Here is a 72,089-nt window from a genome sequence, read left to right on the forward strand (position 1 = left end):
GTAATTAGATGTTAAGTCACCATTTCAGAGCACTGTTGCTGACAGCTAGGGAATTAATTCTACTCTTACTTATTAGCCTTATGCTCCAGATTTTTGATATTATTTAAGTTGAAGAGAATATTACATGACAGGCATCCCTTTAAACTCTTACAACTTCTTGGATCTCCTTCCAGTGTTAATTGTAACCCCAAGTGATGAGCCTACCCATTTAACACAGTCAGTAAATTGTTCTGCCTCTGGTGAAATGGTTGCTGGGTGTGGGGAGTCATTCTGCTGCTCCTCTCTGTGTGTGCAGCCAAGGCTGTGTGAGAGACTCAATCCTGCAGGGACTGGTGTGAGCTCACTGGCCATAGGGGAAAAAAACCATCTTGTAAACTGCTTGGTCTTCCCCTCTGCTCCATTCTGCTGTTCCTGGCTGTTCCCCTTCCCCACTTATTGTGGAAGAAGCCTTGGAGCTTCCTCATCTCTTGGAGCTGTGGCACCTGTCACCCTAACAGGCATTAGAGGTTGTTCTTACGAGCTGTAAGACAAAAGGCATCTCTTAACAAAGCAACTTGCTGCTGCAACACCATGGGTAGTGAAGTCCTTGGGTTTGGGTTTTCAAAGGGCTGGGCAAGCCTTGAGGAAGCATAAAACTCATGTAAGCAGCTAACTCCCAGCAGAGTGTACTCTGTAGTGCTCACGGGACCAGGACAAGCCTGCTCAGAGGAAGATGACAACATGGATATTTTGCTGGGTGGATTTAGAGTTGGAGCTTCTGTTTGTCTTGAAGACACAACATGGTTGTTGGTTACTTTGCTTGGGGAGGCTGGGGGTTCACATGTGGCACCCAAGCCATGGCCTGCAGTAGCCACCAGAAGCTGGGAGATGCCAGTGGCAGCAGAGCAAGCATGGGTGAGCATCCATCCCTCTGTGGGTTGAGTGGTCTCCTGTGAACAGCTCTGTGACTATTTCCCCACATTTGAACAGCCAAAAATGACAGTCATGCTCCTAGCTGAGAGAGGGGTAATAAGGAACTTGAAGCAGGCAGCTGCATTATGAAAAGAACCTTGGCTTTTTCCCTCGGCAAATGCTCAGCTAGATAATGCTGGTGTAGCTGCATTTGAGCTATATAACCCACCTCCATATTGTATTATTAATTCTATAAAAATTGTGTTGCTATTCGGTACCACGGATGGGGTTTTTAACTATTTCATTAGCTCAGTGGGAATTATACACAGAAACAGTTTAATTCTGTTGGATTATAATGAGTCACAACACTCAAAGGAGCAAATTCCAGGATACTAGAACAAATTTGGACACTGCCAGCCTCCTCACAGCACAGGCTTCAGCTAAGATCACTCTGACTAAAATATGCAGCTAAGGCACTGCTGAACGTGACTCATAGGAAATAGTATGCTGACCTGAATACACATGCTGAGTACATGCTGTGGGTGGGCAGCTTAAACGCTTTGTAAAACCATTTCTTTTAGTCCTATTTTTTCCACCAATGGTGAAAACTGAGCTTTAATAATCTGAGTTTCCCCTCTGCCCTGCAAAAGCAATAAATATGCTGTTCCCCCCCCCGCCCCCACTCCCAACACCCTGGGTTTCTCTGTTACAGATTTATGTAAAAAAGCTTCTGCCAAATCTGGTGCTGACGAGTAGTGGGAAGGATTTGCAGCTGGGAGATGCTGGAGGTGGTGTGAGGTAAGGGAGGGGGTTTTGGTGAGCTGATGGACTGCCTGGGTGGATCTGCAAGGACTGCTACAGCTGGGTGGAGGCACAGGCAGGTCCTTGCACAGACACACATGTTGCACTGGCTGAATGCTTTGTTTTAAATTACTTTTTGTGTGTAGTGTCTAAGGTAGATACAGACTGCTCAATGAAGTCACTTACCAGTGCAAAAATAAAAATGCTGATAGGATTATTATGCCTATTAGTTTACAATGGAGAAAAGTTCAAAATTCCTAATCCTTACTTTGAGTTAGAAAAAAAGGCATACAGTGATGAAACTTCTTTTATTCATCCTCTCAGGTCTTAAGCAGCATGAGCATTAGGCAGGCAGCGTGTTTACAGCCTCACATAGCAGTTCCCACTGACTGCATTTGGGCACACATTCCTCTACAGGCAACACTTGCCTCCATAAGGGGAATTCAGGGAAAAAGAGGAGCTTATGTTTTCTTGACATTAATGAGAGGGATCTGGCATTAACTGAAAGTAATTGACAACATTAGGGCAATGATAAAGGGCTGGCCTTGTTGCCAGAAAGACAGATTAGAGGGAGAGACTTTTTTTGCATCCAAGAATTATTCCAGAGGCAAGGAAGTGCATTCTTTCTAAGCCTGTAGGGATATATAATGGATCCACTTAAAATTTCATATTGCTGCACAAAACTTTCAGTCTCTGAAACAGTGGGCTCATGGTTTTTTTTTTTCCCACTGTGGAAAAATATGTTCTATTGGAGCCCATGGTCTAGAGCTGAGCTCTTGCTAAAAAGATTCCATGAACATGCTACCATGACATAGTAAGTTACTCTGTGCCAGCTGAAATGTGCTAACTGGGAGACAAGATTGCTCCAATGCATGAAAGTTTTATTTTTTCAGCTTTTTTTTCTTTTTTTTTTTTTTTTCTTTTGTGCTAAATGCTTACAGAGGAAAACAATTTATGAAATGCAATTCACTGATGTAGATCCACATCAGTGGCATTTCTGCTGTGCTCAGGCATTTGATTATATTTCATCAACTGAACAATCCTAAATGTACACAGGACTGAAGGTAATTGGGTGCCTCAGGACAAGGGCAGGACTAAGCAGCTGGGACTTCATCACTGGAAGTGTGGAGTGAGAGCATAGCAACCTGAGTTACTTGAATGGACACTTTAGAAAATACTTGTATCTATGGAATCTATCTGTGCAGCTCATCTAAAGACATCATGTTCATAACTGTTTCGTACAAATAGGAGTGAGGCACCTATACAGCTTTGGAATATAATATGCTTTGGAATATAATCACCAAAAGTATGTGACTAATTTTAAAACAAAGACACCAAATGAAAAACAGCGAGTCACTGGGATGAGATGGTGTTTACCTCAGCATTCCAGAGGAATATGGGGCTAAAACAGCTCAGCTGCCAGTTGTGGTGTAGAGACTCTCTTGCAGAACTCTTTGGTTTCTGCCATTTTTTAGGAATTAAATTGGTTTTTTAAGGGGACTAGGGAAAAATCTGATGTCAAACATCTGTACTGGGCAGATCTGTTGAATCAGTAAAGAGTATAATCCATGGAAAGAAGAAAGAATATCATGTTTGCAGGATGTCACTCCACAGCTTTTGTGGTGGAAAGGGGTCTCCTATTGGTATTCTCTGCACGGAGCAGCAGCAGACCTGGTTGACACTACCCACAAAGATTTCCAAATCGTTTGATATAGAATAGACTAGACTAGAACAGTCGGAAGGGACTTACAAGGAACATCTTGCCCAACAGCCTGACCACTTCAGAGGGAACAAAAGTTACAGTACATTGTTAAGGACATTGTCCAAATGCCTCTTAAACCTTGATGGCTTGGGGCACCCACCACTTCTCCAGGAAGCCTTTTCCAGTTTTTGATCACCCTCTCAGTAAAGAAATGCTTCTTAATGTCTCTAAAACAAGACTGAACCTTCCCTGACAGTACAGCTTTGAACCATTCCCACACATGCTGCCACTGGATACCACAGGGAGGAGATCAGCACTTCTCTTTGTTGAGTTCCCCCAAGATTCCTTTACAAGCCTTGGCATCCAAGGACAAGAAGGAAGGTAAACCAGTTTTTTCAAATATAGGTAAACAGAGGGTTAAAGAAGTAAGTTTTCTCAGGGAAGAGAGATTCAGAATGCTTTGTGCTGAGACCTGTTGAATGCAAAATATGAATTTATGAATTAATTTATGTATAATGTTCTGTAAAAGTGGGTGAATATAGATTGCTGACAAACTTGTATGGATGATACTAAATTCTTCAGAGTAGTAAAGTTGAAAGCTGATTGTGCAGAATTGCAGAAAAATATTGCATGGCTAGGGATTGGGCAGTAAAATAAGAAAAAAAGAAAATTTAATCTAAAATGGGACATACTGGAAATCAACAATCCTGACTTCATACATAAGAATGATGGACTAACCTGGCCATTAGCACTCACCAATCTATGGAGGTTGCTGAGTACATGGAAATCACCTCAGGCTCTGAAAGTCCCTGAGTTGCAGATTGGTGGATGCTGGAGGGGCATTCAGGGTAAGTAGTTTATTCACCTCCCTGTTAGACTCCACTTTATGTGTCTAGTTCTGGCTGCTGTTGGAGACAGAATTTTAGCATCTGACCATCAGGCAGAGACAGGACTGCTGTTACTTCTATTTTCTTATGCCTTCAAAAATCTCCCTCTTTATTGCTGTCTGAGCCACTGAGAAATACTTCTCAGTTTGGAGAGAATTCAGATGAAATAGAAAAAAAATATTAAAATGTATTGGCTAAATCCAAAACATTTAATGGGTTTCTTTGTGTGTGTCTGGAGAAAAAGAGAAATGAGATATATTGAACCTGTGATACTTAGAATAGTACCACTGTTCTGAAAAAGTTCATGTATCCTTAGGTCAAGATACATGAAACTGAATTATGGGTTTCTTATACTCCAGTTGTGGCAATGAAAAGATTTATTTATAATTTAAATCATCCATCATAATGCTTGCTCATAATTTTCCTCTTTTTAGAGTACAGTCATGTAAGAACATATATTCAGTCTTAGTGGTTCTAGGGGAAAAGATATTTTAAGGGAAAATACCATTCTGTATCACAGATGCAATAAAAGAAAAGGGGTTTTGTCTGCTATTATTTCTTATTTTGATGTCAGACAACACAGTTAAAATGGAAAAAAGGAAATTATAAAACCTGCATACTGCTTAATACCCAGGAATTTCTGGGTATGCAAATGAGAACACCCATATGCAAATGTCACCAGAAAGTGCTTTGATAATATTTGCCAAAAATATATGTGCATTTAAATCCTTGTATAGAGAGGATCATACAGTCAGAGCATTGTACAGGCTGCAAGGGTATTTTGGAGATTGTATGATTCATCCTCCCCGCTAAAAAGAGTGACATTAAAAATTAAGACGAGGTTGCTCATGGCCTTGTCCAGATAAGTCTTGAATATTTCCAAGGCTGGTGATCCCTTGAGCTTTCCAGACACTGCTTCCAGTGTATGACCACTCTCATGGAGAATTGCTTTCCATATCACTTTAACTTGTGCCCATTTCTTCTTGCACTTTTGCTGTTAACCCCTGATAAGAGCTTGTCTCTGTCTGCTGTGTAGCCATCAGCTGTGGCAGTGTGTACATTCCTTCTGAGCCCTCCCTTCCCAGCCTGAACAGCTCCAGCTTCTCCAGCCTCCCCTGACTGTCCTGTGGTGTGGTGGTTCTCCCCCTGTTGGACTGGATTGAGAGTGTCACTCCAAACTACACCCCTCCCCTCCACCCCATCTACAAACCCCTGGACATGAAAATCTCAGTATAAGCTGAAATAGAAGTTTCAGGCAAAATTTACTGAGCATCAGCCTGGAGTAGCAAGCCCTGAAATATTTGACATGTCTACCTTGACGTGCAATTTTTGGCACTTTATGTACTTGTTGAGAGATGGTCACAGATCATATTTGTGATTATAACATAACAAGTTTAAACATAAAAACTAGTGAATATTATGCAAAGATCATCTGGTCACTTAAAGGTAATAGTCAGGAAGTATAAATAGATGTGATATATTTTCAAATCAGTTCAGTGTCCACATGGCCACCTTTTCCGAATGGCCAGTGTTGTTTTGGGGTTGCAATAAGGAGATGGCTTCAAGCCCCTTAGAAAAATGTGTCCTCTTTCAGTCCCTATGTTGGGACACAATCTTGTTTTAACCTCAAAATCTAGAAACTAATGAGGATTCTCTTAGAACATTTATTTCTCAATTTCCTTTTATTGCTGTTCAGTTGTGTGATAAAATTGTTTGAAAAACAGCCCTGGGCTTACTGAGGTGCTTAAACATATGCCTAATGGAGAGAGTATCCCAATGAAGCCGTCTAGTTAAATCTGCTTAAAGTCGGGAATGTGTTTGTACTGTGGGAAGAATGGGTCTTCATCCTTCATATTTAACGAGAATAGGGATGTGTGCATAAAAGACAGCCCTTTGCTTTTAAAATATTTGGGCTTTTTGTCCCTTGATATAGCCATTTCCTCAGTCTTAGCAGGATATTCCCTTTAAGGAGTGAAGTGTGGCATATTTTTGCACATACAGTCAAGCAATACTTCTTGTTTTAAACGTCACTTAATTTGTCAACTTTATTGCAGAATGGGGAAATGCTGCTGAATGCAGCTGTCACCTTCAGTGCTTGGCCTTGGCAGGTTTTCCAGCAAGAATGAGTTTTACAGCTTGTCTACCCTCCAGCCCTGAGTTATCTGGAGCTGCTTTTTACCATTATAGCTGCTCAGCTGCAATTAAGAGGGCATCTGAGTATTTGGGAATTCCTTGGACCATTAGTTTGAGCAACTCTAATTACATGAGGAATTTTTTTTTTTATTTTGTCCTTTTAATTACCTAGCAGCAGTTTGTTTGAGAGGAAATTTTCTGTTTTGTAGGGAAATTTGCACTTTTGTAAGCCCAGTATTTCTGTGACACAACTGCAGATCTTACCTAGAGCTGGGCAAAATCCATCAGCTTTATGTTAGTAGACCATTTGTGAGAATTTCCACCATTTCATACAGCTCTTAATGTTTCTCTGTTGCTGTGTTTTTTTTTTTTTTTCTTCATTTACAGTTACTACAAATTATTCATATTTGCATGGGAATACAGGCAAATGGACACACATCCACAAAGCCAAGGATTCTACCTCTCCTCACCAATCCAATGTTAAAAGGAAATTCCTGCTGTTCAGGAAAGACCAACCTGCTTTTGATTTTTATTGCATGTTGTTTTGTATACTTCCAAGCTGTTTCTGTCCAAAGGAAAGACTTTTGCTTTGATTTTGATGACTGTAAAGAGTTTCTAAGCCTCCAAAAGACTGCTTAGAGGAGCCTCCCCATTGACATCAAATAGTGTTAGATTCAGGAAAGCTCATTCTGAAGACACCAAAACCCATTCTGACTTTTTTTCAAGCTCTGCACTGTAATATTGATGTTTGCAACTTATCTGCTCTTTCCAAAATGTTTTTCCTCAGTTGAATGTAGAATTACTAATTTCTTAAGCTATAATATGTATAAAAAAAATATATATATGTAAAATTGATACTCTAGAATTACTTGTGGGAACCTTTTATCTTAATGAGTTTAGTAGCTGTAAATATTGTCAATAAGGTTTCTAGTAGATAATTATACTGAGACTGTTTAGCATGCATTTGAATACTATTTATTATAAGTTCTGAGTCTTAAAATCACAGGTTTCTGTTAGAAGTCATTAGCCTTTTACTAGAATGAATTTTCCTGACAGTAGAATTCCCTGCAAGTCCTGAGTAATTTGTCACCGTTGCAGCGATAATGAAATTTGCAAAAGCAGTTCATTCTGTGCTTTCTCAAAGCACAGCTGTCAGCCAGATATCATCTGGACAAAGTGTTAAATAAGCAGTATTATGAAAAAGAAGAAAGAAAACTTTGACAGCAAAAGCAAGCTGCTTCTGCTTATCAGACTGGTGGCAGCAGGGCACTGTGCATTCTCAGCCGCTGCACAGTCACTGCGGTTTTCTGCCACACTCCTAGAAAACACTGGGATGTGGAGAAGGAAGATCAAACATGCTTCTCACTGTACCTGGAGCAGCTTTTCATAAGTCCTGTTCTTGGTCTGTCCTTCATGTCCTCTAACCTCTGTAGCGGTGCACAGGTGATGAGGAGAGTTTCTAGCTTGAAACCGGACCACAGTGATTTAAGAGGGATGTTTGTGTGTTGTGCTCAGGTGGCTGCAAAGTCAACAGCTTTCCTGATGAACAGAATGATCCCTGAAAGGAGAGTTCTGCTCTGCCATCTCCAGAGTGAATGTCTGAAATAGGTCTGTGTTTTACTGAGTTCCATGTGTCTGGGCAGTCAGCTGAGGCTGATGATACAGGCTGTGCAGCAGCAAGAGCAAGGAAGAACACGAGAGGATCTCTGATTTCACTACAGGGACAGCCCTAGTGCTTAGGAGTGACAGAGAATGTGAAAGGCAGCAGCAGTTAGTCAGTGTGTTTGCCCCACAGTGGTGTCCTGTGTCAGGGAAACTCATGTCATGGACATATCACTGATGGAAAAGATGGGAGCTGTCTCTCCTTTCCACTGATGGGCAAGTCAGGAGACAGAAGGAAAGCCGGCATATTGCATCTCAGTGACAGGTCAGCTGGACTTGCTCCCTGCAGGAGAAAGCCTGCATTGCTTAGCTTTTGAAATGTAAAGAAAAGTCCCAAGTGGTTGTGTTGGGTGAAGAGAGACTGAAATGCACCATTTTCCTAGGTCAGGGAGCTCGTGCCTACCTGTGTGCACCATAAGCAGAGGATGGCCCTTGGTCCAGCCAGTGGCGTCTCATGGGCTGCACCACTATTGGACCACCTGACATCCTGGACATTAGGATCACCCTAACCTTCATGGTGAGTGCTGCTGCCCAGCTCCTTTAACTCCCTCTCTAAGCATTGAGTGTCAAACTTCAAATAAAACCAGGTCCTTGCTTGGTAAAGAATTAGATTTTTACCTTTCAGGTAATTCATACTGCTGAATCTTAACAATTGCGAAGCTATATGTATAATCTCAACCAGGCATTTGGGGAGCCACTTCACATATTTCCATCATCTGTTTTAGGATAAAATTCATTGCCCTTTGGAATGCACCCCTCTATCTCTGTTGACTTTGCAGGGACAAAACCCGCTGAGTATAGACCAGACTCCTAGACAACTTTGTGTGTTGGATCTTGCCCTTAGTGTGCTGCTCTAGTGTGTTGGGAGGAAATGGTGATACAATAGGCAGGAGCTGGAAAACATCTAATATCTACTGAGCTTATCCACAGCCTAACACATAAAATAATTATCCCTATGACCTTTTCCATTTTGAGGAGGACTCACTCTTAGAGAGAGCTTAGTCTCCTCAGCTGCTGAATGCTTTCAACAGCAGTCAGGGTTTCTGTGCAGTGACAGGAGTACGCAGCCCTCCCCAGGATTAGGCCTTTGGCAATCTCACGTTGCTTCTGACAATTCAAAGCATCTCTTGTAACAAATGTCCAGAAAAGTTCAGAATTGATTTATAAGTAGGCAGAGCATATAAGCACAATTCAGAGAGCAAGGCCTGTTGTTATGGCTGTAAACTAGCAGATAAAATGTTAATCCTAACCACATGATACCTGTCTTACCAGAGGTGTAATTATTTCTCGAGTAAAAGTAACAGCTTTGGATATGTTAGGAACTGCAAATTTAGGCAGATCATGCAAATTACAATGAAGAATTTAGTGGTGTGAATGTGTCAGCCTGTGTCATGTCTGAGTCATTGCACTGGACTAGATGTTCATTTGTGCAGCTCCTGTTGTCCCTGCCATGTGTGACATGTGACAACACATGTGTTCTTCAATTCAGGCAGTGTGGAACAGTAATATGCCTCTACAATACACCTCTACATAACTCAACTTCCAAATGCCATCTACAAGCAGGGACAATGAAAGCAGAAGTATATTCACTTAATGGCAAAAAATGGGAAATTTTCTTGGGATGAAAAAGGGCTGTTTTTTTGGGAACAGGTGAACGGTGAATTTTTTAGAAAGCTTTTTCAATTTCTGCTCACTATAACTATAAAACTTGTAACTTAATTCATTTGCAGAAGGAGGAGAAATAATCTTACTTTGTTCCTTGCATTGTAGCTTGCCCTCTCTTGGGCTTAAAAAGATATAGAAGCAGTCTGTCAGTGGGAATGAGTTCTGTTGTATGTAGGGCAATTTAAAAGAAAAAACTCTATCTCTCCTTTTCTAGCTTTAACTTAATTTTGCCTATCTTAACCAACTAAATGACACGAGTATTAATCTACAGGCAGCCTTGTTCTGAGTCTGCATTTTTGTCCTGCATGGGTAAGGGAAATTGACCCCAAAATATCACTGTTTGAATCATGAGCATAGAAGAGAAACTGGATGGGGAAGAAGGCAGCAAACTTCAGAGGCACAAGAGGGAAGTCTACTGCAGAAAGCAAGGGAGCAGAACCTTTTCCAAGTGTGTGGTAGACATAACAAGAAGTGTATGAGCTTAGCTTGTAGGAAGATGGTAAAAAAACATTTCTAAACATAGACAAAATGAAAGACTGGGATACATTGCCTGGGGATTATATCACTTGAGATCTGTAAGTACAAACTAGATATGTACCTGCTAATGATGAAATAGGTGTGGCTAAGAGGACATCAGGGTCTGAGGTCCTTCAAGCCCAGTTCTTTGAGTTCTGTGATGTAAACTTTCTTCCTTGCCATAAAAACATTACCATATGGATAGGTCTGAATGAATGAAACCTATTGATTGACATTTCCTTCATGTGGTACAGTGGCCTATGTATTAACAGACAAAGAAATTAGGATGATGGAGATAGGGCATTGCAGCGGGAGCTTGCTTGGTGTGGGCTCTAAGAGCTCTAGCTGAGGCTGATTTTGGTTCTTAGAGCACCTTCTCAGCCCAGTGCCTGAGGGTTGGAGGATGAGGAATTACATGTTACTGTACAGGTAAGTCCCATTTATCAAGCAGAGTGTTTACTGCCTATCAGTGAGCGATCACAAAAACATTTATTTATTTCTGAGTTGGTTTGCATGTGAATTTTCAGCAGTTTAGATCCTATATTGCTCAAGAAGCAGATCTGATAGAGGAAATCTGCACAATTAAGATGATAAATTTTTCACGTCACCTGCTGTAAAGTATATAAAGTATACCTGTTCTGCCGTGAATGATTGCTACAAATGATGAATCAGCAAGGATGGGTCCATGTTTAACACCTTGGTTTGTGATTTTTGTTATAATCTCTGACATGACTGATTATGGCATGGCCTAAAGCAATTTATTGAATTAATGAATTACTTACTAATACATGAGTATGATTAATTGAGATGCCTGTTTGGATCCTACTCTGCATAATGAAGCTTGAGCACTGACAGGTGCAGCCTGTGGGCCTGTTTCTGTTTTCCAGGAAATGACAGGGAATCACAGAGATAATCCACACCAGCTAAGGCTGCAGGACTGTGCTGAGAAAACTGTCACAGGGAAGGTAACAGGCAACTCTTACTTCAGTGACCTGGAAGATTTGCCCCTTCCTGCCCCATTCTCTGCTTTTTCCTCCTTCAGCTTTTACTGTTTTATGTATTTACTGATTTATTGTCACCACTGCAATGACAAGCCAAGCGTGGCAGTACTGAACTGCTTCTGGAAAGCTGGTGTGAAATTAGGAGTCACCTTCCTGAAAGTCAGGTGCAGAAAAGAGTAACCTTTCATAGTAGTGTCTGGTTGAGTTATAAATGCCCCACTGGGGGTTGTTCTTGAATGTGGGTATTTTCAAGACTGAAACATTAGTGTTTTGGTTATAAACAGCACCGGTCATCTGTTGGATGCTGACTCCTTCTGAGGTAAGTTAAAGCAGTGACTGTGAGAAACTGAGTAGCCAAATATCATTAATATTGTGCCTGTGACATTGCTCACCCCAAGTGTGCAGCAGAAGACCTGGATGGACAGAAGGGATGAAAAGTGAGGAGAATGGTCCCCACTGCATTCCTCCCTCCCAGCCCAGCCTGCTGAGCTCAGGCTTTGCCACTGTGTAGGTGGCATGTGGCTGTGAATGAAAAGCCTTTGTGTGGCTAAATTGTTCCCTACATTGTTCAGATGAACCATGGAGGACATAACCCAAGAAGGTAAAAAAACTGGGCTGTATGGTAGTAAAATTGATAGTTTCCTTCTCAGAGGGGTAGTTCAGATCTGCTTAAGTTAAGGTGAATGGTTTGAAGGAAGAATCTGTCTGCATGCTTTCCTTGTGTGGCTTTGGGGGCTGAAGAGTGAAAAAGGGGGACAAAAGGCTGCCTGGCCTAATTCTGGCCTAATTCTTTGTGCCAGAGTGGAGCATATGTGTACCAATCAGTACTGTTTTCCTGAGGAGCCATGCTCTGATAATGAATAGAAAGCTGCTAAACTTACTGCTGCACAGAGCAATATACCTTTTTCTACAAAATGGGCCATTAACACTTGTGAAACAATAAAATTACTCTTTTCTAGTCCCACATTACAATATCTTCAGTTTTACTTTTAGAGTTAGCAAGGTAGCTCTGCTAGAGCTAATTCTGAGGGGAAGGATGCCAGTAGAGCTGCTGGAAAGGCAATGGAGTGAGACTGGTGTTCAAGTAGCAAGGCATGTTTGGGGTGTTTTGTTTCAGTAGGAAACTGAGTTTCGATTTTCACTGAGAAAACCTCTCTTCCACTGAACATCTTTTCTCAGAGGGTTTCTGGCAGCCCATTTCCACGGCAGAGCCATTTTAAGCCTTCCCAAGTCTCTGTTCTTGGTACTCCACTTGTAGTTTCTGCATACAGGGGTGCTAGTCTTGCCATGCTGCAATGCAGACCCACAAACACCCGTGTCATACCTGAGCAGTGGGTCTGAAACATTACAGTGTGTACAAAGCAGGTGGGAAGGCCCTTTCAGGCCAGGACCCCAGAGCTGAACATAGTTCCTAGTGAATTACACCAGGAGTTTCTGCTCAGAACCCCCTTTCTCCTGTGCTGGCTGAAACTGAAGCCACAGCTCTGTAGGAGTGAATGGTCTCCCAGTTCACCTGGCCTTTGACAGAGAAGTGTGGTGATGTGGGATTGGAAATGGCAGGGACAATATGCGGAGTACTTCAGCAAGGCACACTCCAAATAGCCCCTGAGGGCAGCTGGGATTCACTGAGAATAACTAAGCCTGAGATGTCTGTGTAATTCATGGTGGCTTTTTGGATTCCCGTCTAAATATCAGGACCAAAAAATTCAGACTCTGCAGCTGTTAATGAAATGATCTCTTGAGAACAGCTTTGCACATAAGGGATGCTTATTTTGTGTGCAAAATTTGTAAGGCCATCATTAGCTTTTTTCTTGACCCTTATTCCCAGGATGGTGAAAAACAATTTCATTTGCAAATAGTAGATTTCAAGGTCTATGATTTGAAAAATCTTCTTGAAGTGGTAATGCAAGCATTGTGCACTGTCTCTGTGGCCCAGGGCTTGCACGGTAGCTTCCTTATTGCATTAGCACCATTGAGTATTCTTCTCTTGTACTCATTCCCTGCAAAAGAGATATTGACAGAGGGATCTCTTTGAGTCTTTGAGTTTGCCTGACTGTGGAAAAGAGTAGAGATGGGTATTTGGAGAAGAATAGTGGGAATAATTGTTTTTTCTATTGGTGCGATGTATTGAACAACAGATTTTTTTCACCCTGAGCCATGTGAAATAGACATTGTGTAAACTTTTGGGCTGAACAAAAGATTCAGTTAGTCAGATAAAACAATCTCAAAGGGTGTAATCTGGAGACAAATGTGCAGAAAATGTTAAACAGAGGTGTGCAGTGGAGTAGGAAGACAGTCAACCTGTTCATGATCCACGTGGCCATCTATGCTTGCAGGGTCTTGTATGTCCTCTGAAATGGATATGTGACTGAGTGTAATCACTTATTCTGTGTATGTGACCAAAGGATTTGGTCAAAAAAAGTCCCAACATCCTCCAGTTTAACTGAAATACTGTGTTGCGTTATTAAGACTTTTAAATGCCTGTAATAAAACAGAAGCATTATTTTGAACAAATGTGTTTTGTTATTTTAATATTTATGATTTAAATGTTTTGCTTGTTGAACCACTGAATGACATGACATTTCACTAAATGACATAATATTTCATAATTTTGCCAAGCTCAAACATAGATGAAATTTATGGGATGGAGTTCAGGAAAGAACATGGGTGAGAATATGGAGAAGGAGAAAAGGAAAAAAGCTTGGGAACAGGTTGTTCTATAAGCTGAAAGACCTGCCCATGAAGTATTGTTGGGCCTATGTTTTGAAGGCTGCATTGACAAGAAGGAGTCATTCTGGGATTTCTGGTAGAAAGCTGTTGGATGAGGAGTATGGAATTAGACTGAGTGAAGAGTGAAATTTCTGGATCATGTTTCTGAAGAACAGTTGTGATAGCAATCAGGCTGCACTGGGACAGTCTCAAAATACCCTTCTGATCAGAAGTTCTGAGAAATTTGTATTTGAGAAACCAGGTGTTTCTAAAATGACTGAAATTCAGCCATGCTGCCAGCTGCACAGAGCAGATGACATCCTTGTCAGCTGCATTTCTGTCACCCACAGAAATACCACACCACAGCTGTCTGGAGCTCTAGTTAGAGGTTCCCTTCTGAGCTCTGGGTCTCCTGAGTCCACAGCAAGAAGCCTGGAATGCTGACTTGGCTCATTACTCCTGCGCTGGAGAACCTGGAAAGCATCACATCTTTTCTCCTGTGGCTGCTCACCTTTGCAGTTTGTCTCAAGTTTTTAAATGGGAACCTGACTTGCATTTGCCAGAAATTCATCATCCTAAGATATAGCAGTCAAAGTCTTTGGCCCAGCAGCATGGCATTTACATTTTGAGTGCTCTATAGAGCATAGTCCTTGCACGTGGCACATTACCAGCTTCTGAAGGGCATTCAGTGCTAAATGGCCATGCAAGAGATTTGTGTGAGAAAAAATCCTCTCATATCTACTGCTTGGTCATAAAAAACACTTTAGTGCACAAACAAAAAGATAAAAATTATCTTTTTTATGTGTTTCTGCTGCATTTCTCAAAAGGAGGCACGGGTTCAAAGCATGCCTGGCACTGCAGTTTGCAGTTGTACTTGGTGGATCCTCATCCCAATGAAACAGCTGATAAACCGCAGAAAAGCCACTGAAACATGTGACCTACCTTAGTTAATGTCAGCAAAAATGGCGAGAGAGAGAGGAGGAGACCTGAGACTCCTCCAAAGGTGACTCCAAAGTTCCTCTGCTCTCCTGGGACTTTCCTCAGCCTCGTGCTTTTTCCAAGCTCCAAAGTGCAGCTATGCTTTAAAAGCCGACAGAGCCAGAGGCATTTTTTCCCCTTGCTTTCATTGATTTTTCTTGACATACTGATGTTGCTTTGCAGACAGAAGTGCTCTGTTGTGGCCTGTGTCAGGAGCAGGAGGGAGAGCCAGTGTCAGCCACAGCATCTGGACCAACTGCTCGAGAATCAAACTCACTTTTCATTCATGAGTGAACCTGCTGTGTGAGAAATTGGGATATATTACTTCCAATGCTTGCAAGTTACACACCACAGAGTAACGGCATGGGTAAGCTATGAAATAGCTTTCTGTATGACCAAATACTGTTAAAGATCAGAAAACCCAACAGAAACTAGGGTGCTCAGGCTTGCAGTCAGATTTCTCGTTTCAGCCATGCCTACCCCCTGTGCTGTTAAGAAGCCTACCAGTTTTCTGAACAGCAAAATGTTTCCTCCCCTCTCCCCCTTGTGCTCTGGATACGTGATGTGTAACAGGGTGGGTTGCAAGTGCCTCTCAGCTCAAGCTCTGCCCTGCAGGGAGGTTCCATCACAGACCTCCTCACTGCCTGAGGGAGGCTCCTTGCAGGCCAGGGGAGGATACCTGACTGAGTAGTGAACAAGGTCCATTTGTCATCTGCACTATGGCATTTGTTCAGAGAACTCAGGAGACCTGAATTAAAGAAATCCAAGAGCAGATCTGCCAGCCCCATCAGTCTCACAAGCCTCTGTGTCTTCTCAGAGCTTTGTGGGAACCCTGTTTTTGAAAAAAGAGCATTTCATCACAGTGCCTGATTGTGCTGCATAATGACAATATCCTGTGCTGCAGGGAACTCCCTTCTTCCTAAACCTCTGTGAAGTGACTCAAGGAGCTAAAAAGGCTATATTGCAATCAGCTGGGAAATCACTGCCATCTGATAGCTCTATAGCATCTGCACTGATTTTCTGTAGGACACTTGATCTCTGCAGGTAATCATGGAAAGAGACTGGAAGAGAGAAAACAACCTCAGCAGTAGTGGTAGCTTTCTGTGAGGACAGGTAAAACCCAAATGTGAAGAGTTAGGAGGAGGGGGTGATGACACCCCTTTCCCTCCCTAGGCATGCCGTATTTCAGGGGTGGGATGTGGTCCCTCAGACAAGGGATGATGTAGGCCTGGCTGCATTGGTTGAAAATCTACGGCAGAATAACACACAGCATCCTTGAGAGCTTGCTCTCTGATTGCCCACGCTGCCTAAACAACAGCACATTCTCTGACTGGTTTGGCCTGTGCCCATTAGTGCTCTCTGAGATGCTGCCCAGTCAGTTTGTGAAACAGCTGGTAGCAGCAACCATGTCCAAAAAGCAGCAGGGCTGTGATTGCACCAAGTTTGTCTCTCTGCACTTTAAGCAGGCCTCCACTGCTATTCTGGTGGGCTTTGCACCTTCAGACACCCCACCATGCCCTCACACCATCCTTCAGGCATGCAGCAAGTTTTGTCTTCGTGGCATAGCAGAAGCACTCTGATTTCACACCAAACTTCACACCCACAGGTTATGTACCAGCTTCTCTGTGTTCTCAGTGAACTTATCTGGTCTTAATTCTTCTCTTCCAAGTAAATCTGAATCTCCTCTGTTTCTAAAGTCGTGATGGTCCAACATTTGCTCTTTACAGACCTATTCTTAAAGACTGGAAGAAGTGGAGCACATTTAAGTGGATGGGAGTCCTCTCATGTTTGAGTCTTTTCATTCTAGAAAGTTTTCACCCCAACTTTACAAGGGCAAACTAAACTTTTTTCCACTGCCAGTGTCAAGTGAGTACAACACTCCTTAGTGAATCTATAACCTGGGCAAAAAAAAAGAGAAAACTTTAGCTATTGAATAATTCATGGCATCCTTGCAGTAGTTCTTCTCAGTTTGTATGTAATACTTTTCTCAAATACACACTGAAGATTTTCTTGGGGTCTTCTTTATGGTGCTATTTGGGTAATGTAAGATGCTATTAGTACGTGAAATGCCACTGCAGAGCATGAACACAGCTCATAAAGTGATGATGAGTTTTTGTAGCTGCTTCTTTTAGAGGTGTGTTTTTTATGCTCTGAACTCCTCACCAAGTTCAGAGGAACTCAGAACCACAAAGCATCTTCTCGAGTGCATTTTCTTTACATTTAGCTTCATCTTTACTGTCCTTGTTTCCAATTGCCATAATTTCTGGCTTATAGGCAGTGCAGGAGAAGGGCGACTTTTCTCAATAGTCAGCCATCATGTTTACTTGTGAAACTTCTGTTCTCTCTGACTGCCAGTGCTGCATGTGGTACCCCAGGACTTTGTCTGAGAACTACTGCTGTGTCCTGCTGTCTGTCCCTGCAAGGTACCTGTCCTTCCATGGGGATGGCAGCAGACACTGGGGCTCAGGGTGGTCCCCTCCCTCCTGGAGCCAAAGGACCAATTCAACATCTGACTCATTAATTTCCTTTTGTGATGAGACATACTTTGACTTGCAAGTATAATTTGTTGAGAAAGGATGGATGAATATTAGCCTGGGGCATATTTTGCTTCTGTCTGTCTGTAAACCACAAGAACAGTTTTGTTTTTGAATTCCTGTTCTTGAAGAAGAACTCGAAGGATAGATTCTGTGTGGCAGTGCCGCACATGTGTCATCCTCTATGTCCAAAGAACAGCTTGTTTTTGGAAGGTGTAGTTATGAGAACTAGTAAAGCAGTTAAAATGCACCTACAGCTCCACTGATTTGCAGCACCAGAAGGACAGCTTGCAGCTTCTCTGGCCAAAGTGTGCTGCCCAAGGTAGGGAGTTCAACTGGTTACCAGCTCCTCCTTCACTTGAAGTTATCAGACTGACCTTTTCATCACCTTTCCTAGCAGACATTTGGCTGCTCGCTGCTGAGTCAGAAGCTGCTGTCTCAGCTGAGAATACCCTGCTTTGTGAGTCATGCACTGTCTCTACAGGCAAACTGTTTAAAGGGCATGGTTGAACGTTGGCTATTTCTGTGCTCCTTGAGCATCATGCTGCCAAGTGGATTGAAAGGTGTCTGGAAATGTTGCATCATGTATAATTATTTTTCTGAATATCCTTCTAAAGTTACTCTAGCTCTCTGTATTGATGAGCATTACTCCCTGATTCCAATTCATATATAGGGTTGAGGAAATGGTGGGCAAGTCCTCCTTCCCAGCGGTTCTTGTGATGGGTACACTGACGTGTCAGACGGTGAGTCATCAGAAATTTGCTTGATTTTGTTAGGTTAACCTTCATTTTTCTAAGCCCTCCAAGTGGCCATAGCTGCTTCCTTGAGTGGCTGACTTCAGAGAAATGTCAAGATCCACAAATAAGCATCACACAGAAGTAATGCTTGTCTGTTCCATGTGTTAACTTCTGAGCTCTGCTATTCATTAGTAATCAAAATGCAATAGCATTCAATAATGGGAAAGTCACATTTCTGTCAAATTATTAGTGGAAAATTTTACATTTAAAAGATATATATTTATGTCTAAAATGTATATGTGATTATACACACACATATTTATATGTGTTTCTGTATATATGTGTATGGGTGCATAATCCTAAACATTCATGACCAGGATGGATGTTATAGCTACCAAGCTGAAATCAGAAATATTTTGGAAAGTCTGATCCAGCAAATAATTTATAAACCCATGATGTAACTTTCCAAAACCATGTAGAATAAAGAGTGAAGGATTTTATCATCAAATGAACACACGTGTTTCTTTGGCTTTGCTAATGAGGAACAAGACATGTTTTCTCCCATCTTGTAATTGCTAGGCATCTGACTTCTCAACACTTAGTGTTTAATTATAAAAATTAGTCTGCTCTAGCCTTTGCATTCAAGCCAGATGATCAGTCTGCTGCCAATTACAGTGGTCTTTGTTATAGCACAACACCTGACAAATTCAATAGCTAAAATGCTTTGTGTTTCTGCTGAGAAGTACCAGCTCTTGCTTCAGGCTGTGATTGCTGAATCATATATCACAGAGATCCGGTCATGAATCTGGCTATGAATTCCCCTCTAGTCTGGTAAAATTTTCAAATCTGGGTTTTTGGGTTTTTTCCTGGAGAAGGTTTTTTTCCAAATGCATACAAAATTGTGATGGTTCATTTCTTGTATTTCAAACAGAAATTGATAACATCTGTTGGCAACAGCAAGTGTTAACTACACAGATAAAGCCAACTCTTTGCAAAAATATAGAAAGAATTGCAGGTCTTTAAAAAATGTGAAGGATTTGTAGGAAGCCTTGCCACTGAAGATGTGAGGCTACTTTCCACAGTGGTACCTTAAAGAGGTAACATTTTTCTTTATTAGTTTATTTATTATTATTATTATAAAATATCTTATTTGGGATCCGACTGGTTCTTTCTATTCCAGTAAACATTCCTGGTAAGCCTTGCATTTGTATGAAATAAACTCCTTTCTCCTACAGCAGAAGCACTAGAAAATAGCAATGTGTTGTTTAACTATACATCAAAGTCTGGTAAAATGGATGTTTTTCCTTGCTGGTGAGGGGAACTGGCTGTAAGTTGGGTGCAGCCCCTTGTAAATTGTGATCAGCTTTCAGTCTTCTCTTGGATGAATGGAATGGATAAAGATGCCTTTCACTGCAAGGAATACTTTTTTGATTTTTTTTTTTTTTCCTGAGGTTATTTCTCCTGGGTTTTTAGCTCCAGTAAGTTGATTTAGACATACATAGTAGATCTGCACACTATTCTTGGATCCTTGGTGTTTTCAGATCACCCCTGATGCAGTAGGGGCCAGGTGCTTGCATGATCCCTTTGGGACTGAGGAGCCCAGCCCCAGAGCACAGGGCCTGGGACTCCTTAGGACAGTGGTTTAGACCTGGGCAATCCCAAGGAGATGCTCCATCTCCAGACAGTTTTCCCCTTTGCTATGTGGGAATTAAGAATATTTCCCTTTTTCCCCCTTTAGAATAGCTTCTCATGGACAGTTTATAAAATAATTTTGTTCCATTTCAGAAGAGAAAACATTTTCCACAGTGCTGGTTTTGGTGGATTCACACAGGCATTTTTGCCATAATGGTTTTGCTTATGGAGGGGAGGAACCTTCTTAAAGTCTTTCAGGACAGTGGAAAACTATTAAGATCCTTAACATGCTCCTCAAAAATATGTATGATGAGGATCAGCATATTTATGAGTAACTGGTGAAAATGGGAATACCAATGAAAATCCCCATGAAAACGGGAGTATCAATCCTTTTCACACTCAGGTTTATGAAGTAATTAAATGCCCTCATGCAGACACCATCAACAAAAGGATGCAAGTTGCCTTTGTTTTTACTGACAGGTATTTAGGTGGGGCAATAGCTTCTCCTGTGGTTTGCTGACCGTGAATTTAGTTGGAAAGAGCCGAATGATCATTTTGTCTAGTACAATTTAACTAAAACACACTTGAATCATGCTGCAGGCCTGGATGGTGGCACTGTATGGAATTGCACTGTTCTTCATTTGGCTTTGCCAGCAGTGGCCTGGAAGAACAAAAATGCTCTGCAGGCTTCAGCCAGCACGTGCTTATCCTGGGCTATGCAGGGCCATGTCAGGCTGCCTGTAAACTGCTTTTCTGACCTGAGCTCAGTAGTTCCAAGGTGGAAGGAAATGGCTGCAGATCCCCACCCCACATCTGTGATGAGCAGATAATGTGTCTCATGCAGAAAACAAACAATTTTGGAGCAGTCTCCTGGGTGAGTTTCTATAGTGGACAGGGTTATGCACTGATACTAGTACTTATTTGACTCCTGGGAAGCATAAATACACAAGTGCTATATTACCCTCAGTTTCATGTCACTGATTATGCAAATTATGCCCCAGTTAGTTTACATTTGGCAAGTAATTTGCAGAGATCAATGAACATCAGGTGATAAACCCATGTGCTTTAGTGCAGGTAGAAAACTGTCAGCTGAATGCTTTTATACAGCTGAGCTGTTTCCAGGTTTAGCTGTTTGCTGAGCCCCAATCTCAATGGCTGCTGTGCTTTGAGCAAGCCAAGCAGTGCTTATCCATCCCTTCCCTCCCTGCATCTTGGCCTTTCCCATTTATTGGCCTGTGCCAAATGTCTTGATAAAAATAGGAATGAGATGCATGGATTTAAGCTGATAAAATTAATTTGATGTTAGGGCTCTGAACGTATGCTATGTGGGTAGCAGTGGAATTTAAATCAGGGATTTGTAGTTGTTAAACTGGTTAATTTACTGGTGTTTGGGTGTAAGAGGTGCTTAGTCTGCTTGTAAATACTTGAGTTTAAGGTTTCTCTTTTGTTTTGTTTTTAGCTGAGGTATCCAGCCTTCCAGTAAGTGCTTAAACTTAACTGCTTAAAAGTGGATTATGTCTGTTTTGAAGACCAGGAATAAGGAACCCAAAGACAAGTTGACCTATTACTTGCTGTACTGGTGAATTCCAGAAGTTTTTAAAAGAGCATTTGATACTGGCCTGGTTTCTCTTGATTTGTCAAGCAGGCTGTGGGTGAAGTGTTGATTTTATATAGCAGAGCTGGATACTTTTACTCTGAAAGTCATTGTGACAGAGAGTGTTAGACTTGACCTGCCATGATGAAGCCCTGACTTCTGTTTCCAGGCAGGTGTGAAAAGCCCTCTGGTAATGCTTGCAAATTGCAAAATGTCAAAAGCTGCCTGGGGAAGAGGCAAATACTAATGTCCCGTTCTCCTGACTGGCAATTTGGTACCTAAGCCAAATGGTTTTCATTCCCTTGTCAGTGCCCAAGATTGTATCTGGGCCCTGCAGAGAGGTGACACGCCTGTCAAATGCACAGATCATGAGAGGTAGGTGATGTTTGACAGGCCTGCACCATTAGAAGACCAGGAACTGATCATGTCACTGCCAAATTCACCCTGGGGTAAGGGAGGAGGGACCCATGGGGGTATCTGACCAGAGCCCTCCAGTTGTTTTTTAACATTGTCTCTTAGTGTCAGAGCACTGTTCATGGCTGTTTCTTGAAAATCCCCTTGGATCTCCTTTACATGTGGTAAGTGGGAACCAAATGAGCAGGCTGGAGGTTTTGTCAGATTTTGACTGAATTGGTTTTTGTGTTGACTGCTAGCCAGCCATGCCAACGCAGTACATTTTGTCTGCTGCAATGGAATGGCTGGGTTCTTTGGGCACATGTGTAGAGTTGCTTAATTTAGTTTTGGACTACTCATTTAGAAATATGTTTTGCTTGGAAAAACAGGTTCCTAAATGGCACTGTGAAGTCCAAGATGTACAAAAAGCTAGGATTTAGGATATCATAGAATCACAGAATGATTTGGGTTGGAAGGGATCTTAAAGATGTTCTTATTCCAGCCCCCTGCTCTGAGCAGGGACACCTTCCATTGGAGCAGGTTGCTCAGAGCCCCGTCCAATTTGGCCTTGAACACTTCCAGGGATGGGGCATTCACAGCTCCTCTTGGCAACCTGTTCCAGTGCCTCACCCCCCTCACACTAAAGAATTTATTGCTAATATCTAATCTAAACCTACTCTCTCTCAGTCTAAAGCCATTCCCCCCTATACCCTCCTCACAAATATATCCACAACTCTCTTTGTCCCTGCTCTCTGTGGCACGTCAAGCTTTCTGTTTTGCTCAGATACACTAAACAGTTTGAAGATTACAAGTCTGAGTGTATGCTAGAGGAGTTGCATGGGTTGAGACCCAGCTGAAGAATATAGGTATGTGGGCTACTAAAATTTGCTCCTGGACATCTCAGAGGTGGATGAAGGCACTGCAGTATCATCTCGAGGGCAGATGTGTCACCACTGAGAGGGCTGACTGCAAAAGTTGAAAATGCTTCCTCTGCCTTGCTCTGCAGCATGCAGTGGGGCTTTGCTGTCAGGTCAGGGGAGGCCCCTCACTGCTCTCATGGGCAGCTTTCTGCCCATCCCATGCAGCCCTTGCTAGCTCCACACAGGGAAAATCAGTTCTTGCCTTTCTGCCTTCCGTGTCCCTGTAGGTGTGTCTGCAGTGCCTCCTCTGGGCTTGGGGAGGTGTCTGCCATGGCACATGGCATTGTCCCCGTTCTGAGGCGATGTTATTGTCACAGTCCCTCTGTCCTGAACACCAGTAGGCTGTCCTGTTCAATGCAGCTGAAATGCTGAGGTGGTTGAGGAGCTGTTGTGTGCATCTTTGCTCTCTGCTGCCTATTATGTTTGGCATCTTTTTTTGTTTTGTTGTTATTTTGAAGCTCAGTCTCATGAATGGCTCTAAAAGCAAGTGGCAGTAAAAACAACTGTTTTTTAATCCTTTTGGGTAATCACATAAGAGAAAGGAGATGGCATTGGCTACAACTTCTAAGTTGTTAACTTGAGAGTAAATAAACTGCCAGTGATTGAGGAGGAAATTAGCCATGCCCATTTCAAACCTCATTAATTTCTTACCTCTTTCATCCTGTGACCAGTGTCTTCTGCTGACAAAGAACTGACTGGTTAAAGGCTTGGTGCTGCCTCTTCTTCCCTTCTGGTGTGATGTATCCACACAGCTCTCACCCTGAACTGCTCTGGCAGAACTAGGACCAGGCTTATTCCTCATCCTCTTGTCTTACCCTATTGCTCCTAAAATGCTTTCAGGCCTTCATCAGTCATTGTGAGGAAGGACACACACTCATGTTGTTGTGAGGTGAGAGATAAAAAGAAAGGAAGGAAAAAATCTTTCCAAGCTGTCTGTAGTTGGAGCTGACAGTGACAGCCAGTGACACAGAATAGAGAAGGTGTATTTTGGTCAGCTGAGCCATTTTTCTGTGAATCACCTTCCCTTTTTCATTCAATCCCATTCTGCTCCAAGAAGCCATCAACAAACTCAATAACTCAACAAAAACAAACCATATATCTGCTTGAGAACAGACCATTAAGTCTGTAGCATCCCACTTGTGAGCTGTATAGCTATGGATTGGTTCCATGTAGTTAGGGATCCTGCCAAAGGCTTTTCAGAAGTGACTAACGGTTCTGTGAGCATCAGTTTTTGGCACCTGAACGCCCACCTCCTGAAAGTCTCATCCATTATACATGCTGCTACAGAGCAGGCAGCCCAGTCCTGCCTCATCAGGGCACCATTCTGGTTTCTAGGAGGAACAGATTAAGCCTTTATGCCTCTCCCTCCTTGTATGGACTGAGACTGTGACACCCTAATATGCAAACCCCCAGAATTTTTCTGGGTATCTCAATAGTCTTTATGGTAAATTAAGTGTTAGGATTGTATAAAATTGAACCAGACTTTCTGTGTTTTTTTGTGTTTTTTTTTTTGTTGTGGGTTTGTTTTGTTTTGTTTTTCAGCAGAATTGGCAAAACTTTATCTTGATGACATTTGATTTAAAAAATATCCCTTCAGCTGAGTTGTTTGATATACACTTCTCTATGTTTTTTGCATAAATATAGCCATTAGGAATAAAGCACAGTGGGTTGGAATAAACCAAAACAACCTTCCTTGCTCATCCCTCTCACCAGCAAGCCAATGTTGTTTTGTACAGACCTTTTTCTAAACACCAGCACTGCTGGAGCAGCTGGGAAATCTACTGCTGTGTTCAGCAGAGCCAGGAACTTCCCTCAGGTGCTCTGAATCCAATCTTGCAGATGCAGACTTTCTGCTGTGGCAGAAATAAGACAAGAGTCTGACCCAGCTGGGCTGCTCTGGATGCTGCGGGCAGGGCCTGTGGGTGTTACTGGTGCTGTCACCCATGTGGACACCAAACACCTCAGCTTCCCTGTGACCTGCAAGCCCCAGCTCTCACATCCCTCTGCCTGGCTTACAGACACATCTTCCATCCTGGACTTTCCATGGTAGGAGTGAACTTAGGGTGCATCCTTCTTTCCTGGTCAGTGGCAGTGTGGTTTTGCTCATACTGGCAGGATGCTCTGAACCCTCTCTGCCTGATGGGAAACCCTGGAGCCTGGAAGTCAAGGTCCATTTTGCAGCAAAGTCAGTCTTGTGCAGCAAGAAGGTTGTTACATTAAGTAAAAGATCATCAGATATCTCAGAATGAACCTCTCCAGTTAGATCTCTTACATAAATTTAATGAGGAATGGCTGGTGGTTTTACAAAGCCAGCTGATAATTATCAATTGAGTTTGACATTTCTGCTAATGGATTAATACAATTTATTGTACTGTGGAGAGGACCTTCTGTGTAGAGAAGCCAATTTCACTTTCAGTTCTTTGTGAAAGATAATACCCAGCATTATTTCTAGAGACATCTTAATTTAAAGTCACAGATAATTTCAAATGAAATTCAAATTCTTGCAAATCTTTGCTCTTCTGCCTAGTCAAAAAATATCGTTATTTACTTAACTCCACAATTAAGCTGAAAGAATTTCTTCTTCTCTTCAAAAGACTCACTGGCCTTTAGAGGGATAAGATTTGAATTCTGACTTCATTAATTCTTCTTATACACTCCCTCCAATGAAATACATTTGAAAAACACACACATTGCACTTTTTTTTCCTAGCTATGTATATATTCTACATGCTCTGGTCTGCAGTTTATACCTGGTCTCTCATCTTCCTTATGGAATGGTGTGCTGATAGCTTAATTTTGAACCTCCCTTCAATACTGGGAAGAGAAGAAAACTCTTATAAAAGGTTAAAGTGTTGCCATAGAATGTATTTTTTTTTTCTTGTAACTGTTAGTGATATTAAGAAAGGTCCCAAGCCTGTGGCTGCAAAGGAGTTTTAAAGTTCAACTTAAGCAAATTAAATGTTTCAGTGGGAAGAAGGTTTTGATTGGAAGTGGGTAAAAACCTGTCAAATAATTATAAAAACAAAAATAGTTTTCCTATGCTCTTATTAAACTACTATCTATTTATACCAAGTGATGAATTGCCCCTGCTGGAATCCCAAGGCTATTGAAAAGCAAAGCCCAAGGAGTCTCAGTAAAGCATTAAGTATATGGTTATTCTTAAAATAATTGAAATTAAAGCATTAATGTTTTTAAAACCTCAATTAACCTTTGATACTCTAAGATATCTTTACTAGGCTGTTAACACCAGGTGCATTTTTCTCTCTGTGGGCAGTTATTTTTGCAATTAGTTTTCATTGCTGTCATGTTCAGATGCTGTGGAGGACTTTTTAAAATACAGTTATTTCCTTGAAATTCCTGCTGGCTCACACTCCACAAGCTTTGTTGCACAAGTTTGTATGTAAGGACAAATTACATTTACGGTACTTGAAAGCAAAATAAGCAGTCCTTTTCTGTTCACATACTGTTTTTTTTTGCCAGACTATGTCTACTAAATGGGCAGATTTACTTGACATTTCATGAAACCAAGCAACTGGGCAGCAAATGGTGTCTCGTCTATGAGTCTACATGAAACAAACCACCACTTCCTTTTTCTCTTGGAATTCCTACAAAGCACATACTTGGATGGAAATGCCTTGCCTGTTTGTGTGTGAAGACACATCTTTTTCTGGGCCATCCTGGCTCCTCCTGCTCACCCTGCAAAGTTCTGTGATGAAACAGCACTGTTCTGAATGTGAGGTACACGATACAGGTGCACCATGTTGGCAGAAGAGTTGATCCAAAAAATATGCCCATATAATTCAAATTATTGCTTTCATCCAGATGTGGCTGGTTGGCCAGATATCCAAACACTGTTTGTCTAAGCGAATATCTTTTTTTGTGAGACTCAGAACTATCCTGAACATCTAGCTTCTGGGACTGTAGTTTCATATTTTGAGGGTGACAGATTATAAGGGACTCAGATGTGAAGCCCAATTTTTTTTCTCAGTAAAGAGGATTAACTAGAGGAATCAATGAATGAAAGGAATGATGGATTTGCCATCCCTTGATATCTTCATAGCCAGTGTGAGTGCCCTCTGAATGCTAATCAGAGATGGGTTGGTTGGGTCTGTGGAGGGGAAGCTGGGTGACTCTTGGTTCTGTCTCACAAATAGGCTGAGCAGAGCTGCTCCAAATGCCTCTTTTAGCCCTGAGATGCAGGAGCTAAGGACAAGGGTCCCTATTGTCCCCTTTTAGGAGTGTCACTTTGCTGGCACAGTGCCACCAAAGTCTCTGGGTGCCCAGCTGTTGGGGGCAGCCCTGGAGGCTCCCGGGCCAGGGAGGAGAGGTGAGTCAAAGGACTCTGTGCAGCTGTGACTGGGCTGCTTCTGCCTGCTCCGATGTGTTGGCTCTCTCTGGGTAGGAAGCCGTGTCACCTATCTTCATTGCCCTTCCAACTGCCTCCACACTGTCCCTATCAGTGCCTTTTTGTCTTAGTGTTTTCAGTTCTCTCCTTAATCATCCCGTTCTCCCAACTGATACACCTTCTGCACTCCACACGTGACTCACCACTTTCACTCTCCTGTTTCTGTCTGGACTATCTGGACTGTACATTCCCTGGGGTCCTGATACTTTGAGGGTATTAGGGAGGGTTGGCTTTTAGGTTAGTGCTTTAGGGATTCACAGAAATATATATTATCTGATGTATTTGCTCCAGTGCGGATCATGTAAGTGCTTGAAGTACAGGTAGGTAGATCTCATTTATCTATATTAATGCTTGGTCATCTGCTCATTAATCCTTGATGCCGTAGCTCCTGCTGTAAAAAGTGTGATTAATATAACAACAACAATAATTTGCAAAAATTTTTATTTTAGGGAGAAAAAACAGTGAGAATCTAAAACTGATAGACGTTATTGTTCAGATAATAGGCTGAAAATTACACTGAAATTAAAGATGTGATGAAAAGTTTTTTACCTCTGTACTGCTCTATCTTTGCTTTTTCTGGGGTCACAGTTTAACACCTGAAGCCACCACCATGAGAGGACTGTTTCCTCACAGCCATACACTGGCCTATTTACCTAGCAATGAGGAAGGGAACAGTTTTCAATATGATGCTTCATCCTGCAAAATTTCCTTGCTGGGCCAAAAGGAGGGACCAAAAATTATAGCATCAACAAGCTGAGATCCAGGGCTCCTTTTGTTGTGGCAGCCTGACTACAATTTTTGCATCCATCAGGCAGAGAAAGAAAACCAGCATCACTGGCGCTCCACAATCTGGTCTCACCCCTGCCAGTCCTGGGAATGAGGGAGCCTGAAATGCTTTCTGAAGCACAGTGGTGATTCTCTACTGCCAGCTTGAGCAAGAGAAGCAGCATGGGTCACTCTGGTGTGCAGGACTTCTGAGGATGTGTGTGAACCCTTGCTGAGAGATGAGGGAGAGAGAAAATCAGATGTACCAGCAACAGTGGCTACATTTCCATTTCCTGCTAATGTCCCCAAACAACAGCAGTATTTAAATGTTGGCTGTTCTGTCAGAGGTTTTTTTTTTTATAACCTTAGTATTTTTCAAGCTGCAGATCAGAGCCAGAAGACTTCTGTTGTTTCTGAGCTGCTTCTGAACTATTGTCTAAAGCGAACAGTGCATGTGTGTCCACTGCTCTGGCCTCTTCCTATCCCATCTCTCCCCCTCTTCCCCCACCCCCTTGGGTGCCTACTGCTTGTGCCTTATCTCTCAGTGAGGGGAACAAGGGACTTGCTTTAGTCAGTTTGGGAAAATAATTGACTTTGGACTCATGACTGGCACTGTGGTGATCATGCTGGATCAACTTTCCCTTCCAGGAAATGAACACTGTAGAAAAGATGTGTAAGAATTATTATTTTAGCATTTCAAATGTTGATTAGAAAGTGAAAGAAAAGGGACTGGAAAAAAGAAGAAAATTACTGCCCTCACAATATATATATTTTCTCTTGTATTGTTTGCAATGTGCTTTGGAAGCTGGGGGATTAATTTCCTTTTTCTAATGCTGTTTGCCAGAGTGAGGCAGGTTGTGCCTGGCTTTTCTCCTGTATTTCAGTGGCACAGCTGCCAGTGTATCCCTGGTTTCCTCAGCATTCACTTTTCATGCAGTATCCTTGATAATATAAACAGTGATGTGTGCAGCTCTGGAATACTCTCTTACTGTGGCAGGTAGGAGATTGCATGTCTTTGGGAGAACACAACTGCTGCTTTCTTCTTATTTATTTATTTTTCTTTATTTTTTTAAAATGCTCTTATCTCCATGTATTGTTAAATATATTTTCTTCTTTAAATGGCAAAAATTTAAGAGAGGATTTGGTTCAGGTTCCCAGACAAATGCAGTTCTGACTCTGCAGTTGTTTAAATATGTGTACCCTGTGTGGGTACAGTGATATTAACAAACACTTTGAAGTTAGTGAAACTTTCTGTGCATAGTTGTAAATTGATTTAGATTCTCGGAAGATTTTTGACGCATCCTATCTTTAAGCCTAAATACAGTCAGGGTATATAAACTGTACAGGAAACAGGGGTACATACCAGCTAACTATAACTAGCTGTGTTCAGACAGAAATTTGTGTCTCTGGGGTCTCTCTATAGTCGTTAAAGACAGAAATATTATTCGAGAGATGTTTCACAGCACTTACTTGATTTAAGCACTTTGGTGGACACAGTTTCTAATTCAGGCACAATAACACAAATGAGGGTGGCACGAGTAGCCCTGCCTTTTTTAACACCTGGATTCAAGTCATTCAGAAGGTTTTTGGCAAGTTTTGGCAAGTAAATTAATGACAGGAGTGGTAACAACACCGGTGGCTCCAACAAGGACCTCCCACCCTCCCGCATGATAATGAACCTCTCCATCTCCATCCTGCAACTCCGGAGTGAGCACTCCGGGCTTTGCAGGGCTTTAATGAGCCGTGCTCATTAATGTTGGAACGGCACCTCAGACCCTGTGCAGGAAGGCACAGGGGGAGAAGAGCAAGTGTTACTGGCGGTGGGAGGTGAGGAGCATCATTTGGGGGCAGGAGCAGGGCTGTGCATGAGCTCAGCCTCCCTGCCAACAAGGAGAGCCCTGGCCCCGGGAGGTGATGGCTGTGGTTGTCCTGTGCAAGGCTTTCCTCTACAAGGAGCAAGAAAACACAGCCTTGCCCCAGCGTGCCAGACAAAACCTGCCTGGGGTCCCTGCCCCACCCCAGGCTGGCCATGGGCTGTATCCCGGGGGAGCCCTTCAGCACGCCAAATGCCAGAAGTGCAGAGCAAAGAGATGACTTTGTTCTGCAGCTGCATCTCTCATCCAGACAGGGACAACTCTTAATGAGTTTGGTGTCTCTGATACAGCCTCTAGCATGAATTTTTTTGTAGCAGAAAAATATGGTGGCTGCTGTCGAGCTGTCACAACAATGGCACTGGGAACCAAAACCTGCTGGATGAGGGGCACAGTGAAAGTTTATTTCTTAGTGCTGCAGACAAGCAAATTAAGTATTTTACTCTTGGAATTCCCCTGAGCAGAACAGGCAGGACTCTGCACCCAGCAGTGATCCTTGCTGCAGAGCTGAAGGTGAGTTGTATTTTTTTTCTGTTTTCAGCCTCCCAGACTTTCATTTTTGTCAGCTGACTGTGGAAGGTGTTGGTTGTCTCTGAAGCAGCATGGGCAGGCTCACGCTGCAAGACTTTCTCCTATGAAAGGATGAGTGGGAGGACTGGCACAGAGTTGAGCTTGATTAGTATTGAGTGTAAGTTTTTCCTTGACAAGTTTTTGGCACATTTCTGATAACTTACCTCTTCTCTGTGCCAAGTCCTTGCAAGACATGTACTGAGTGTCCAGTGCCAAACAATCTTTTTAAATATTAATCACCAGGAAAGCAGTAAATTATGTGGTTCAAAAATTGTGTAGATGTCATTTGATCTAAACCAAAACAACTTTGTACCATGCTTGGTTTCAATTTATTGTTTTTTGTGGTTTAGAGCTTTCTCTTCCTCCGTATAAACCACTTATCCATGCAGACCAGATTATGGCTGGCCCTTGCTTGTCTGTAAACAGATGCAATTCTATCATTAACCTCATGCTAAGGGCAGCTTAATTCCCAAGCTTTATGTTAGGAAGGATGGCAAGAATGAGTGGAGCTGGATCAGGGCTTTCAGGGGTCACAGGGTGCCTGCTCCACAGGTAACTTCACGTTTCCACCCTAGCCCTGATGAATCTGACCCCAGATGACAAAGCTGCATGAGACCCTTTCTTTGTGGTTATATCTAAACAGAAACAAGGATGTAAGGGATGCCTGTAGTCTTTATTTTCATGCTGCTCTTAGGGATGAGGTTTGACTGGATACCTGAGCAAAGATTTGGATGTGGCAAAAAATATAGGACCTCTTTTGTCCTTTCCTGTCTCAAACAAACAGCTTTCAGGCTTCACTTACCCTACCCCAGACTCTGATCTTGCCTCTTGGCAAATTGCTTTGCCTTCCTAAACTGGCTTATTAAAAAAAAAATAAAATAAAAAAGGAAACACAAATAATGTTTTCTGCTGTTTTTATATGTGAGGGAAGAGTCATCTTGTGAAATCTCACCGTGAGCCTTACAGCTGAGCAAGGTTTACTCTGGTCAGGTTCCATCATATGCTCTTCAAATCTTGATGTCAAGTCTGGGGGAACAGTTCAGAGAAAATCTCAGCAGAGAAATCAAAGGATAAAAGGTTGAAATGGATAAGGTGAACCTTCCTGCATTGGAAAGGAATGCATTCACTGGGTACGGTTAGTAAATAGAAGATGCCAGTGTTTTCACTTCTCTTTTCATTCAGATTGATCAAATCTCTAGTGCTCCTTGAGGATGAGACCTGAAGGCAGTGGCTCCACCTGACCCGAGGCACTTACAGCCGCAGCTGTGGAAGGGGAAATCAGCAAGTAACTGGCCCAATTTGGAGAGTGGCTGAGCTGCTGCTCCCTGTTGTGAATCATCAGTGCCAGGGCACGGTTCTGATGCCTTCTCAGAATTGGGTGGCAGGCACTGAAAGTTTCAGAGCAATGGTGTGCTGCCTGCACAGACAGTGAGTGGAGAGATGTAAATTAGCAGTTCCTGTATCACTTCTCATGTCTTCCTGTTCTTCCTATTTCAAAGGCATTATTCAAACGTATTTCACAGTTCCCCATGCTCTTTGATGCCCTCGGATCCACTTCCTCTAGGGACGCTACAGAAATCTATAGCCTATTCCCTTTATTTCTGCTCTCTCATATTATTTGCCTGTAGATAATAAGTTTTTTCAGCTTCTCTGTGTGGGCAATGCCTCTCATAAAATGTGAAATAATTTCAGCCTAGTTTTGCAAGACAAGTGCAAATTATGTCACTGAAAAAGAATATTGATTCCCCCACCTTTGTTGTCTGTGTCTGGAGTTTTCTGTAAAAGACTCAAAATTTCTCCTTAAGTTGGAGATTTTATCTTGATTAAAACATCCTTTTCTCCTATTGACCCATAAAGCCTGTCTGGGAATCTCACATCAGTTCACATTCGTCTTGTAGAAACTACTGCTTTCAGGGAAATTACCTTGTTGTCAACTTTCAAAATCTGCACATATTGAAATTAAGTTTTAGTTTAGCCTTAGAGCAAAATCCAGGAGTTTCAAAGTGTCAATTTAAAAAAAATTGGGGTGGGACAAAGTTTCTAAATTTTTAATTTCAAAGCCCAGAATTGTGTTGTTTAGTTTTTTTTTCCCTATTTGATACTTTCATTTGTACTTTGTTTTGATAATTTTCATTGTGATCTGCCAACAGTGGCAGTGAAATATTGTGTCAACTTGTTGTAATGTCATAGTAGAGCTGTTCTAACCTTTTATTTTTTTGCCTAGGGATAACGTCACAGGTGAGCCTATATGGGACTGAAAATATATAGTAAACTTCCAACTATGACTCATAATTAAAGTGTTCAATTTGAAAATGGTGACTGGAAATTCAAACCAAAAAGACCATATTTGGTGGATGGGTTTGTTTTTATTTTTAGGGTTTTTTTCCTAATGGACACTTCACAGTTTTGATTTTCACTGAAGCAGCCAAGGAAAAGTGCAGATAAGTGGAAATAATGCATATCTATTTTGGGCAAAATTTGACTGACTCTTTCCAGCCAGCCCACACAATAGGTAACTCTACACTTGCTTAGCTCTGTACAGTTGTTAAAGTTACTATGATAGCAAGGTGATTCTTTTAAAATGTGGTAACCATGGTGGGATAAGAATTCCAAATGAGTTCATTATGGAAATGCAGGTGTCCTATTTGTTGCCAAGAAATTTATCCTGATTTCTGTGTTGTTCAGTGAGCTTAACTCACGTTCAGGTTTCAAAGTGAACTTCAGGCTGCCGAGTTGACGGAGTTTGCTAATACTGCGGGTCAGCAGTGGGATCCAGCTGTTCTATGTGGAAACCCAGGAGCAGATCATGTCATATTGTATTTGGGTCTGCAGAGCTGTGCTTTTCTGTGGGACTGACACAGTGTGTAAATGGAATAATTGTTGAAAAAACTTCAGAGTGCCTTGCTGAGTCTAAAGAGCATTACTTTCTCGCTAAAATTAGCTGTATTTGAGGGTATGAAGGGGAGAAAGAAGTGGAATTAGTCAGAGTAATGTCAGCTTTGGGTTAAATCCAAGAGAAATTCAGTGAAGCATTTCTGTAGCTTTGTGTTTTCCAAAGGCTGTACACTACTTCCTCGGAGAAGTTAGGTATTGTAATTCTTTGACATCTCCAAGATGCAGAATTAAATTAAATCCATTCATCTCCACTGCTGAAGACATTTCCCTTCTTGACACCCTTCCAGCTGCTTGACCCTGCACCATGATTATGGGCTGAGTCACTTCCCTGGGAAGAGAGGTGGCCGTTCAAGCCACTGGCAGGAGGAGAGGAGCTGGAAGTTTTGGGAGCAGTTCTCAGTCTCTGCCTCCACACCACACTGGGAGAGCCGTGGCTTTCGGAGGGCTGAAGGTGCCCAGCCCCAGCCAGAGCCCTCGATGGGGTGCCCCAGCCTCAGACAGTCCAAGGCTGTAGGGAGACATCTCGCTTTGAGCAGCAATGTGATGTCAGGGAAGGGATAAACCACCCCCTCCTCCGCCCCCTGCAAGTAGGCTAAGTGCTGATCTCTTTCATGTCTCTGATGTCTTATCACATTTCAGATGCTGTCACTACACCCGGCTGGGATATTTTCAGTGGAAATACCTCCAGAGAAGTGAGAGCAGTTTTGGTAAAAAAACAAATATCCTGAACTCAGCCTCCTTTGCATTGCAATGTGATGGGATTTGGAAAGAGTAAAAAGATGTGTGAAAGAAAGAGCTTGTTTATGCAGGAAGCTGCTGTGAAACAGGACAAACCAGGCCTCATAGCTCTGTGCTGCCGTGCTTGAGCTGTTTCCAGTGTTGGAGTTAGTCATTTGGAAACCACCTGCAGTGTAAAATAACATCCTTTCTGCTGGGGCTTTCTGAGCAAACCTCTCACCGGTGCTGCCACGAGACAGGCAGGCAGCACCAGTCCCCAGCCGCTGCATGTGGTACTACAGACTTTCTCACTCCTTTAGCCAATGTCTACTTAAAGTTATTAATCTTTGCTCTACTACATGGCTGGACTAGGTATGCCCATACTTTGCAAGTAGTTTTCAGCCTATAATGATTCACACAGTGAGGATGCTGCTGTATATGCACAAAATGGGAATATAGCCCCTCATAAACAAGGCAGATGGAGCTAGGGCTCTGCAGATGGAAGCTTGTTTGCACCTATTGGTGTACCTGCATCCCTCAGAAGGGGCTTCCTGTTGAGAAGGATCTGCAAAAAAGGCCTGGTGGCCACAGCTGGGTGCATCAGCTGTTCTCAGGAACAGTTTCCCAAGAGGAAGCATAAACACTGCAGTGTGTATAGGGCCTTTCTTCAGTCTCCATGGCTCTTCACTTGCTTTCCCTGATTGTTCAGGGCATTGTGAAAATGGCTAGTGCTGACTATCTTAGTAGGCACTTGGTAGAAAATACTCTCATCTCCACAGATACCTGCTCCGTTTGCACCCTTTTCAACCTCTTCCCATTACCTCTGTGGCATTGACATGTGCACATGGCCCCTGTGATTAGCAGTATTCGTGGTCCTACTCTTGTGAGCTAACTTCTTTTGGACGTGGGGGCACATTCCACATTTGCTACAGCAGAAGATTTTGTGTCTGCCAGTTACCTAAAGACCCCACATGCTCTGAAGTCCCACCGTAGCCCACCTAGAGCAGTTGGTGTTTGCTGGCCGTGGTGAGGTGAGGTCTGTGGTCACCTTGCAGAGGCAAAAAGATGGTGAGCACAGCCCTGCCAGCTGCTCTGCTGACTGGCTGTGTGTCTGTCCTCCCAAACCACTGTCTTTCAGACACCAGTTACGGAGTTATGGCTTCCAGAGATGCTGGCCAGGAGACGGTTGCACAAGAGAGCTTGAAGACATCACTGGGAACAAGGACACGTTCTTCAGAAAGATGGAACAACTGAATAAGTAATAGACTTTTTTTTTTATATAAAATGGCTATCCTTCTCCAGGTGGTTGAGTGTCTTTCAGAGAAGTTTTGGGCTTTGTCTAAGCCTTGCAAACCTGGTAGAAACCAGACCAAAATACTGTGTTGCACTTAAGAAGCAAATCAGCAGCACCAGTATCTGCCCTCTTACTGCAGCAGTTTCTGCAGGAAGCTAAATAATATTTACCAGATTTATATGTCTGTCTCTAGGGAATTCTAGAAATGCTTTCAGAAATACCTGTCCCTGTTTCAATTATCTCTGTTCAGCAAGTAGCACTATTGCCACTCAGTGGGGTCTGAAACATTAATGACATATCCCAGCAGGGGCCCAGATGGATAAGACAAAGTAGAAAGAATTGGTTTTGTCACAGAAAAAAGCATTAAAAAAAAAAATATCAAATTTATGCTATGTTTTTAAATTTTATTAGTTAATTTAACAGTTCACTTAACAAGTGTTAATAATTTTTAAAACTAACTGTTCTCTCTAATTAAAGCCACTTAATATTATATTGGTATTCTTATTTAAACCTCATGACTATCTTTCTGTTCTGAAACTGTAAATTTAAACATTCACATTAACCTAAGATCTTCACCATTTTAAAAATAGTTTTATAATATGCTTCTTAGATGTGCTATGTAATTAATATTCTTGAATGGACATGATCTTAGATTTATCTGTGAACCTGAAGCAGATCTTTAAGGTATGTGTCATTGAGACAAATTACTCATCCTATATTATTTTAACTTGAATGAGCTTTCTAATTGACTCTCCCAAGTTTCAGTTCATGTTAAGACTTTGGAAGAGAAGATATTTATCTGTTTTCTCAACTGAAAGTGATCCTACTGCACCCTACCCTAGCCTACTTCCTGGAGTCAGGATGTAATACCAGAAGTATGTTGACAGTACTCTGTTTACTAACATAAAACACTTACTGTAAGTTTGTTCTCTCTCTTATCCCCTCTCCCCACAGGGAGGATTGTTTGAGCTATTCACTTTCTAAATTACAGCAGATTTTTTTCCCTTCTTTTATAGGTACTTGTCACTTGGTTCTTAGGGAAAGGAAAAATAATGATTGCAGATTTGCACCTTGCAGTAGAAGCCTAATTTGATGGGGTCTTCAAAGGTCAAAGGTCTTGGATTTGGTACTCACACATAAAACAAATTGAAAAAAACCCTTTATCTTCACATAAGTCAGTCCTTGTCCTTGTGCAATGAAGTTCTGCTGTGCCTAGGAGCTGGGTTTCCTGACCTAACAGTGGCAACCAAGTCTCTAGGAACTTGATTGTGCAAAATACTGGTTGTCCTGAGCTTGTAGGGAAGGGAGCAAGTTGTAGATGCTTAGTATTTAACAGGGTGAATTCTTTCTGCTTTTAAAGCAGCTACCCATGTGGTTGTCTTTTTTCTTTCTCCGGTAGTTTTAAAGGCTTTCTGTCTCACTATAATAAATACATTATTTAAAAATCACTGTCTTTACACTGATTTCTCCTGGATTACTGGAGAGCATACTGATTACAGCATACTGATTTTTTGCTGCTGCACAGAGGAGGGCCCAGAGCCATCCCATCCTGTGTCTCTGATCACCTCCTCATAGAGGGTGAAAAAACAGAGGTGGGAATACAGGCTCCTGCAGTTCTGGCCAGAGCAAGGGGGACTGAGGGAAAGGAGCCTCTGGCAGCACAAAGCTGAGATGTGCAGTCATTGCTTGCTGACCATTTCATTCTTTACTTGACAATAAACCTGAAATTACTTAGGCTTGGTGCTGAATTGTTATTGAATGTCCACTCATTGATGTGAAGTTAAAAAGATTTGAAAAGGTGACATATGGACCAAGAAATTATAAGGACAGGATGCCTCTCACTTATAGAAATACTAGGGAATTGTTATAACGCTCAGAAATGACATGGAATTTCTTGAAAACATGCCTTGTCTTTTTTACCACCTGCAATGGGGGTCAGGATAATACATCCCAGGGAAACCTCTTCTTCCATCCCACTGCTTTGCAAAGGGAATTTGGTTGGAAACAAACCAGTTCCTGGAATCCCAAAGTTGTCTTGGCTCCTAGCTCTCTGGAAGACTTCTTTGCTTAGATATCTTATCTCCATGGAAGTGCAAACACCCCATTTTTTTTTTTTTTAGAATCATTGCAATCACTTTGAACACTAGAGATGCATTCAGATAAAAAAATAGTAATTCAAAGGGCTAAGTTCTTGATTATTTACTGGCAGCAAAGTTAGAATAGAGAAAAATGAAGAAATAAATAAATGCAAACTTCAAATATACTTCACACCTACAATTTCTCCATCTGTCACACAGGATTTCTTTGTGAAAGCTGGAGACATTTCTGTTCCTGTTTCAGAACTGTTCCTCAGGCAGGGCTTCTCTGTGTCCCTTCCCCCTTACACTTCAGGCAAAACTGTTTGTTATGTCTGCTGATGAGTGCAGAGGAGGGGCAAATAATTCCCAAATACTTCTAAGCCTCTGTAAGGTTCACAATTGCCTGTCTCAAACACTGTTTAAATCACAGAAGCACTTTGCCCTGACATAAACACAGAATGTCTTTAACTCCAGGCCTGGTGAGGTTGACTAGCACATCCTGGGTGATGAATCCAGACAAAGATTCCCCAGTTGTGACAAAATGTGTGGAGGGACAACTGCCCCTAAACATGCTGACAGTCAAACGAAGATCAGCCCAAGGTATGGGACAGATGGGATCTGTGACCACCAAAGTGTCCCCCTGGCCCCTGAATATGCCTTTGGATTCCTGAAACTTGGACTGTCACTTAAGGCACTTGGTGGGAACTTGAAACAAGATAAAAGCGGTACCATTTTCTGCACATTATCTCAGGCCAAGAGGGGAGGTAAAGAAGCTGTGAGGAGAGGAATGAACCATTGCAAAGAATCCCCAAGGGAAGAAAACTCAGCAACTGCTGAGGGCAGCTCCTGTTCCTGATAAGTAAGGCTTTATAAAAGAGAGGCCTTGTAAAACCATGGCTCAGGCCTGTTCCTTTGGCTAAGTAGAAGAGGACTATGGGAAAGCCACTCAGCTGAATTAGGGGTACACAAACAAGTTATGTAACCATTCTGTGTTCACATTGTGGTGTATGGTGGTTGGTTGAATTATCTTTGTTATGACTTAAAACCATGTGGCTAATGACTGGCTACCTGCCTAAAAAGGCCAAGTTTTTGCAGTAAGGGGGCTCTCCTTTGCACTGCCTGGGGACTGTGTCACTGCAGACCCTCACCCCACAAGCTCCCGCTGGGTGGAGGTGCTTCTGGCAGAGGGAGATCGTGCACAACCCACAGAATCAAAAAACCCACCTAGTCAAAAGAAGAGAAAGGCTGAGCGTGGGACTGATTAGCATTGGATGCAAGAGAATCATTTGACTATTTGAATCAGAGAGCTCTGTATCCACTAACTCCTTTGTTTGCTAAAATGTGTAAGTAGTGAAAAGTTTTGAAACCTCAGGAAGTTTTGCAACTTTGTGAAACCCATCGCTGACAAGACCAGGGTGAAGAAGGACAATTGGGATGCTGCTGGATCCATGGGTGGACTCTCTCTCTTCTCCCCTCCTCTCTCCCCCTCTGTTTTTTCTATTTCTTTCTACCTCTCTCTACCTCACATTTATGAGCAAATAAAATCTGTACTATTGACTTTGGCCTATGGTCTTGTTTGCACCTTAACTTGGGTGGGGGCATCTCTCTGGTAAAGGGATCATAACATCCTCAGCCACCTTCTGGTTTATTTTGTTTTTAATTTCTGATCTTTTAGCTTAAACTGCTCTGCATTTAAGATATACAGAGAAACTTTGTAGTGCTTATTTTTCACACTTACCCCTTCCTCACTTGCAGTGTGGCTATGCATCTATAACATCTGTTACATTTGTCCTAAGGCTTCTCAGACAGGGTTGGGCTCTTTTGAAAAAAAATTGTATTTATTTTTTTTCCTTAACCTTTAGGTTATGACATTAGGTTTGACACAGATGCAAGCAGTAGGGGGCATGGAACAAGTAGCCATCTCCAGTGATGTTAAATTTAAGACATGTGGTTTTTTAAAATCTAAAGTGGCTCAATAAAGTATTTTTTGCATGCCTTGGTGATATTTGGATCTTGCAGAGAAATCTTGTTCTTTATGATGATGCCAGATCCCGGTACCTTTGTGATGCTATCATAGCATTACAGATATTTATGGCCTAAAAAAGTATTTTTAGCATTTCATGGACTTTGTAGGAAACAAAATATTGTTCTGAACTTCAGTTAGAAATCCTGATCGCCAGGAAAGCATTTCTTTCATTTTCTTCCTATGTCTACATGGCTTCCTACAGTACTACATCTCTACTATATCTGTAGTTCTGTAAAAAGAAATTTACCAATGATGTCACCGAAACTTTGTTAATTAATACATATTCACACCATCTTTAAGAGCTGCTAGTAAATCTTTATTCCTTCAGCACATAAATTTGCCACACGTTATGTAGTTCCTTTCCAGAATAGCTCAGACATCTTGCTTACAACTCACTTACAATCACCCTTCCAGGCTAGTTAAGGTAAGACATTTCAAGATATGATTCATCATGATATATATGAGATTATGCTTTCAAATTTGTCCTTGGCTCTGTCTCTTAACATTTTAACTAAATGCTGAGCTGACAGCTGGTGTCAACGCACAAGCTTTGCATTTTTCCTTGCTTTTATGAGGTTTTACAAGATCTCTGCAATAGTAATAGTATTTTCCTCAAAAAAATAAAAATAGTGAGGGAAGGTGATGGAAAAAGTAGTGTGTTCCTGAGGGGTCAAAAAATAAATGTTGATAGAAAAAGGGTCTGATGTGCCATGTAGACCATTCTGCAGAAATCAGCTGTTACTTATCTGTCAGAAATAGTCCTTCACATTGGAGAATGAAGCCATGATTTGGGAAAGGTGGAGAGACAGGTTATCTGATTATGGCATAATTCCTTCCAGGAGGAAGTGCTAAGCCAATTTTAGTATACGTGTGCTCCCAGAAAATTTGACCCTGTTAATAACATATTAAAGAAGAGACAAATATGAAAATTGAAAAAACCCACAATAATTTGGAGACAAAATATCTCTTAGAATAACAGTTTTGGTATTATTAATAAGTGATTACATCTTGGAGAGGGACAAATATACAGAAAAATCAATGATAATTCATTTGGATCACTCAGCAACATTAAATATGATAGACTACAAATCCATGCTGGGTTCCTGGTGGCTCTTCTAGTGGCAGATATTTCTGTGCTTCAGTTACTCTACTGATTCCTTGAAACCTCATCAAAACATAATCTGAAGCAAATGGGGATTCTGACATGAATTTTTATTTCTGGTAAAAAAAAAATAAAAGACAATTTTTTATTTGGCTTTCACAGGCACTTAAAAGTTGATAGAGAAAGAAAAATTCCCTGTGCTCTCTTCAGTAGGTTTATTTGTCACATTTCCTGACCTTGGTAGGGCTCTGTGCCACGGGTGGAAGTTCATCAAATCATTCAGCACGCTGATAGCTTCCCAGTAAGGGACCTGGAAATGGCAGAAGATTTCTGGTCTTTCTGCTGAAGTGGTTTGAAGCCCTTCTTTCTCTGTGGGACTGTTTGCTCTTTTCAGACACAGTCAGAGGCTGTAGCTTGTCTGCCTGTTGATACACGAACTCACAGCTGTTCTTTTTTCTAGACTGTCTTTTCTATATTTAGCCATGCATCAGTAATCCTCAAAAAGATTGGACACCGCCATAGCTAGTGCTGAGGAAAGCTTAGAAGATTTGACTAAGCAGGATGTGGGTGGTAGACTTATGTGAATACTTCTCAAATTGGTTAAGAACAGATTTGGCATCTGCATTTTCTCATGGATTAGTTGAGCAAATATTTGTGAGGTTGTTTAGGAACGTTTCATTTTAAAAATTTGCACTGGGTGCTTAGGTCATATGACATTTTATTTCCCTCATGGGATTACTGAGATGTTGCTGGTTTAAAAACTGTGAAATGAAAGCCCAGTGACAACTGTTACCAACATATTAAGCTCAATAAATCCTTATGAAAAAGACCTTGCATCATGTAAGTTTCACTCAGACTGACAGATCTGTCCATGGTATCAGTTGTTATAATTCTACTGACCCCAGTGTTGTTATGCTCTTCTATGCAATCTGAAGATTTGCCCTTTAGAATAAGATTGGTGTGGTGTGTTTTCTCCTTTTCCTAGCCATAGTTTTTCTGTTGTGAACACTGAATTGTCTGTATGAATTTTTAGTTAACTATTAATTTGTAGCCAAGCCTGTGAAACCCCTGGGGGTTTAGTTACTGATCCTGCTACTGACACCGACTCAAAGACCATGACCCACTCTAGCAGCTATTGCACAGGCTTATGAAGAGTTTGCAATGGGAAGAAGGAGCTTGCAATCCTGGGCTAAGATGTGAGACAACTGATAGCATACTGAGAAGCCCAGGGAAACAGGCAGGCAAAGTGGCTCAACATTGTAAGTGATCTCAGCACACACAGAACTCAATGTTGACTTATTTTGTAGACATCAGGCAAGAGAGTGCTTCAAGAAGGCATATAAGCATGTCTTTTGTTGCCTTTCTTTTTTTTTCCCTAGAAGCAATAGAAGGTGCCTTGCTGAAAACCTAAGTGGAAAACAAAACTGGTATCTTGGATGAGGTGGTGGTAAGATACAGCTATTGATGCAAAGATGGTGGGGAAGGAATAAACTGAAAATGGCTTTGAATTTTTCCTGTATTTGAGAAAGCTGAATTTCTCTTGTATTTGAGAAAGTTGATGTTTAGCAAGACCCAGAAATAGCAGCTGGCTGAACACAAGGGCTGTGTTAATTAATAAATAAATAAATACATTAATGAATCATATTTCATTAAACCCATCTAGCTCTGTCTAGTGATAAGAGTGAGGCAGGAGCTTCCAGCATTGATTCTGCTTAGAGAGACCTACCTTCCAGATGACTTGAAGATGCAGTTCAAGGTAGTGATTTGATGCTGACTGTGATTAATGTGTTGGTACTTGTAGATCACCCTTCCTCCCAATTTCACGGTTGAAATAAGGGATGTTTCAGCTGAGGTTTGAAGACTGGTATCCAGCATTTGAAGTCAGTGCTCTATAGCTCTTACTGCAGAAGGTTCTTCCTGCTGTGCTCTGGCAGAGCACAGCTCTCACTCTTGAGGCATAAGGCAAACTTCTCTCCCCTGAGGTTTTTCATGTACTGTCAACTGATTGAACTCCTACAAATGCTTCCCATATTTTGCTCTATGTCAAGTTGTTCTGGAAATGCTCCGAGTACATACTTATCACAAACAAAACAGCTATGAGAATTTTTAAAATAAATGACGAAATCAATGCTTTATGAAGGCCATTTACATTAGACAAACACTGACTGATCTTATGCCAAAGCACTCTCTTTTGGACTATTAGCAAAATAAAAGGTTCATATGTTTCAATATCTATGGTCTAGCTAAAGACATCAGGCTGAAATATGCTGGAGTTAGATATAGCCATAATATTTTCATATGGGATATGTCAGTTAGAAAGTGCAAGAGCTTCAGGAAATGAAATAACAAGCTTAGTAATGGTGGGAGATTAGAGGGAGAATATGGTTAATGTAATTAGAAATAGTTTCAATCAAGGAATGAGTTCATCATACAAGTGTTCTTCCAGAGAGAAAGCACTTTCCATGAAGGACTTTTGCTGCCCTGGCTTCTTGATCTTCATGCAAAATTAAGACTCATCAAAATTGCATGGCCTATAAACTAAGCTGCTTCAGTTTAGTGTCACCCAGATGAAACACTGGAGTGTGACTGTGGCACTTGGTAATAAATTAATTTTAAAAGAATAAGTAGGCAAATATGTGGTGCTGAAAAAATAAAAACCAATTAAAATCTATATATAAACGAGGAATCCAAAGAAGGAATGAGGCTTCCACTGAATGACAGGAAAATTCAGGGACATAACTGAAGAAAGAAATGTCATTCTAACCTTTAAAAATATTAAGAAATGAACATATTTGGAATATAATCAACCCCCAATCCTGTAAACCTATATTTATGGGCCTTCATGTCTGTCTTCACAATATTCCTTAAACGTGAAAAGCATCACTGTGGTGGCCTAAGGAGGACCTAAGAGATGATGTGAGATGAAGTTACAACCACTGGGAAAAGGATGCTGAAATTTCCATATCCTCTTTTCCTTCTGGATTACACTTTGGATTACATATAATTTATAACATAGGATGACACCTGGGAAACGCTTCAAGAAATTATACTCTGAAAAGCCTCTTTACAGCTGACACAAATCTGTTTAGCAGGCGTGTTTATCAGATTTACTTATGTTCCTGCACAACTCAGAGGTGTTGATAGATGTAATAGAGCTGGTAAATTCCAAGCTCCTGCTTTTTGCTACTTTAGCAGGCATGGATGGTAGCTGGTAAAATGGAAAGGACTGACTGGTTGATCATCAGATCTGAATATTTCAATTTTTTTTAATGTGAATATTTATGAATATAACATTATCTATGTGATCATCTTTGAACAATGGTCCCAAACCATCAAATACTGCTGGTGCTGTCATCTGGCAACTTGCAGACAAATTCTGTTGAAAACCCAGTGAAAAACAAGTTTTAAATCCCTAGCTGATGCTGAGAAGTGTCATGTGGCATTTGCAGTAGTTATGGATGTAAATCATTCATAATCCAATATCAAACTGAAAAGAGCAAATGAGTTTGCCTCTGTGGTTAAAAAGAATAAGGTATTGATTACCATAACAAATTAGCAACTTGAAACCTGATATATACCCTCTGAGTGGTGAGAGCTGTGAGCTGGAACAGTCATGTATTACACATTGGCCTCATGAGATTTAAAAACAATTGTGCTACAAAAATAGCTAGTTATTAAAAGAGTTCTGTAAAAATTATTTTAATGGCATTTTCTGCAGGGCTAGAACAATTACCAGCTTGCAATCAAGCTAATAGCTTTTCATTAACTAAGATAGTTGAGCAAGACCCTGCCTTCACAGATGTTTTGTGAAAACTGATGCTGGGTGTATTTTCGGTGGCAGACAGATGGGTGACAATGTAAACTACTGCAGGATGGTAGAGGGAGTTAAAAAGCACTTGGCACTTCCAGAGGCCTCTACACTGAGGTGGTTAGAAAATGAATGGGAAAATGAACTTAAAAATCTGTGTGTTAAAAATCTGTGTTTGTTTGGGGAAGAGGTTAGGTGAAGTGCCTACAGATAAAGCATTAAAGGGTGCTTCTATCTGCTTTGGATTCTGTTTTCCTCCCCTCATTGCAATGAGTGAGATTCCACTAGCTGGTATAATAAGATGACAATGTGAAAGTGCACTAGCTTGAATCAATATCTGGCTCTAGCCAGCAAGCAGCTTTCAGGGTAGTACTTCCAACTGATAGGAGCCTGGAAACAGCTATGGAACAGGGTGAATATTCATTCACATTTTTAAGGAACTTCTCTTTGACTGTACTCACATTTACTCCCTTTCTTGTTTACTCAAATGTTTTTGTAAAGTAGTTTGCTGGCAACAGTATTCACGGAAATTGAAAATTATAGCAAATACTGCAAACGATGATAGATTTCTTTTTTTCGGATCCACAGCAAGGCTTGCAAGGAAAGCCATGTATTGCATTCAGAGTCACGGAACAAAAATGTATTGCTTTATTATAGAGTCATGGAACAAAAATGTATTGCTTTATTATTCTGTAAACCAAAATGCTTTTAGCTGAAGATGCTCAAAACTGGGAAGATATATCTTGCTGGTCAGCTAAAAGATAAAAATCCTACACAGAGGCTTTTGTGACTACCTCACTCTGCAGATACTGTGGTATGCTGCTGGACAATTTGAAAACAGAAAAAGATATGATTTGTTTGGTTGTTGAGCTGTATGTTTGTACTGAACTGTGTAGCTGACCTTATGAAGGACATAAAGACCCTTTTTGCTTTATTTGGTATTAAAATAAACAGTTGGTGGATCGATGAAGACAGGGAACCTCCCTTAAGCCAAAGAAGAGATGGTTTAGGTTTACAGCTAAAGGTTTAAGCCATTTTGGCCCTCCTTTCATCCTGCAGTCTGAACATGTATGAGGCAAGTGGGAGGAGGGAGGTCGTTCTAGGTGTCCGAAGGCAAAAATTTGGGTTAGTATTTAACCCACAAGGAACAAAGTAATGTACTGCTACAACCAGCAAAGCTGATTTTTGTGGTGTGTTCTGGGGAAAAACAGGACATGACAGCGCTGGGGAAGCTTGGAGATACTTTGCTGGGTTGAAGTTCTCCCTCCCTTTCCTCTTTGCAAATCCCCTGAACTCCTTATCTGATCTGACCTTGCTTGAGTGGAACATCTAATGGTAAATTGTCATATTGAAGTTTACAATGTGTGTTCATAATACTTCATATTATATGAATATAAAAATTACATAAAACTTCATTGGGATCCATGGAACATGTTGCAGACCCCTGTAATGATGTACGCAGATCTAGCAGCACTTGGAAAAGCAGCTGCTGTGATTTTAAGAAACTTAAATGCCCTGCAGTGTTATTTATTTGGTGACATATGACAAATTGTTCTACAAGAACTAGATGATTGCAACTTAAAAATAAATTAAAGCCCCTCTCTGGGTGTCCTGCTCAATTTTTATATACCACATGCTAAATAGGAGTGTCTGCCTGGGATGTGCAACATTTAAAGAATCAATTAACATTATAGAACTCTGACAAAGTTTCCCAACATTATTACTGCTTCTTCACTTTTTTACCTTGTGTTTTGCATCTTCCCTCATGCTTTATCTCTTGTATATCTGTTTCTAATGTTAATTAAAGCAGATTTAGCTCTCTGTGTGTGGAAATATTTATTAGCGTATTTGCTGGTGGCCTGATGGAACAATGGCCCTGCTACATCCTTCTCCTCTTGGCCTGGCCACTACACCAGCGGTACAAGTGAGGAAGAGGAAATGGCTTCTACACTGCTGGCTTTTATCCATGGATGAGCCAGCCCCATGATCCATGATCATCCATGGATGATTCAGACTGCAGGAGCTTTGTCAGCAAAATTAATCTGACTTTGCTGCTACCCCTACCTGGATAGCATCACATGCCACCCCAACACAAGAGAATTAATATTGTTTCCTGTGGCTAATCCTCAATAAAAGAAGATGCTGAAAGTGGATTAAATGTTCTTTTTCACTATTGTTTGCAATTGGAAATAAGAGATTGAACAGATCAGTTCAATGTAAGCACTTCTTTTATACTTGGAATTGATTTGGAACGACATTACACGCAGGAGAGGTTTTGGCACGGTAATGTTCACATTCATACAATCTGATAAGCTACAAGGGGAAAGTGTGGCGTTTTATTTATTTATTTATTTATTGGTAAGAAGATCACCTTGCTTTACTTTTTCAGTATTTCCAGGGGCTACTGCAGACTGGATGAGGCTTTGGCCGTAGCAATAATATCCACACAGCGTAATGATCCAGTTGTGCACGGTGCATCCTTCATTTGAGGCTGCAGCCTTTGTGGATTAAGCCACTGCTTGGTGGAGTTGCCTTCCCTGTGGGAATCAAAGCACCCACTCATTTCCACTTCTGGTGAGGAAATTAATATCCTATTCATGTAGCTCTATATTGCTTTTAATTGGTTTAGTACTAAACGACCAACTGCCTGAATGAAATGTTGTGGGGAAGTTAATTTCTAGAAGGCAGTTTGTCTCTGGACAATTAGAGAGTGTTTATTTCTGTGTTACTGAATCACAGGAGGGAATATCTCCTGTAGAAAATGGTATTTGCAGCTAAATTAATGACCTTTTAATAAAACAATGAGCTTTTTTTTCTTAAATAAAATTACTGACAAGAATAGTACCAACTTGGGTGGTAGCTCATCTGGCCAATAAAAAAGTGGGTAAATATTTATGAATTACACATCAGGAGTAATCAGGGAAAACTGGCAGCATAAAACATACAAATAATATTTTTTTAGCATTACAAGCCCTTTCATTAGCTTCTCAAAACAGAGACTGTTAGGGGCAGGAAGCCCTTGGAGGTGGAGTTCTCTCCTTGTATCCACTTCAGCTGTCAGCCAGCTCTCGTTCCCTGAGCTTTGGGCTAGAAGGCCAAATGGAAGAGGCTCTGCCAGCTGCGGTGGAGTTGTGCTGGAGGAACAGCCTTCACTGTCCTTACCTAATGACTGAGTTGATGTGGAACTCCCACATCCACAGGTTTGCTGAAGGGTGCAGCTGACAGTCTGGATGGGGCACAGAGGAGTGAAAAAACTGCAAATAATCATGAAAAATACAAGATTTTCCCCCCTCAGTACCTCTTTCTTTTCTGCTCTCCACTCAGGAGGTGAATAGGGTGAATATCCATTTCCTCCAGTATGGACAGAATAATAAAAAGAATAAAGCAAATTCCACTGCACTTTCTCCATGACTCCATCAAGATCTCACAAGGTGCTCAGATGCCTGATATAATTGGTGTCTGCTGGATCAAACTATTCCATGAATGTCTCTGATGCTGCTGTAAATTATGTTGGGAATTCAGCCCATGATACTGCAGTCAGAGACAGTGGAATGTCTGTCAGTATGGCATCAGGACCCAGTGCTGCTGTACAAGGTGTAAAGCTGCTCTCAGACCATCTGTAGCTATCAGGCATCCCTTGGCTTGTTCTGTGAAGTGCGGGAGATCTCACAATCCTCGCCACGTCTCAACATACGTACGCACATCCTGGGAAACAAAGTCCATCCACAGTGTTTTCAGTTCCGAGGAAGAAGGAATACATTAATATTTCGTACTTAGGAGGGACCTTGACATAATCTGCTAAGACAACTGGGACTTGCAGGTCTGTCTATGTATCTCACCCTGACACTCCCATAGAGATCCCAGTAAAGCCTGTTTGATAAATCAGGTCTCTAGAAAAGCATCTGCTCTGCATTTAAAGACCTCAAGACACCAAGAACATCCCCCACCACTTATTCTACTGGTTAATATCTTCACTCTTAAAACTGTGTCCCTAATTCCTGATCAGCCTCAGCTTCCAACCATTATTCCTTTACATGCTTTTTTCTGGTGGATTAAACAGTCCTCTCCCACCTGGAAAAGCTTCCCCCAGAGGTCCTTAGATACTGTAATCCAGTAATGTCTGAGTCTTCTTCCTGGCAAGCTTTTAAAATGCCTTGTGGTGCAATGTTATCTCCAGCCCTGGAATAATTTTCGCAGTTCTTTTCTGAGGTTTCTGCATTTTCAAAATGCATTTTAAAGACTTTGCAGGCGTCATGGGATGTATACTGGGGGGAGAGTCATACATAAATACATACTACACAAGTGATAAATTTTGGACTGATTTTATGGTAACCACTACATGGAACAAAACGTAAATGTAGCTTTTTATGCATGAGATAATATTTAAATGTAAGTTTTCCACCCATGGATCTGAAACAAATGTCACATCTGTATGACTGGAAAAGGTACATCAGAACAATGCTAATGAGATCTTTGCTTTTGTAACCAACCAACAAAATATGGAGAAGTTCTTGTGGTCTGACCCAAAATATATTTATTTTTCCTTTTGACAGCATGTATTAAAAGAAACTTTCAGGGCAGCCATGAAATTTTCTGAGGCAAACAGTTTTGTTAAAAAAATGCTAATGCAATTTTACACTTTTAAAGTTTTTTCCATTTTCTACTGCAACTATTTACAGGGTTAGTTTCCAAACAGACATGCTCACCAGTTGATAAGATTTCTTTTACATTAAGCAAAGGAAGTTTGTGCAATTGAATACTTAGTCTGGTATGAAAGGTTGCTTTGAAGACAGAGGTCTCCTAAAGGAGGGTGTAGATGGGTTCTGGGGGCATGATAGGGGCAGAAGCCATCTCCCAGTGCCCTGTCCAGGGTGGGCAAAAGGGGCTCTCTTCAGTTTGAATCTGAAGACAATGAAGCAGGCAAAAGGGGAGAGAAAAAGACTGGGAGCAGAAAGAGGCAGAAGGGAAGGGAAAAAAACTCTCTGAGAAGCTCAGCAAAAAGAAAAAGTTAAAATCCTCTAAGCATTAGCTTTCCAGAGGATGAAAAACTGCAGTTGAGCTGGGTCAGGTGCTGGGAACATCCATTGAGAAGGAGATACAGAGATTCACCAGACAAGTGGAGGGGCTTCAGCCCCAGGGGGATTCAGCAAGGCTTTTGGTGGGCCTGGGGCTTTGGTGGGGCTCAGGAGGGGACAGAACCAGGGAGAAGAGGTTGAGGAGGGCTCCCAGGGCCTGGGCTGCATATGGGTGCGGCAAACAATGGGAAAGGAGGGATGGGCTAGGGGAGGGGACAGAAGGCTGAAAGTGGGGTTTGAGATTTGGTGGGAGCCTGGTAAGACTGGGAGTGATGATCAGGCAGGCTTAAATGTAGGGAGGTGGTCAGAGCCTGGTGGCAGAAAATAAATCGCAGATCCCCATGAATTCAGTGTGGCAAATGCATGACTGTTCTGAACACTTAGCTGCCATCACATGCTCCATGAATCACTGCCCCTGGCTTCAACTGTGACACTTGCATCTGTCAGGCCTGGGGGTGTCGTGTCACACCAGCAAGGAGTGTGAAAAAAACACCATTAGGGAGAATGCAACTGATTTTAAGCGACTTGTCTGATGCTGTGTCAAAACTGCAATGGGAAGCAGACACTGACAAATCCAGTTCTTTGGCCGAGCTTGTATGCCCTCAGCTGGGCTGAGGTCAGTGAGGTCCACAACAAGGAGAAAGCTCATTTTAGGTTTTGGGCTCACTAAAGACTCAGCAGATTGTAAGCACCCAAAGCACCCATCATTACACTGTGGGTGTTTCCTGGGCACTGGTTGAGTGGTGACTGCCTCTGCTGCAGCATTTTGTGTCACCCTTACCTTCTCCCATTGATTTGATAGATTCAATCATTATAATCTTATTTCCTAGGCAGGGTGTAGTTTGCATAGCAAAAAAGGCTGCTTCTTCAAGTGCACTTTGCCCTGGGTATCATAGATTAGCACTGAATCCTGCTGAGAAGAGGGGCTAGAGGGTTTTAGAGAGTTGCCATCCATAAAGGAACCAGTGATTGCATTATTCCCCTTCAAACCATCCTCCGCACTCCCCAGCCAGCTGCTGTTGCCTAACTGGGTCCAGATGGTTTCATCTCAGCTTGATGGTTTTTCCTAGTGTGCATTTATAATGCCTTCAGCCCTTGCAGCAGCCAACTGTTGTGATTGGGCACTGTTCCTGTCACTGCCTTCCTCTGCCTGGCACGCGGGCTGGTTATGTTTTGTCCCAAGTTAGATTGCACATTTCTTAGGGTTTTTCCCTGTGCACTTGGAATGGGTCATTGAAACTGTGCTCTGTTTCTGCCTACAGCTGTTTGCCCATAAAATTAGCCATGGTGGGAGAGGCAGGACAGGGAACAAGTTAGTCTTGGATTTTCTGTACTGTCCCCTCCTCGAAGAGTGGGGACTCCCAGTTGAAGCTGGAGCAACAGGAGGTGGCTGGGAGAGAAGGAAGTACCTGAAGGCTGAGGTGGAGAAGGAAGGGACTGTTTCATATGAGTTCTGGAAAAGGCATGTGCTTTGTGGATTTAACCTAACCATCTCCCTCCTGTGGCTTCCTTCCTTTGAAGGGATCTCTTCTTGACACCACAACAGTGTGTGGGTGAGCTGAAAGTCTTGCACACACTGTACTAAACTGGATCAGGAACCCCTCTTCCCTTATTTCCATTCTCCCTCTGGGGCAGCAGTGAGAAGTCAGAGTTCTCCCATGACAACAGACATGTGAAAACATGAGTCTGCCTTCCTCCCTTCAAGCAACCAGTGGAGGAATGTGCAGGAGCCCAGGAAAGGCTTGGAAATACAGCACCCTGTTTATTTGGCTCTGAGGCTTCCTGCTGCAGTAATCAAGGAACATATTTGCCTGATTATGGTCTTGTTAATTCTTTATTTGACATTTATTAAAACTCTAAACTGTGCTTAGAAAATACCCATGATTAATGATCACTCATTAGGAACCAAGGAAGCCTGAAGGATTGTTCAGTTACTTTTGGCAGAAGTAGCAGAGATTTTACCTTTTTACAAGTGTCCTGGTGGAAATGACAAGATTTGAGTTATCCAATTATTTTAGATGCTGTGGTAAGGAATTTAAGGGTGAGGGTGTGAGGACTGTGGCTGCTCTCCATGGCTGCTACTACTTTCTGGATGATGCAGACTGTTTTCAAGGTTCAGGCCACTTTAGCAAGTCACTACAGCTACTTCTGCAGCTTGATCCTGACTTGGTAGAGAGCTCATGCCGTGCAATCATCATTGTAATACTTCTGCTATGACAATACTTCTGGTATTCAATCTGTGGCCCTTCAGTGTGCACAGATGGGAGAGATCCTTGCTGGATAGTACTTACAAGGTGCTCTGCCAGGGGAATGTACTTTCTCATTTCAGAGAATTAAGTGGGCCGCTGATTTTGTTTGTGCTGCCCTGCTGAGTGCTGGCAGGACAGCCATTGTACCACCCTTTACTCCCTTCACTGCATCCCTTCCCTGAAGAAGGGCACAGATGAGTTTGTTCTGAATACAGATGTGCATGGAAGTATTGCCAGGGAGCAACAGTTTTCAGAGTTATTCAGGAAAATTAAAAGTGAGTCAGGATAGCTATACTGACATACCTTGGTTGCACTAAAATAGGGGAGGAAGCCCTCAGCATCTGGGAAAAATGCAATATTCTTCATTTCCAAATAAAGGTGTGCTACGTGTATATGTATTTGTTGCACGTATTTGGGAAACACAGTAGTACAAGTTGCATTCTGTAAAAAAAATTATGTTTTTCTGTTAAAATAAATGATGTTTTTCTACAGAAGGCTTAACTGTAATATTTTCCCTGTCCCACAGAGAACATTGCATGGAGCAATAGACACTCCTTTGAGCACCACTTTGAAAGAAAAGTTCTTTAAAAGAAAATACAAAGAAAAGGAAAAAAACTCACCCTCAATCTTCTCATAGGCAGCCAATAAACCAACTTTCAAAGAGACTTCTGAGACTGACTGACAAGAGGCTGCCTTTGGGCATGGTAGCTACACAAAGCTGGCTCCTGATTGTAGCAGATATCTGCTGGAAAAAGACACTTTGCTTTCTGTGCAGGAAAGAGAGATGAGTGGAAAACCAGTGAGATGATCCTCAGGAGTGATGAGCTATGAAGGGTTTGAGAAGCTGGAGAAAGCTAGGTACAAGCTTGGTGTCTGGCATATTTTGAGTATCTCTCAGCATTACAGCTTGCAGCAGCTGCAGAGCACACTTCCTTCTCCCAGGGCAGATGTGGGATGGTAGGGGGTGGTCTGTCACCAGCACAGCACATCTATCACCCCCAGTCCCAACAGACCCTGTGGGTGGAAGGAGTGATATCTGTGGGTTTGTGCATTGTGACTCCTTTGTTTTTATGTCTGCTCTTTTTTAGTATTGTGACATCGAAGGGGAAAGGCTGCTCCCTTGATCACTTTTAATGACAGATACTTGGCAGGTTTCTAAATCAGCTGTGATCCAGCTGTGTGATGAGAGATTCCCTAAATCTCACCCTGAGGTGAGCTACATATCTTTAAGGAAGACATACACACGATAGACTGTCTTTTCACCGAAGCATAAACCTTCATGTCACCCACACTGGTTTCTAACACCATTTCTTACAAGTCCATGGGTGCTGCAGGACTGTGTTTGGTCAGGCCACCAAAGATAAGCACAAATTAATTGATGCTTCATGGTAAAACCTGGACATTCATGTATTTCAAACCTTCCATACCCTACTTAACAAATGCCATATATTCATATGAAGGCTAGAGATCAGTCATGACCAGTGATACCCAGAGTTTTCTTACCATGGTCCCATTTCTGACAGGTGTGAGGCCTGCCTAAGCTTACATTTACAATGTGTACAAGGACATGGTGTTATTTTTTTTTTTATTTAGTGGGTCTGATATGTCTGTGCTATGACTTGTGCCAGACATTCTCAGGGAGCAGATCACCCTGAGTACCATCACATGCTTGAAAATAGGGGATCAGGTCAGTATGGGTTTATGGAAAGCAGGTCCTGTGTGAGCAACCCGATTTCCCTCTAAGACCAAGTGACCCACTGAGTGAATGGGGAAAAAGCTGTGGATGTTGTCTATGTAGACTGCAACAAAGCCTTTGACACTGTCTCCCACAGAGTTCTCCTGGAGCAACTGGCTGATGATTTGGATGAGGGGATTGAGTGCACCCTCAGTAAGTTCACAGATGACACCAAGCTGGGTGGCAGTGTAGATCTGCTGCAGAATTGAAGGGCTCTGCAGAGGGGTCTGGACAAACTGGAATGATCAGCAGAGGACTGAGGTTCAATAATGTGTGTCAGGTCCTGCATTCGGGTCACAACAACACATGCAACACTCCAGAAGGAGGTGACCTGGAAGTGCTGGTTGACAATCAGCTGAACATGTGCCCAGGTGGCCAAGAAGGTCAGTGGCATCCTGTGACCAGTGAACCATGGCAGTGATTGTTCACCCATACTTGGCATGGGTGAGGCTGCACCTCAAGTCCTGTGTTTAGTTCTGGGCCCCTCAGTTCAAAAAAGGGCATTGGGGTGCTGGAGCATGTCTGGAGAAGGGCAGTGGAGCTGGTGAAGGGTCTAGAAAACATGTCCTGTGAAGGGCAGCTGGAGGAGTTGGGGCTGGAAAAAAGGAGGCTCGGGGGAGACCTCATTGCTCTCTGCAATAACCTGAAAGAAGGTTGTAGCCAGGTGAGGGTCATTTTTTCATCTCGTCTCAGATGAAAGAATGAAAGAAAATGACCTTCTGTTTCACCAGGAGAGGCTCAGATTAGATATCAGAAACCTGTTTTTCACTGAAAGAGTGGTCAGGCATTGCAGTAAGTTGCCCAGACAAGTGTGAAGTCACCATCTCTGAAAGTGTTCAAAAGACATTTGGATGTGGCATTTGGGGTTTTGGGATGATTATGGTGGTGCTAGGTTGGAATAGATGATCTTGAAGGTCTCTTCCAATCTGGGTGATTCTATGATTCTGGGATTCTGCTGAGAGTTCTTGGGGCATTTCCTTGTAGCAGGAGGGTCTGAGATTCTGCAAGGCACAGCTGAGAGAGGCTTCTTGCAGGGAAAGCTCCCACTATACATTGCCTTGCAGATGTTGCATTTGCTCACTCATGCATTGATGCCTCAAGTAGGTTAAGATAGGGTAAGAGCCTTTGGCGTGGATACAGAAGCAGCAGGTGGCTGCTCTCAGCCAGCACATGTGGGAGCCATATAAATACAAAATGAAATATTTTTGGGAGACACCATTTTCCAGCTCTTGATTCCTACAGGAGTCCAAATTCAGCAGGATGGAGCCTGGCTTTCTCTGAGCCTTACTCCATCCCTGAGTTCATAGTAGCATCTTCCATTTTTGAGGAAAAACCTTTCCTAGCTCCCATTGTATATTCACTGTGACTGTACCACACCTGAGTGCTGCAAACCACTGGGCTACTGGACTGAAGCTGGCAGAGCACCACTTTCTCTAACTTCTGTGAAGGCTGCTCTGACTGGTGTGCTCTGAGCAAGACAGGACTGACTGCGACTGACTACAGTACTCAGATGAGGTGGACATCAACCCGTCGAGACATTTGTGTGTCAGCACTGACAGACAAATCCTGAGAGCACTTCACTGCTAGATCCTTCTGGGTCTGAAACTGGGAGTCAGGGGTGGGGAGTAGGAGTGGGGATTTGATGGACCTGAAGTTTAGTCTTAGATGTTCATCTTGTTTGTGAGCATTTGACCCCACAGTGATCACAGTTCCTGGAGGAGCCGTTCTCCACAGGATGTCTCTGCTGTCAGAGCTTTTCAGATTGTGTAGTGGTAATTTTCCTGGAAATGCTCCAGTACCAGTCACTTTGCACAGCTAAAGACTTTGCCCTGTTTGTATAGCCGGCAACTTCAGCGGAGTATAATGAAGTTGGAACTGCCTTTTAATTTTCTTCGGTAGTCGGGCTAGAGTTACGATTATAATTTGGACCTGATTCTGAAAAGAATCTTAGGTCTTTGTGATCAGACATATGATTTAATTCAGTTTAATTTAATTTTGACACCAGCTAGGTTCTCATTTAAAGTGCACTTTTCCAAGTGTATAAATCTATAGAAACGACACTGGCTCAGAACCTTTACCAAGCGGACTGTCATAACTAATGCCTATTAGTTAAATTAATGTAACAATGTGCACTTTTAGTACTTAAGAAATAATCTGCTCCTCAAATATAAACCACAAAGACCTGAAAATGGCTATTTAATTAAACTCATTTATTTTCTTTTCAGATGCTTTCCCTAAGATTCCTTTCTTTCCTTGGGTAAGGTGTTCTTATAAGACAATGTGAATTTAAAATGCTAAAATCAAGGAAAGGCCAAAATATGGCATAATGAGTACATTAAAGCTTGCCCAGTACTCCATTCTAAACTCTGTGAAACTCTATTTCTAATATAAAATGCAGAAGAAATTGAATTAATTTGAAAATGTTTCTGTGGTGAAAGGTGAACAATGAAGCCTTCCCTGGCAGCAAATATATATGAGTAGCAAGTGGGAAACATGTCCTTGCAATCACTTTATGAATTACCTGTAAGTTCTGTGATGTCAGAGCATCTTAACTTTAATTTCATTTTTTGGAATCTGTCCATTTTGCTTCACAGTGGTCTTCAAATGTTTCTTGTTTCTAAATGCTTAGGGGTGGCCCAGAAAATTCTGGGTGTCCCAGTAAAGCTGGACATGTCTGTAATTCATGTGATGTTGCAGGTGCAGCCAACAGAGCACTGTGAACTTCTTGTCTCTGCTGCTTAAATCCCCTGGTGCACAAGAATAAGAGCTCTACTCTTGTGTGCTGTGGTCTTGGTTGAAGAGCAATATCTGCAGTTAACCACAATGCTGTTTGATGATTAATGAGAAAATGCTTTTGCCAGGGAAACCAGATACGTCTACTGTAGATTTGCAGTTGTCGGAATTTTTAGCAGTCAATTAGCAATAAGTATTTAGCACATTTAATAAAGGCTACTATGGACACCATTTCACATTTCCTCAAAACAATAAAAAAAATAATGCTTTTTTACATAAAGATTAGAAGATCCATTTTGGGCAAGAAACAGACGTCTATAACCATAAATAAATATGTAGCATGTCCATTGTGGGCTTTACAAATGTGCTAAGTACATTGAGTTAATTGGTAATTAATTTGTGGTAGAGTCTACAGATAGTCTAAACATATTGATTGCCAGCTCTTCCTTTTCCGGGAACACAGAATCACTGTGCAATGCTGAACTGAATTAAAATAAAAGAGCACTACAGAATATAATTTCTGCTGCAGACTGAAGATATTTTAATGGCATGGAATGCTACTGGAATAGAGTAGTCACCAACCACTCTTTAGAGCATGCAGCACATTTTGTGTTCTAGAAATCAGGGAAATCTGTAGGGAGTACATACAGTTGAAGAATATAGGGTCACAATAAAACTGTGATTTTATTATAAATAACCATAGCCAGAATAAACTCTCCGTATCTATTAAAAGACTGACTTTCACGAAGAAAAAGAAATAAACTGGCTACAGAGCACATGCAGTCTGAATATTAGATGTCCAAGCTAAGGCAGTAGAAACTGCAAGTAGTGACCAGTGCATGCTCTGAGAAACTACAAATGCCAGAGAAGACATACAGAGGTGATTCAAGAAGTTTTACATTATTCTGTGAGTTTTTTTCAGGAAGAGTGGGTATTTGGCATTTTCCTTGTAAATGGACTAGGAACTATATGTGGCTCGGCTCAATAAAACATAGGCTGATGAAAATTATAGTTATGTTGTCCTTTGTTTTTTGTCCAGCACTTCTTTGCTGCATTCACATTGAATCGTGTGCAAGTCTAATACAACTCAGTCACAAAAGGCAACACTCTTCTCACTTAATTTTATAAGCCCAAAAAGCAGAAGTCTACATCTGATTTGGTTGTCTGGCTCCTTTATGGCTCTGGAGACAACAGAGAGTCTGAAGGTGCTTCTAGAAAATGATTAATCTGCTCTGTTTCAGACATCTGTCTGAGGAGGACATGAATTATGCCCCAGGAGCACCTATTCCTCCTTGAGCTGGACAGCCAGCCCAGATGAAGATGTCTGTGCTATAATTGTCTACGACCAAGCAAAATGAATCCCGTTGAGGGGACACAAATTAACACCATGTGCACCCTGGCCATGGCACACATCCAAAATCCTCCTGCTCTGCAGCTCCAGCACACAAGCGTGCAGAATCAGCTGGCTCTCCACTTCCCCTGCTGCTGGTGCCTGAGTTTCCTCACTTTCCCATGTCGGTTTCAAATGCAAACCCCCATGGGCACCAATGACCATAAGATTGCTGGTTTGAGGAGGCCCAGCCCACTCCTGAGGCATTCCCTTCCAAGGATCATGGGGCTGGATCCCTTCCAGCCTGCAGTGAAAGAAGGGGCTTCCAGCACCTCTTCAGGTGATGGTTAAACCATAGTGGGTACTGCACAGTACCTGTGGGTTGCCACAATTTTCAGTTATCCACTGGTCCAAACTGTCCCATATTGAGTAGCTGTCACCATCCTGAAACAGCATCTGTAAAATGTTTTGATAGAGCAGGGTTTTGAAAAGTTCTGTGGGCAACAGTAAATAAAATAACAAGCAAAACAGAACTTGTCTGCCTGACTTTTCAAAATATACTGCTAAGACATCTGAAATAGTGTCTCTTGCACAGCCCTGCTCCTCTGAGACATCCAAAAAGGAGTTCATTTTCATACTCAGTGTGTACTTTTGCTGCTTGAGATATTTTTTTCTGCTTCTTTATTAATGCCATTTTCAATCCCACAGGGAGAATGCTAGGTAAAGTGATCAAGAAAAGCTTTCTTGATGGTCTGCCCAACTTCATGAAATATTAATGCTTATTGTATTTGAGCCTTTTGTTTATTTAATATTTGCCCAGGGACAGTATAAGCTATTGTCCATATTGTTTTCTATCAGAGTTACTAATGCAGGAAAAGGGTACACTATAACTTAATACCTATCTTATTAATATTTTTATTACAACAACAAGCAAAACAAAAATAGTCCAGTCCTGTTACAGATCATTCTTGTTTATATGTGCATTGAAGATGAAAGGGTGAATGTTCAAGATGTTTTCTTTCTGTGGCTACTGTGATCTGTGGATATAGTTTTCTAGATAAATGCTGGAGTGAGGTGCCTACAATGAAAGGGCTGAAATATCCTTCTGAGTACATGGTCCTTCCTCCAAGTGGGAGAACACTCCATGGTCTTTTGGCTCCTTGAGAAACTTCACCATGTGCTCTCTCAGAGACAGTGTGATGCTCTGGGAGTTGGCACTGCATTCTATAAAAGACCCACAGCAGAAACATAGGGTTTCAACACCAGCTTTGGTTTCCATTTCTTGGTGAAAGACATCAGCAAAGGCAGTCTTCTGGAAATGTCCTCCTGGAGGAGTTGATATCTATACTTTCTCCTGCCTCCACTGGCATTAACAATGAACAATTCCCAGGTACACATTTAATTGATCTTTTAGGGCCAGAAAAAAGTCTGATTCCTTCTCTCCTGAAGAAAGATCTTCTTTTTGAAGGGATCACCTTAGAAAATGCAAGGTCAGAGATTGGATGGTGTCTTGGACACCTATCCCTCCATCAAATATCCCTAGTAGATGAGCATGGCAAAGGAGAAGCATGATGAGTGATGGGTGACAATTAAGTTTTCTGACTTTTCAGAAATCTTGGGCTTTCTGGAGAATACTTCAACTCTAAAGAATCATTGGAAGTAATGGTCTTCAGTACTTTTGGCACTGAAAAGCCAATTCAACTCATTCTGAAGTCAACCTTACAGTTACTGACTCTAAGAGGATATACCTTCTTTAATTACCTTCTTTTTTCCCTGTGTTATGCACATCCTGATCTACTGCCTTGGAAAAAGGTCTGTCATAAAAGAAAGCTTTGGAACAATTTTAAATGAATGTAATTGCTGAGATTCCCAACCGTGGTCAATTCTTACCCCCATCATGCAAGAGCTGTTTTTTTCTGTACATGTTTTTTTCCCATGCTTTGGGTGTTGTAATACTGGTGTTATTATTAGCAATAAAAACAACAACAACAACAACAACAAATTAGAGTGATACTGTCTGAGCTAAATATGTCACTGCAGTTGAGGCTTTCTATTATTTTTATGATATAAATTTGTGTATAGTCCTCAGCTGTTTTCCCCAAATAGATGCTGAGCTTGAATATGAGGGCCAGTAAACTTGCACAGTTTCTCCAGCTGCCTTGGCAAAAATATTACCTGTGGGAGCCAATGAAACATTTATTACACATTGCTCCTACTGTGCCTACAATGACATTTCTCCAAATGTGGCTGTGCAGATTGAAGATATATTTATTGGTTTAGTTTGCTGCAGTATTACTATAAATTAGATTATCTTGTGCTATGTGAAGTGTGATAGAGTCTGGTGAGTAGTTAAATCTTGGAAAGTTGCTGCATAGTGTGTGCTTGTATTTTCATTGCTAGTTGGGGCTGAGGGTCTCTGTCTTGTCTGTGTCACTGCAGCATCTTGTGGATGGCCTGGGACCCACAGGGTTAGTGAAGAAAAGTAACAGAGGTTTTCAGTGCAAGAACTCCCTGGAAGTGGAATTTTTTACAATTTGTGCTATAAAGGTGTGCTAAAACACTTGCAAGGTGCTGTTGGTTTTTGGTTTTTTTTTAAAAGAGTGGTTCATATTCTTAAGCCAGCAAAGGAAGGAAAAAAAGTAAATTCTAAGATTGTGTGAAGTCAGTGGGAAAGAGCATGCACTGTAATTAGTAGGAAGGGGAAAGTGAAAATCTTCTCAAGAGCCTCAGGATCAGGAGTCTGTGAAGGGAGAGGCAGTTTCAGTAGGCTACCAGTAGGTATTGGCTGGGGAAAAAAGGGAAAAAACCCATAATTGGAGGGAAAAATAAAATTATTTGCTCACTAGTACTTTGGTATTCATAAGATAACTTGCCAGTCACAGAGCTTGTTGGAAAAGTAAAAGAAGAATTATTGCATAAATGATAAAGTGAGAGAAACAAATGCATTCCATCCAATGTGCCCATCAGATGATACTGTCATTTTGAAAAGGAACAGTTTGGGATAATAAGAAATTGCAACAAAACGAAACAAATTTCTTGTATTTATCTTCGTTACAGTGGACAAGGGAGAAATGCTCTAGAATGTCTTTATTTTTTGTAGATAATAAAAATTAGGAACAATTTAAAAATGAAATTAATAACTAGGGCCAGATAGTACTCATCCATGAGTTTTGAAAACATTTGAGTGGTTCATCTGTAAGCAAAAGTACATGAACTATCAGTAAAGCCAGTCACCATAAAGGAGGACTGGAATTTTGCAAGGGTTATAGTTCCCTTATTACAAAGAAACTTTACCTCGCTATTAGATAAATTATTAAAGAAAATAATTAGGGACATGTACGATGCTTAAATGATCACCACAGGCAAAATGTGTCTTCTTCCAAATTACTTAGGGGAATAGAGGATGTGGTAGGTAAGGGTGAAATGGCACATGTGAACTTTGGAGTAACCACTGACAAAACGCTGTGCTGGCAGGAGAGAGGCCAAGTCAGTTGCAATGTAGAAACTAATTATGCCAAAGTAATTAGGGAGAACGGGAACAAATCTTCAGCTCTGCAACTGGAGGGCATCGTACCGAGTCAGCTCCAAGCTGATTTAATAGCCTGCCACCATTGAAAACTGAGAAGTTAAACAATTAGCCCATCCACTGTGTTCTTGTCAGCATGAAGGTGCCCGTGTGCCTTTAGGGATCTAAAATCGTTTTTACTCGCCATCTGATAATATACATCTGAAAAGTAAAGATTAGGGGGAAATAGGTGTCTCTGAGCACGTATTTGGATTTTGGGCTGCAGTTCATGTTTTTGACTGGAAATATTTGCACAGCCTCAGGTCTCCTGTGCAGCAAGGCATGTTGATGGCAAAATTTTGCCTTCTTCTCACCCCTTACTTTAGCCTCCCTGCAAACATTTGGACGCAGAGTGCACAGAGAATGCTGCCTGTCAGGTAGGTTGCACTTTCTCAGATGCATTTTCAATTCCCTAGAAACTCACCTGTAAGTTCCAGGTCTGTGCCTCCTCTTCCTGTTTGACTGAATTCTGAAATCCAGCCTATTTTTAACTGAGGGTTTGGCTCTATTTGCTAGTGACCAGTTGCTTTTTTCTGTATGCTGAGCAGGCTTTCTACTTGCCTACATTTATATAGGGAACCTGTGGAGAATAAAACCCATCAATGATAGAGAAACATTATGTACCAGCCAGAAATATCTACTGAATACCTTCTTCAGAGATATTGTCACTTTCTTTTTTATTATTTAACCCTCTTCCTCCACGTTTTTTCAGCTCTTCAGCACTGCCATAAAGGTTAGGACAGTACTGCTGTCTCTTGTGTGACCTGCTCTGTTTTGTTCTCCCAGCATCACTGTCTTGGTGAGACATGGGAGATGCTGTGGCAATGCCATCTTAATGAATAACTCCTTGAATACTTTCCATTTTCTGGAGAATCATTCCCTTGCCAGGAGAATGGGAGAGCAGAAGTGGCAAGGTGTCTCACTTCCATTTGAATCTCCTCTCTGACAGGCACCAGTAGTGCCTGTCAGTGTTTGGATTCCTGGTTTGTGCCCGGGGGGACAGGACAGAGCCCAGATGGCAGCGAGGTGGACACCCAGCAGAGCCTGGACAGGCTGTCTCGGCACAGCCTGTGCTGTGTCCTCCAGATGGCCTGGTCCTCCAAGTCATGGTTTTGCCCAGCTTGCCCTTTGCCTCTGGTCTTACATACATCTTTCTTCCCATGGATGCCAAGGAAAAAGCACATGGGCCTGGAGTATCATAGGATGGCAGTCTGAGGCAAGGACAGGGCTGTGTTGACTGAGGGACTGTCCTCTACCAATGTCTTGGGGATCCCCATCCTCCACTGCTGAATCCCTTTTCCTGGGCAGCCACAGCAGTGGAAATGGCATCAAGAACACCTCTCTGCACCCTTCTCCAACAAGATACCCAGGGCCAGATCTCCTTTTGCTTATCTGCACTCTGGCTTTAGAGGCCATTGCCTTCTCAGGTCAGCAGCACTTTTTCAAGGATGCATGGCATAGCCCTGTGCACAGTGCAGACCAGGGTGATGCTGCATAGACATCATCAAGAAGGTGAAAGAACACACTGGCTTTCTCAAAATATCTTGATTACAATCTGTCTTTTAAGGGTGCAGAACTGTAAACAACCAGAATTGTTTAGCTGGTATTGTATGTGCCTCTTTGCTAAGCTATGAAAATTAGCACCTACAGAATGTGATTACTGTTTGATCTTTCTAAAAAATTTTGCTGTGGCAGGGACCGGCCTCTGTATGCAGTTGAGCCTAGTTGTTTGTCCACATCCCAATTACACATTCTAATTATAAGTAATTACAGGCGCAGGCATAAGCTGTTTTCTGACATAGATGTTCCAACAAGATTCAGGCATATTGTCAACATGTTTTAGCAGTTTAATTGTAGAGCTGGAAAGCAAAGACTTGTGAGCTTTATTCTTAGTCCTGGCACATCCCTTGCATCCCCCTCACCCAGCTGTAGCTGTCTAAAGTTTAGGGGGTCCAACCCAAGCTCATCATGGAGGTTCCTTCCACAAGCTAGGAGGAGAGGAAGGTGCCTTCTGCACTGTGGATCAAGGGAGTTGGGATATCTGGCTTGGGATAGACACTGAGCTTTTAGGTAGGCAGCTCTGGTGGCATAAATGTCCCCCTCACACTCATGGGTCTGGAGCTGTGCTGTCTTGCTGCTGTGCCTGACTTTTGCATCATTGCTGCTTATCTGCTTGTGCATCGTGATGGTGCTTCCTGATGTTTCCCAGCTGAGGTCTGCTCATCAGATGGGCTCTTTGACACTAATGACCTCTTAAGTAGCCTTTGAGAACAGTCCCCAGAGCTCCCCAGCCTTCTGTACTTCTTCCTGTGGATATTTTTCCAAACACAAAGAAGAGAGTTTTCCAAAGGGAGAATTTTTAAATTATCCTCAATCTGATGATGCCTTCCCTAATGTAAAAATGGCATGCCTGAACATAAATTCTGATCAAGAAATGTGAAAAATAAAACATTTCCCAGTTTTATCAGTGGAGTCTGTAATGGAAGTTGCCTGTGCCCCTATGCTCTGCATTCCTGGTGACTGGTGCATTGCTCTGCAATCCCAAAAGTATCTGCCTTCTCCCTCAGCTCAAACAAAAACCATTTTAAAGTTCATTTTCATATATTTTCAAAACGTATTTGTGCCAGTATGACTGCCATCCTGCATTTACAGCAAGGTGTCTTTTTTGTTTCATTTGGATTTGGGAGGGCTTAGTTTTGCTTTCTTACTGCTTTGTCAAAAGTCATTGTAGCAAACCTGCAGTTACCAAAATCATGGATGGCAACAAGCACAGGAACTGCTTTTGTTGTGCTTGTTTGCCAGCCTCAAAATTCCTTATTAATATCGACAAGATCCCAGCTCCTGTGGTACTGATGAGCTTTTCTACCAACATGCCCTACAAAAGGCTCTTAGATGTATAAATTATGCAGCATGCTATGATCAAGTAGCTGAAATAAAAGGCAACAGTTTCTGAAAACAACCTGCACAAAGCTGCACCGTGCCAGTTTCACAATGGTATAGTGAGACTTAGCAGTAATTAATTAATATTTCATACACGGCTTCCCAAGCCTCGATGAAACGTTTCATACTGAAATGACGGACGGACACTCCTTGCACAGCACTCTTCTGCCATCAGAAACACAGCAGGCACACCTTGGCGTGAACTCCTCCATTAAGGTTTAGTTTTCCACAGTCTGCGGCACTTTATCTTTCTGTCTTGATAAGATCAGCAAATGTTTTGCTGCAGGAGAGGGCAACACAGCTGTACAGAGGTTATGCACTGAATCCAAGTGGGAAGGGAGAGGTAAAGAGTATATATAATGCATTATGTACACAGAAAGTAATCAAATATGTAGTCACTGTGGGCAAAGAGGCAATTCCAGCTCTTACTGGGCAGGCATTAAATGCGGAACACCTGCCTATTGCATCTATAAATAAAATCTCTGCGGTTCTTCCTTTCAGCCTGAGCAGCCGGAGCATGTGTTTTCTGGAGCAGCTGTCTGCTCAGGGAAAAGAGCAGAGAGTCACCCTGCGGTGGTAACTGTTTAATTTACATCGGTAACGACAGCCCTGGCACAGGCCGTCCTCCTCGCCAGCTCCCAGCGTGGTGGTGAGGGAATTCAGCTGCTAGCGCTGGAGAGAGGAGATTCCTCCTCCTTTTGAGTGGTTTCCCTGCAGTGCCGAGGAGCGCAGAGCTCCTGGAGCTGGCTGCTGCTCCTTGCTGCGTGCTCCCAAAGGAGCGTTCATCCCAGCTGGGAAGGTGTGTCCGTGGGGTCTCCGTCCCGAGGAGCCGTGTGATCAGGATCTCCAGGCATCCACCCCAACAGGGTTATGCCTTTGCATAAATGGCTCTTTGCTGTTTCACTTTACAGCTCTGTGTCTCCAAAGACAGTATGAAACTTCTCCTTTCCCCCTCTCTGGTCAGTGCAGTGCCAGAGAACCACTGTGGACAGCGAGGAGGAGACTTCTCTTCCTTGTCCTTCTTTTCACCAGACTCTGGGAGGGCACCAAGGAAATCCCCATTTCTAAAATAGTTTTATTTGTCTGGGACAGTATATGCCTATACCCACACCCACACCTACATGTGTACCTATATCAAGGTTGTCTCTAGGTTTTCTTTCTGACAGGTAAATGTGACCTCCACTTTCTAGCCTCTAGCACGGTGCCTAAGAACGGAAGCTCACAGAAGACAGGAATACCCTGGAATGCTCAGTACAGAACCTTCAGTATAGAACTGAAACACTGAGCTGAGATTCTGAGGTCACATTATTGGATCTGTTGTCATGCCAGAATGATTGGAGGGAGTATTTGAAATCATCTGTGGTAACAAAAATAAATACACTTGGAATTTCTAATTCTCCATCTTTTCTCAGCCATTTTTCTTCTCATTCAATTTGGATGTCAGCCAAACAGGTAACAATATCAACCTCATATGACTCAGATGACCATTTATGAGCCATCATGATTACCAACAAGTAGCAGAAATGAGCAAATTTACAGAAGCTCTTAATATTATTGTTGACTTTTTGGACAGCATGTTATTAATAACACAATATTTCATGATAATTGTGATTTATGACTGTGTAATTACCAGTCAAAAAGAGAACTGGAGTCTGTGAGGAATGTGAAGATTTAAATAATTTATTTTGCCATGGTATTAGAAGTGACATCCTGTACATATGTCTACACTGGAAAATACATGAGTTTTATTGAATTTTCCCCTTAGAAACAAGTAGCACAACAGAACTGATTGCAGAGTTTAACATTCAGGCTACATTTTTCCTAAACTACTAATAAATAATTCTTAAAAATACAGGCCACACCACATAAAATTGAAGAAGTCATATAAACACACATGCTTATTTAATTCAAAATGTGTTACTCCATCTTTGAGTGTAACATATACAGATAAATGCTTGATAAACTTCCATCATTCTAGAATTGCCTACCAAATCAATTAAAATATTATTTTTGTTTTCCTGACAGGGGAAAATCTGCCTTCAGCGGTATAGGTCTTCATTGATTCTTTCTTCAAATCTGTTTTCTGAGGGGTGTTTAATAGCCTCTAGAAAACATCACAGCTTTCTATGAGAAACAGTGTGTTTCATCAAAATAGAAAGAAAAAAGACTTTGATGAAACTGTGCCTGAGAAAAATGAGAAGCAGTGGCTGTTTCTCCTTGTGGCTGAGTCAGTGTGATACATCACAGGATTGTCCTAGACCTCTGCTGTGTGGTGAGGCCATGGAAAATACATTCTGGCTGGGGAAGAGTGCCCATCTGAAGAGCAGGAAGGCATGGGGAGTCAACTCCCCAAAGGCTTTTTGGCAGCTGGATTGGACAGAGAGATTCATGTTGACTCCGATCACTCAATGATCCTTGTGGGTCCCTTCCAGCTCATGCTATTCTGTGAACCATGAATTGTCTCTGTGAAAAAAAAGTTTCATTTTGGGCCAGGGAACCAAAGAGGAAAGCTTTGGTTTTGGAATGACAAGAAATGCTTTATTTTAATCCAGATGTTCAAAAATTCCTTAATAATGGATATTCAAAATTTCTGTTCCTTCTATTCATACATGCTATTTTCCTGTGTCATTTTTGTAGGAAACAAATCCAGGGTGATTAGCATCTCCTGCAGCATGGAAATCCTGTGTCTTTGTTCTAGCTCCTCTGTTGTTAAATGAGTTTCATGAAAGCACTTGAAGCATTTTTATTTCCTAAAATGGAAGGAATGACAAATATGAAAAGTTAACTGCTCGCACTAGTTTATTCCTCCAGACAGAGGATGTTCTGTTACTCTGGGATGCACAAAATTCATATTCCCAAGGCTGATAATGCCAATTTGCTGCTGCCTTGTGGCACAGATGAGCTTGTGAGCAGTTAAAATTTCACAAGTGAATCAGTCCTTTTTTCCTCATTTACCTGCTGATGTCTTGAAGCACAGGTTTCCAGAGCCTGCACACCAAGCTTTATACAATCCACACAGAATAACTGATTGCCCTCTCAGGCAATACAGAATCATAGAATGATTAGTGTTGGAAAAGACCTTCAAGACTGTGGTGTCCCACTCTGACCAATCCCCACTGTTGTCAACTACAACAGGGCACTGAATGCCTCGTGCAGTTTTTGGCTGGTGACTCCAAGTTCTCCATGGGCAGCCCGCTCCTGTGCTTCAAAGGCTTGTAAGAGAATGAAGAAGAGTAATTTTCTCAGACTCTTCAGTTGCAGTGGGATGTGCTGGGTCTAAAAGACATGAAGAGGTCTCCTGAACACCTCCACAAAGCTGGGTGGGAGTGAGCAATGACACTCAGTGAAACTGAATAGTCACACACTACACATAGAATGCACCTCTATGGAAAGGCGTGTTTGTCAACAGCTCACACCATTCTAGCTTCAGAAAGGGTATTTTAGTCTCCTTTATCCAGGTAAGCTGAGTACTCAGCAGTTTTCAAACTGTATTGGTTAAAAAATACCTATAGGATACTTTGGCAGCATTTTCACACATTGCTTTTATGGGTGTATAAGGCCAGAAGGATCTTCTCCTTTTGTCTGTTATTTCATCCAGTGTGTCTTGCATTGCACTGAGACAAAATAAAACAACACAAGAAGGATTCCTTGTATCAGGAGAAGGATCGAATAATAGGACAGTAAATATATGATGTGAGATAGAGATTCATCAGCTGACATTAAGTCAGCTGTGTCTTCCTATGTTACATATTCCTATGAAGTCTGTAGGACTTCCTTTAACATGCTTCAGCTACTGTGGCAACAATCACTAAAATCTTTATTTCAGTATTTCGAGTGAAGGCACCATGCTCCTTAACACCTTTCTAGACTGTTTTTGGAGTAATCTAATGCCCAATGAAACTTCTGTCGATCTTGGTGTGTGGATCTGATTTTTTCATTAGGTAACTCAGACCAGTTGAGTGACTTACAGAAAATGCCTAACAGGATAAGGAATCAAATTCAGGACTGGGGAGCACAAAGTATCTTGCACCACATAATATAAGGCAGGTTCCCTTCTGAACAGACTGGCTACATTTACATTGCACAGCCTCTGACCTTCAGATAGGCCTGCAGCCTTAAACTATGGGTTTTATTTCAAACATGTTTTATTTCAAAGTGCCCGAGATCTGACGTGCTCCGTAAGGTTTGTGCCACAGGCCAGTTGAGCAGTGGTCCCATGGCACAAAGTGTGGCTGCGTGTGTCCAGTGACAAGGTGGTCCCATGTCAAGCTGGTGCTGATGGACTCTTGCCCACACTCCCTTTGGGACCAGTCCTTGTCATAGTCCTTGGCCCCAGAACCTACCCAGGCACAGTGGCAGGAGTGAGCTAGGATAAGGGTTTAGTTCTTCAGCCCTGGCCCTCTTCTGTGCAGGGTAAAGGTGCACAGTGTAGGCACTGCTGCAGTTTTAGATGCTCACAACCATCTACTGTGATCTTTTTGTTCCAGAGAGTTATTTTTGTCAATGCTGATGGACAAATACCAGATTAGGTATATGATCAGATCAAACACCAGCCTGGACCCCCTGTACTAGGGGAAGCCAGTAGTTTACAGCCTCTGTGTTAAGGTCCATTTTTAAAATACTTTTTGTGATAACAACATAAACTTTAAATATTTTGCTTCTTACACTGAATACAAGGGTTCTTTTTTTTTTTTTTTTTTTTTTTAGTGACAGAAAGGGTTTGAAGAACGAGGTATACCCACTGCCTGCCCAAGCCACGTATTGAACAAAAGCTTCTGTAGGTTCCCTTGAAATCCTTATTGCATTCATTGTGGAAAATTAGATTATTCTCATATCAGTGAGTTTCAGCTGCAGATTTCTATTTAGTTCATTAACTTGCCTTGAAGTTGGATGGAATCAGGAATACATTTCTCACTTTGATTGAGTAATTAAGGTTGATACTTTTTTGCTTTCATGCTACTCCTTTTAAAACTCTTTCAGCTGTGTTTTTGAAAATAAAGTGAGTGAATTTATCATATTTAGACATCAGCAAGTACCACATGGCAGAGACAGCTACTCTGGAATCCTAACGGGCTCTCAAGAATTATCCTCTGTGATTATCTCCACGTCTGAAGGACCATATGTCACAGTCTCTGCAAATGGCATCTGGTTATATCACACAAGGAGGTTCCTTCTATCTATTTTGAAAGCAGCTGAACCCAAACTGGTGAGCAAATCCCTGAATATATTGAAAGGAGCTGTATTCCTTTGAACTGTGTTATTGAAACTGATACATTCTATGAGCTAGATGCCTGTTTTCTCTAAAAACTATCTAACTCTCTTATTGTTTCATGTTGTGTCAGAAAGAACACGTGATAAATCAAATGAGTAGCCATGCCAGTGTACCTGAAAAATAATTATGAATGACCTTTTTCTCTTCTAGCTACAAATGTTATCCAGAAAGGGCACAACCCTTTCAGCTCCATGATAGACCAGAACATCTCTAATCTAACAGAGCAGAAATCTTTTAATGGGAAATTACTACCACCTCAGCAAACAGTGCCATACTCAGTTACTATATTGATCTGAAATTTCATAGGCCAAGTGAATGGCCTGTCTTTGAGAGATGTGGGATGATGATGTCTTTTTGCAAGCTCCTTCTTGACTCAGTCTAGGTGATTCCACAGACCTTTCTGAAATGCCTTGAGGCACAGGAGCTGCATCCCCCACCGGGTCTGTGCTCTGATCTAGGCCCCTGCCCACATCTATCAGTAGGTGAAAACTCTGGTGATAATTCTGATGATCTAATCACATGATTCATGTGATAAAAAAATCCCTTGAATCTTCATTAGAAAATACTTTAGTTCGCATCCTCACTGATGAGAGCAGCACAGTCAGCACTTGCTCATGTCCTATCCATGCAGCTTTCCTGAAGGCCTACAGTCATTGTGGCAGATTTATGCCAGTAAGACCCCATGTTTTGGCCTGCACAGAAACACAGTCACTGTTTTCTAGATGAAATTAATGTGAAGAGTAGGTCTGACTCACCTCTCATGCTAAGGTACATTAACAGGAACTCAGTGAGCATGCCAATATCCTTCCCACATATAGGCTTAAAGATGGAGAGGATGCAATGTTGTAAATCTGTGTCTAAACCAAACTGTGCCTCGTGAAAGCACGCCAAAGGGGAACTGGAGAGAAAACTGTCACTGTGCTAAGTTTGGAGAATGGCTTGTCTGTTTGGTGGCACTCTGACATTGAGGTTGGGGGCCACATTCATCAGCCTTTCATGTTTTGTATTGTTCAAGTAAAATTGGAGAACCGGAGACTTCCAGAAGAAAATATGAGGTGCCCTGGTTGCACAGACAGGCTTTGCCATGTGCTCTAACACGAGTGGTTTGGCTGCTCTGATATTGGCACACCCTGCAAACTGCGTTCTCAGTGCTGGGAAAGCAGCAGCATGGCCAGAAGCAGCTGTGAGAAAAATCATCCTCGGGCTTTAGGGCTGCATTTCAGCTCCATCCCTCATGCTGTGGTACAGCTGTACCCAACCCTATGAATCTTGTCTGCTGATCCCAGACTTGCCTCCCTGACTTGGTCCCAGAGGTGCCCTGTCCCCATGGCTGACCCCAACCTGGCTCTGCTGGTCACTTCTGAGTGTGGGGGACAGGGCTGCCGGGGGGTGTCCCTGCTGCAGGCTATCCCTGCCCCAGTGCTGGCCAGCCCAGCCTCACTGTGCTGACAGCATGGATTTATTTAGAGGTCAGTGAAGATGGGAAAAGCTGGGTTGAAATGCAGTGAAAGAAAACCCACATGAACTGGGCAACTCCACTGGCTCTTCAGGCCTATGAGCGTCTGTGTAAGGCAACAGCTATGGGGCTTTTAAATCTCTCTTTAGATGGATTTTGAAATGAGGAAGGTTATTGTAGCATTTAAAATGATGTATTCATAGAGATTTACATATTTCCTTAGGTCTTTACTACAAGAAATATATACATATATGTGTATATATGCATGTACTTGAGGGTGGAAATATTTACTTTGCTCATTATTGTGAGCACCTCACCAGTCTTTTAGCTGTCATTGTATCTAGCAAAATGCTGCACTTAGCAGTAATTGTTATTTTAATTAATATTTGTCTGTATGTTGCCTCTTACATTTAATGTTAGGCTTCTGTGACTCACTGGTGCTGATAAGTGACCTACAGTTGCATTAACAGCCTGTGTAATATATGGTCTGTCATCACTAATACATTTTGATGCATTTTTCTGTATTTTGCTATTTTGGGGATTATGTCTGGTTTTACAGACAAATGGCCTAATTCTCAGCGCTTTGTCATTTATTTGTGTTTCATGCCAATTTTTTGCACAGATCTAAATTAAAGAAAGGAAAAAATATACTGCAGAACCTCAGTGTCTCATAATAAAAGGCTGAATCCAGACCTCATAACTCTCATTTCAATCAGTCACAAAGAGACAGGTTCAGACCACTCATTTAAAAATATTTGTCTTCTTCTCCCTCCTGGTAATTTCCTAGTGATTTCTTATTGTCATGAAGAAATTTCTAATATATATATTTGCTCCAGCATACACAAACCCTTCTGTACAACAGGTTGAAATCTATCTGTGTTTACAGATAACTGGTCAGGCCCAGCATGTGTCCTCCCTCTGATGGGAACCTGGGAACTTCTGGCCTTACACTGTGATCACCTTTTAGTACAAGGAGCTTAGAGAGTCCATTCAGAAGTTATCTCAGAGGGGCCAGAAAAGAAGATTAAACAGCTTTCAAGCTTCAGGAAAGTGCCTTGTTTGGTGGGCTGAGGCTCAGCCTGTGGGGATGTATGAAATAAATTATGTGGATAATTTTTGAATTGAAGAATTCAAGAGCTATGTGGAATATGAGTATTGTATACTAAGAACAGTTTTTACTTGAGGGCTTAAACAGTTTTAGTCTTACCTGGGTATTTTTTTTCACTCCTTGTCCCTTACTAACAGTTGATTATGGGTCTTGAAATTAGCTCTGTGTCTGTGTGGGTGCATTTTCAAGCATATATAGTATTTATATATCTGCACATGTGTTTGTGCAAGAGTTGTGATGCTGTGATGTAAAGCAAGAAAGGGTGGCCCTGGGAATCCAGAACTTTGATTCTGCTCATATGCAAAATCACACTCTTCCCTTCATTACCATATTGGCAACTC

At 41.9% G+C, this 72,089-nt stretch overlaps 1 long non-coding RNA gene across 1 annotated transcript; it reads right to left on the minus strand.

The window, feature by feature from the left end:
• Positions 1-10,034: 10,034 nt before the first annotated feature.
• On the minus strand, positions 10,035-15,877 carry LOC111922941 (uncharacterized). The gene is made up of 3 exons (XR_002860827.2): positions 15,625-15,877; positions 14,910-15,244; positions 10,035-13,258 (listed from the first exon to the last, which is right to left on the minus strand). It is a non-coding gene; the product is annotated as an uncharacterized LOC111922941 (long non-coding RNA).
• Positions 15,878-72,089: the final 56,212 nt, after the last annotated feature.

Source organism: Cyanistes caeruleus, chromosome 3 (assembly GCF_971803275.1).
Source record: "Cyanistes caeruleus chromosome 3, bCyaCae1.hap1.1, whole genome shotgun sequence".
NCBI lineage: Eukaryota > Metazoa > Chordata > Aves > Passeriformes > Paridae > Cyanistes > Cyanistes caeruleus.